At 48.0% G+C, this 69,044-nt stretch overlaps 1 protein-coding gene across 13 annotated transcripts; it reads left to right on the top strand.

Annotated features, from left to right (window-relative positions):
• The first annotated feature begins 20,597 nt into the window (after positions 1-20,597).
• On the top strand, positions 20,598-66,801 carry AKAP1 (A-kinase anchoring protein 1). Of its 13 annotated transcripts, none has more exons than XR_012425609.1 (12): positions 20,598-20,648; positions 40,802-42,554; positions 43,335-43,436; positions 45,394-45,527; positions 47,165-47,291; positions 48,172-48,299; positions 50,427-50,604; positions 52,075-52,225; positions 52,823-52,890; positions 54,352-54,425; positions 54,948-55,010; positions 56,217-57,334. XR_012425609.1 is itself a non-coding variant. In XM_045375071.3 (12 exons), the coding sequence occupies exons 2-11, from the start codon at positions 40,826-40,828 to the stop codon at positions 57,564-57,566; spliced, it is 2,694 nt and encodes an 897-aa protein (XP_045231006.2). In that variant the 5' UTR covers positions 20,767-20,888; positions 40,802-40,825; the 3' UTR covers positions 57,567-57,605; positions 66,426-66,801. The 13 variants fall into 13 exon arrangements, 11 of the variants coding, with proteins under 11 accessions (XP_015293819.3, XP_045231006.2, XP_045231002.2 ...); XR_012425608.1 differs by lacking the exon at positions 20,598-20,648 and adding an exon at positions 20,767-20,888; XM_045375071.3 differs by lacking the exons at positions 20,598-20,648; positions 43,335-43,436; positions 56,217-57,334 and adding exons at positions 20,767-20,888; positions 57,525-57,605; positions 66,426-66,801.
• The last annotated feature ends 2,243 nt before the right edge of the window (positions 66,802-69,044 follow it).

The raw sequence follows: 69,044 nt of genomic DNA, 5'->3' as shown, positions 1-69,044 counted from the left end.
ACTCCTTGTATCTAACGTGTTAACTAAGTCCTTAAAATCTTGTTTCGTTTTGTTTTGTTTGAGATGGAGTCTTGCTCTGTCACCCAGGCTGGAGTGTAGTGGTGTGATCCTGGCTCCCTGCAACCTCTGCCTTCCCGGTTCAAGTGATTCTCCTGCTTCAACCTCTTGAGTAGCTGGGATTACAGGCACCCGCCACCACTCTCAGCTAATTTTTGTATTTTAGTAGAAATGGGGTTTCAGCACGTTGCCCAGGCTGGTCTCAAACTCCTGACTTCAAACGATCCACCTGCTTCGGCCTCCCGAAGTGTTGGGATTACAGACATGAGCCACCACGCCAGGCCTGGTGTGTATTTTATACTTATAGCACATTTCAATTCTTATTAACCCCATTTCAACCACTCAATAGCCACATGTGGCAAGCAGCTACCATACTGGGCAGCACGGCTCTGCCTCTACCTCTGTCTTCCCATCAGCGCTAGCTGGGACGCTGTAATAGTTCCCTATTGCTGCTGGAATGAATCACCCTGAACTTAGTGCCATAAAATGGCACACATTTATTCTCTTACAGCTTTGGAGATAGAAATCGAAAATGTGTCTCACAGGGCTAAAATCAAGATGGTGGTCAGGCTATCTTTCTCCTGGAGACTCTGTTCCTTGCCTTTTTCAGCTTTCAGAGGCTGCCCATATTCCTTGGCTCATGGCTCTGCACTGCTTGGACTTCTGCTTCCATATTCACATCTCCTCCTCTGACTCTGACCCTCCTATAAGGACCTTTGTGTTTACAGTGGGCCCACACAGATAATCCAGGATAATCGCCCCACATCTCAAGATCCTTACCTCAATGACATCTTTATGGTGTAAGGCAGCATATTCACCGGTTCTGAGGATTAAGATATTTGGGGAGCCATGATTTGGCCTACGATAGATGCGTAATAGGAGGGGCTATGGTTACAGAGGAAGAGTGCTCAGGTCTGTAGCCAAAATAGGGCTAGGGACAAAGGAATGATGCCATTTTGTCCAGAGTGAGTAAAGAATGAGCTGAAATTCCATAGGAGGAAAACCAGGGGAACCTGAAGGCGTTGAGTCTCAGGGGCACCTATGGTTTGAATATTTGTCTCCTCCAAAACTCATGTTGAAATCTAGTTCCTAATGTGGCAGTGTTGAGAGGGGGCAATTTAAGAGGTGATTGGGTAATGAGGGCAGAACTTTCATGAATGGATTAGCCCATTCGTGGATTAAAGGGTTAATGGGTTCATGGATGAATGAGCTATCATGGGAGTTAGACTGATTTATAAGAAGGGAAAGAGACTTGCTAGCACACTCAGCCCCTTGCCCTGTGATGCCCTGAGTTGCCTCCAGAGAGACCCCACCAGCAAGAAGACCCTCAGCAGATGCAAACCCTCGACCTGGGATTTCTCAGCTTCTAAAATTATAAGAAATACATTTCTTCTTCTTCTTCTTCGTTTTTTTTTTTTTTGCAACGGAGTCTTGCTCTGTCGCCTGGGCTGGAGTGCAATGGTGCGGTCTGGGCTCACTGCAACCTCCACCTCCTGGGTTCAAGTGATTCTCCTGCCTCAGCCTCCTGAGTAGCTGGGACTACAGGCACCCACCACCACGTCCAGCTAATTTTCGTATTTTTAGTAGAGACGGGGTTTCACCATGTTGGCCAGGCTGGTCTCGAACTGCTGACCTCGTGATCTGCCCACCTTGGCCTCCCGAAGTGCTAGGATTACAGGCATGAGCCACTGTGTCCGGCACGTTTCTTTTATTTATAAATTACCCAGTTTCAGGTGTTCTGTTATAAAGAACCAAAAATGAATTAAGAAGAGAGAAAACCTGGCCAAGGCCCATCCCAACCAACCAGCAGTCTCCCTATTCTACTCCCTGTTCTATTTATTTATTTATTTATTGCCATTTAGTAAACTTGTCACAGTTACAAGTCCTAGAATAGAACTTTTCCTCCAAAGATTTTATACGCACAGACACACACACACACACACACACACACACACACATATATATTTTGAGACGGAGTCTAGCTCTTTCACCCAGGCTGGAGTGCAATGGTGTGATCTTGGCTCACTGCAACCTCCACCTCCCAGGTTCAAGCTATTCTCCTGTCTCAGCCTCTCGAGTGGCTGGGATTACAGGTTTGCGCCACCACACCCAGCTAACTTTTGTATTTTTAGTAGAGATAGAGTTTCACCATGCTGGCCAGGCTGGTCTCAAATTCCTGGTCTCAAGTGATCCGCCGGCTTTGGCCTCCCAAAGTGCTGCGATTACAGGTGTGAAGCACTGTGCCCGGCTCAAAGATCATATTTATTTCACGAAGTTTCAGGCCCAAGCCCTCACCACTACTCTGTGCCCCACATGCCCATAACCTCAGTGCCAAGTCAGAGGCTGAACTCTCTATGATGTGCTTAGTGTAGAGTGGATCATTTAAACATTAAAATATTCATGGAATGAAAAAAATAGGTACCATAGGAAAACTAGTAAAATGGGACCATGTACTCCTGACCAAGGACTCAGAACTAAGTCAAAAATACATCCTAAAAGATGATAAAATCTGTAATCACCTAAAACAATAAATGTGTGCCACTCCAACTTCTATAAAATGGGCTTTGAGGTACTCTATACAGTGATTACACAGGGAGTCCAATGAACTGTAGAGCACATAAAAGTACCATTGGATCATACACTTGAACTCAAGCCTAATTTGATGGCTATCATGTGGTCAATTATAATCTTGCTGGACTTGTTAGACCTTAGCATGGCTCATATGAGATGACTTAATGATCCAAATATATCTCAAAGATGCCTTTATTTTGTCTTGATCTGTTTCCCTGGAGAGCAAGCAGAGGTATTTAAAACAATTTCCACGAGTCAGTACCTTCAGTGCTTAATGTGCTATTGGCAATGACAACCCTTCTAGCCAACTGGGTCCAGAGTATTGGGGAAACAAGATGCACTGGGAGGGGTGGATGCCTGGCACGTGACACACCCACTGGGGTGGGGCATGCCCTGGGAGGGAAGCCCATGAGTGCAGGTGCCAGGAGGCCATCCAGTATGGCAGGCAGAACTCGGAACTTGGGGTGCAAGGAAGCTGATAATAAAGTTTTTTTTTGTTTTTTGTTTTTTGAGATGGAGTCTGGCTCGGTCACCCAGGCTGGAGTGCAGTGGCCAGATCTCAGCTCACTGCAAGCTCCGCCTCTCGGGTTTACGCCATTCTCCTGCCTTAGCCTCCCGAGTAGCTGGGACTACAGGCGCCCGCCACCTCGCCCGGCTAGTTTTTTGTATTTTTTAGTAGAGATGGGGTTTCACCGTGTTAGCCAGGATGGTCTTGATCTCCTGACCTAGTGATCCGCCTGTCTCGGCCTCCCAAAGTGCTGAGATTACAGGCGTGAGAGATAATAAAGTTTTATAGTAAAATTGGAGGCCTCAGAGTCATCTGGTATAACAAGAGGTGGACAGAGGGTAGCAACAGATCAGGTATTTAATTAACACCCTTGGCATTCTTGGATACCACAGTCACCATTCAAAATACTTTGGGGTGATCCCAGAGATCCATGAGATGTAGTCATTTGCCATTTTGCCAGGACAAGGATCTTAAACCCCTGAGAACCTAAGAATGACTTGAGTGAATGTCTGGCATTCCATCTCGATATAACTTTGTGGTTCTCTGATCATGGTTGGGTATGCAGACATTTTCTTTTGGTAATTAAAAAGATAAAAATGACCACAATGGTTTTTTCTTCGGAAAAAAGTCAGCTGCTTCTTACTGGTATTAAACTGACAAGAAATTCAGCCAGAAAATGAAATATAACTGAATGTGAAACTCAGCTGTGCTGGGCTAGAAGGGGTTGACCAGGTCCACTTGTCTCTCCCTCTCCCTCTCAGTCTCTGGAATGCAATGATGTGATCACTACAGCCTCTAACTCCTGCCTCCCAAAGTGCTGGATTACTTGAGTGAGCCACTGCCCCGGCCCCCACTTATACTCTATACAAAAAAAAGACATTGAGGAAGCTGTTTGAATATGACCCCAAAAAGGGTCATCAAAGGAGACTTAAACTTTAGTGAAGTTGAGAAGGAGGTTAACATGCGATGTGAGGGTATCTACAAGAAGCAGCGAGCCTCTGATTCTGGAGAACAAGGGGCATCTGCATAAACAACAGAGATTCAAAAAGGCTTGGAAAAGTGTTGCTCAAGCATGTTATGGGTTGGCTGTAATCAGAAATCAAGCTTGTGGGAGCTGTTGTTGGGAAAGCATGTCAGCAGGTAAGCAGCAACATTGCCCCTGGCTGGATGGGTGGAGCACGGCAAGGGACTTAGTCCGGGAAGGCCTGGAGGGCCTTCTCTGCCTTCTTGCTGTCTTCTGCTCCCAATCTACCTCTTTTTACCAACTGCTGATGCTATGGAACAACGGTGGCTTTTTTTTTGAGACAGAGTCTGGCTCTGTCCCCAAGACTGGAGTGCAATGGTGTGACCTTGGCTCACTGAAACCTCCGCCTCCCAGGTTCAAGCAATTATTGTGCCTCAGCCTCCCGAGTAGCTGGGACTACAGGCACGTGCCACCACTCCCAGCTAATTTTTGGATTTTTAGTGGAGACTTGATTTCATCATGTTGACCAGGCTGCTCTCAAACTCCTGGCCTCAAGTGATCCAACTGCCTTGGCCTCCCAAAGTGCTGGGATTACAGGTGTGAGCCATTGCGCCCAGCCCAATGGTGACTCTTGACTCACCACCAGATACTTGACAGTGATGCACAAAGGCAGTAGCTATGCAGAGGGACGGCTTCCCACTAACCTCCCATGAGCTTGTTTTGCCATCCTATTTTGGGGCTAGATATGCTTAGCTTCTCAGATTGACCAAATAGTAATCTCTTCTGTGATCCCCAACTTTTCTCCTTGATCTTCACTTTCTTGGCTCCCCTTACAAATGTGTAAGATCTCATCCTAGAATACATTTCCTATCCCATAAGTAGTAGTTCTGCTTCCCTGGATAACCTCTGACTATATACTACGTAGACTGAAAAATCCAGGCGGGTGCTTACTTACTCTGAGGATTATTTGGTTCCAAGAAACAGAAAGCCACGCTGAACTAATTTAAGCAAAAAAGGGGGCCTTTATTGGCTGATGTTCTCAAACCACGAAAGTGCTGGAGTGACTAGAGCCAGGAATTTAAAAACTGTCAGTCTCTTATCTCTGCCGCTCTTTTCCTGTTAGCTTTATTCTTCCCTCCATGGGGAAAGGCTGATCAGCCCAGCTTGGGTCATGCGTCCACCACGTGGACTAATCACAGGCTAGAGGAATGAGGCATTATCATTGATCCACCTGGGTCACTTGCCCACCTCCATGATTTGGAATTGAGCCTATCATTAGAAAAAAGTGTAGCATGAATGTGGCTGCTGGGAGAATTGTAAGCCAGGAAACTACCTCCAGTTACATCTACTACACTACATTTAGTAAAATTAAACTGGGCAATTTTGAGCATAACAAAAGCCCTTTCTAGCTAACACATCTAAAGACATATCTAGTAGTTGGAGGACACAAATAAGTTACATAGGCCCTTCATAGAAACTGATATTACAGGCCGGGCATGGTGGCTCACACCTGCAATCCCAGCACTTTGGGAGGCCGAGGTGGGTGGATCATCTGAGGTCAGGAGTTTGAGACCAGCCTGGCCAACATGGTGAAGCCCTGTCTCTACTAATAATACAAAAATTAGCCAGGTGTGGTGGCGCATGCCTGCATTTGCAGCTACTCGGGAGGCTGAGGCAGGAGAATCACTTGAACCCGGGAGGCGGAGGTTGCAGTGATCTGAGATTGCTGCACTCATCTGGGCAACAAGGGCAAAACTCTGTCTCAAAAAAAAATAAAAAAAGAATCTGATATTACACTAAAATGCATTGAGTTTTTTGTTTTTTTTTTTGTTTGTTTGTTTGTTTGTTTTGAGACGGAGTCTCGCTCTGTAGCCCAGGCTGGAGTGCAGTGGCCGGATCTCAGCTCACTGCAAGCTCCGCCTCCCGGGTTCACGCCATTCTCCGGCCTCAGCCTCCCGAGTAGCTGGGACTACAGGCGCCCGCCACCTCGCCCGGCTAGTTTTTTTTTTTTTTTTTTTTTTTGTATTTCTTAGTAGAGACGGGGTTTCACCGTGTTATCCAGGATGGTCTCGATCTCCTGACCTCGTGATCCACCCGTCTCGGCCTCCCAAAGTGCTGGGATTACAGGCTTGAGCCACCGCGCCCGGCCTTGTTTTTTTTTTTTTTGCTTTTTTTTTGAGATGGAGTCATGCTCTGTCCCCCAGGCTGGAGTGCAGTGGTACAATCTCGGCTCACTACAAGCTCCACCTCCTGGGTTCACGCCATTCTCCTGCCTCAGCCTCTCGAGTAGCTGGGACTACAGGCACCCGCCACCAAGCCCGGCTAATTTTTTGCATTTTTAGTAGAAACGGGTTTTCACCATGTTAGCCAGGATGGTCTAGATCTCCTGACCTTGTGATCCACCCGCCTTGGACTCCCAAAGTGCTGGTATTACAGGCGTGAGCCACCGCACCCGGCTTGAGAGCTTTTTGTACTTCACTAGAAACCTTACGAACATCAGGTTACTATTGAGGATCTTTAGATGGAGCTCCAAAATGTGTCTCACTAGAGGCTTGCTAAGATGGGCAGGAGACATTCTGACAGTGAAAGAAGGGTAAGAAGAGAAATATGTCTTTTTTTTTTTTTTTTTTAGATGGAGTCTTGCTCTGTTGCCCGGGCTGGAATGCAGAGGCACAATCTTGGTTCACAGCAACCTCTGCTGCCCAGGTTCAAGTGATTCTCCTGCCTCAGCCTCCCAAGTAGCTGGGATTACAGGCACACACCACCACATCCAGCTATTATTATTATTTTTTTTAGTAGAGATAAGGTTTCACCTTATTGGCCAGGCTGGTCTCGAACTCCTGGCCTCATGCGATCTGTCAGCCTTGGCCTCCCAAAGAGCTGGGGTTACAGGTGTGAGCCACTGTGCCCAGCCAAAAGCAATGTAAGTCTTAATTAGGAAGCAAAGGAAGTGAAAGATGGAGAAGATTACATCTTTACTACATTGAGTCTCTCCATCCATAAACATATTTAATAATGTCTCCATTTGTTTAAGAATTATTTTATGTCTTTAAATAAAGGCTATAAGTTTTCTCCATGAATGTTTTGGCCATATTTTATTAAACTTATTCCTAGATACTTTATAGATTTTGGTACTATTATAAATGGTATTTAAAATATTATTCTAATTGCTTGCTATTAATAAATAAGAAAGTATTTCCCCCTCCAGCATCCCAGGCATCTTATATCCAGAAACTTTAGAGAACTTTGTCATTAGTTCTAAGAATTTATCTGGAGAGGCTCTTGAATTTTCTCTATATTGTCTCCTAATTTTTCACATTAAAGTTAATTTTTCTTAGGTGAAAAATCCAAATTAAGTAATGCAAGCCTAGGACTGTAATATCCTATATTAATGTTTTATGCCTTAACAACTGACAAAATTTATTTAGCTCTTACTGGAAATCATATTGGTCTATAGAAGTGCTTTGCAATGTGTGTTCCATCAGCCAGGAGAAAGTTTTCATCTTTCATACTACATTCTTTTCTTGGAGATTCACAAAGGCCCTGAGAAGTCCTGCAAAGAAACTTCTCAAAATTGGGTAAACCCTGCATTCCAAACTGACTTCACCATGGAACCCCCTTCCAAACAATACTTTCCAGCCTTCTGAAGAACTGCTTTTTTATAAAGAACACAGTTTGGGAAATGATGGTCTAACGAAACGAGTCATGAAAACTGGGTAACTCCAGGATTTTCTCAAGAATCTACTCTCTCATTCACAATGTTCTATGGAAGCTAAGCTGGGTGGAATAAGGCTCTATCTGGCTTTTTCTTTTTCTGTTCTTCAGTCTGTAACAATAACTCCCTGTGGGTTAATGCCAGCATGTGAAAGAAAGAAAAACATGCACATTACATCTCATGAGGCTACCCAGTATGTCTGTTCCTCAGCAAAGCGTCACAGCTGGTCTCAGTGGGAGGTTATCCTTGGAATTCCCATCAGTATCTCTTAACCGATGTTGAGATCACATTTTCTGTTTCTGTTTCCCTTCCTGCTCAACCCTAGGCCACCAGCTCTCACGCTGTGTGTTTTTCCTTACATTATACAGAACCACAAGTGTTTTATCAAAAGCTGTTCTTTCTGTGTTCTGCATTATGTACAAAGGCTAAAAATTTGACAGAGTACAACTAAATAAATGGAAATATAAAAGCTCCACAAGTAGGAACATATTTTATTGGGGAAAAAAAAGCTGTGATGATGTAAGTTTTCCTTGAATTGCTATTTCTGATCAGGGTGCTTATTACATTATCTGAAAGGATAATAATGAGTGTCTACCTTAGTGGGTCTCACATCAAACTTACTTGAGGAGCTCTGAAAAAATACAGGTTTTTCCCCAACTGGGACCCTCTGAATTATAATCTCCACTGAGAAGCCTAAGCACTTGTATTTTTAAATTCTCTGGACTTCATTCTCTGGCGTTTATTATGTGGCCTTTCCTTTTAAATAAATCATCTTTCAAAGTGGTCTTGCCTATATTTTTTTCCTGACTTCGATTTAAAATAACAATAAAGAATATTTTTAAAGAAAAAAATCAGTTCCGGCCAGAAGTGACAGCTCATGCCTGTAATCCCAGTGCTTTGGGCGGCCAAGGCAAGAGGATAGCTTGCGCCTAGGAGTTCAAGACTTGCCCGGGCAACATAGGGAGACTTTGTCTTGACCAAAAAAAAAATAGCCCGGTGTGATACCTCATGCCTGTAGTCCCAGCTCCTCAGGAGGCTGAGGTGGGAGAATCACTTGAACCCAGGAGGTTGAGGCTGCAGTGAGCCATGAATGCACCACTGCACTTCAGCCTGGGTGACAGAGTCAGACCCTGTCTCAAAACAAAACAAAACAAAACAAAACAGAACAGAACAACCTTCCAAACACAAACAAATGATGTTTTTTCCATGTCTGGCTCTGATCGTCGTTCATATAGAGAAATTTTGGAATTCTGAATTTGTCACTTAACATTTTATTTTTTTAAATTTCCCTGCTACCATGCAGTAATAATTGTCATTTTTAGCAATTGCATGATATTCCAACATGTATTTATTTGTATCATAACTTAGCTAACCATTCCTTTACTATCAGACATTTAAGCTGCTTCTCTATTTTTAGTTGCCCTAAGGAGCTTGATATGTACGGACTTTGCTTTTGTTTTGAACCAATTCCCTTGGGATAATTTTCTGGCAGTCTGGTTGTTGGGTCACAGGATATGAACTTTTTTTTTTTGAAACGGAGTCTCGCTCTGTCGCCCAGGCTGGAGGGCAGTGTGCGGATCTCAGCTCACTGCAAGCTCCGCCTCCTGGGTTCAGGCCATTCTCCTGCCTCAGCCTCCCGAGCAGCTGGGACCACAGGTGCCCACCACCTCACCCGGCTAGTTTTTTGTATTTTTTAGTAGAGACGGGGTTTCACCGTGTTAGCCAGGATCGTCTCCATCTCTTGACCTCGTGATCCGCCCGTCTCGGCCTCCCAAAGTGCTGGGATTACAGGCTTGAGCCACCGCGCCCGGCCGAGATGAACGTTTTTTATGTCTCTTGTTAATGATTACTAAATTGCTTCCCAAAAGGTCGAACAAATTCATAAAGCCATGCCCCAACTCCATGACATAACTGCTGAGGTTTTCAGGGAGGGGCAGACAATACTAGAAGTCTGTTGGGTTTTCCCATGACAAATCAATAAATGACTCCAAATAGATGTCATATTACCTTACCTAAGAAGAAAGGCAAGAAGCCTATTAATAAGAATAGTACTATGGCACTGCTTGACCATCTCATCCTCTATGGGTCAGCACTTTCCTTGCATTTTTTCTATTATATAATTCTATAATTCTAATATATATTCAATAATTCTCAAATAACCTTAGGAAGTTAGATCTTGCTGCTCCTCAGTTCACAGATGAGACGAGGGTGGGAAGAGAGGTTTAATGCCTTGCCCAAGGGTTATACAGTGAGTTAGTATTGTAATGTGGATTTGAACCCTGTATTGTTGGGCTTTAAAATTTTATTATTTCATCTTTTTTAAAAACTTAAAAAAATTTTTTTTTGTTTTCTTTTTTCTTTCTTTGCTGCTTGAATCAGAATGAACCCTGTGTTTTACAACTGCTGCTATGCTACCAGGTTGGTGCAAAAGTGATTGTGAGTTTTGCCATTACACTTTACTTTTTTTTTTTTTTGAGACAAAGTCTTGCTCTGTCACCCAGGCTGGAGTGCAGTGGCACGACCTTAGCTCACTGCAACCTCTGCCTCCCAGGCTCAAGCGATTCTCCTGTCCCAGCCTCCCTGGTAGCTGGGATTACAGGTGTGTGCCACCATGTCCAGCTAATTTTTATATTTTTAGTAGAGACGGGGTTTCACCATGTTGCCAGGCTGGTCTCGAACTCCTGACCTCAAGTGATCCACCCACCTTGGCATTCCAAAGTGCTGGGATTACAGGCGTGAGCCACCATGCCCGGCCTTATAGTTTACTTTCAATGGCAAAACCCGCAATTACTTCTGCACCAACCTAATAAATTTCACACCATTGATTCCTAAAGCAGTCCCAAAATCTCACCAGCTAGGTGCCTCCTAATTCATAAATTGGCTGTAAAATGGAATATGACACAATAGATGCAATAGGTTACAGATGTCCACAATGTCCTGCTGCTTCTCCCATCAAGAGGTGGTCTATTGACCCTCCTCTTAAGTCTGGGCTGGCCTGTGACTATTTTTGACCAATAGAATGCAGCATCACTACATCACACCCAGACTTAGGTCTGACAGTTTCAGGGTTCACCTTTTTGGAGCCCCAAGCCACTAGGTAAAGAGGACCAGTCTTTCTAGAGAGACCACAGAAAAAAGAAATGTGTGGCCAGCCCAGCTTTTTCAGCCATCACTGCTGAGGCTCTAGACATGATTGTCACCATCTTGGATCCTCTATCCTCAGTTAAGTCACCCAGTTGGCAACATTGGAACTCAAACAAACCATCCCTGATGAGCTAAGAATCAGCTGTTGTTTTAAATGCTGTTAAATATTGAGGTACTCTGTTATGCAACAAAAATAACTGAAGCAATAGGGTTTATTTTGGTGAAAACCAGATGCAGAAAGAGTATCAGCAATATGTCCAGTCCTCCCTAACCCTAACACAAGCAGAATAAAACTCACAGGCATTTACCACCTCTCATGCCACCTAGCACTTAACCTCTATCATGACACTGATTCTGCTGCACTCAGCCTTAACTTATGTACATGTCTCCCTTCCCTACCAGATTAGGTGTAAATTACCTTGGTAACCACAGCCTTCTACACAAGGCCTGGCACAGAAGAGTTGCTTAATACATATTTGTTGAATGAGCTTTGACTTGCTCTTGATTGATTGATGAAAGCACTTGAAATGGAATAATAGCTCTTATTTTTTGTGCTCAGCATTGTGCAAAGTATTTTACATAGATTATTTCATTTAATCTTCACAATGATCCCAAGAAATAGGTCCTTTGATTATCTTCATTTCACAGATGAGGAAACTAAAAGGCTAGGTAGCTTGCTTGAGGTCACACTGCTAGCGGCCAGCACAGATTCAAACCCCATGTTGCAAAGAGAAAGTATTTTCTTATAAAACATTTCAATCACACAAATAACTATAGAGATGAATACAACACACACCAATGTAATTCTGCTTCCGCAAAGCCTTAACCTTTTATATTTGCTTCAAGTCTTTACAGTGCTTTTAAATAAATAAAATATTACAGATTCAGGTTAAGTTCCTTGTGTACTTGCCATTGGGAGGGTACACAGTGAACTTCAACTGATCTATATCCTTCTCTTCTTCCTTTATCCTTGATCCCAAGATAACTCTCAACCTGAATCTGGTGACACTCATGACAGGCAACTCAGGCCTGTTTTTGTTTTTTCAACATATGCATGCATTCACAGGCAATGTTTTGTGGGTTTTAAAAAACTACATAGAAGGAATCATATTGTTTACACCCTTCCGTGCCCGAAATGACTTTTTCTCCGTCAATAAATACATTTTTGAGATTCATCCATGTTAATATATGTAGCTTTTTGATGCTATGTAATATTTCACTGTAGGACTACACCATAATTTATTTAGTCATTCACCTGTTGATGGACAATGTTTCCAGAAAGAAATTTTTTTTTGTTGCTATTACAATGTCTCAATGGACATTTGTATACATGTCTCCCTAAGCAGGTCAGTAACAGTTGTAGGAGTCCAGTTGCTGGATTGCAGTTTACATACATTTTTAAGTCTACTAGAGTTTTCCCATATTGTTGTGCAAAGTGGTTGTACTGATTAATATTCCCAGAGCCCAGTGTCTTAAACACTATGCAATGGTCTTTTTTTTTTTTTTTTTTTTTTAGACAGGGTCTCACTCTGTTGCCCTGGCTGGAATGCAGTTGTGCGATCATAGCTCACTGCAGCTTTGATCTCCCAACCTCAAGTGATTCTCCCGCTTCTGCCTCCCAAGTAGCTGACATCCCTTACAGGTGCATGTCATCATGCCCAAGTAATTTGTTTTATTTTTATTTTTAGTAGAGACAAGGTTTCGCTATGTTGCCCACACTGGTCTTGAACTCCTGAATTCAAGCAATCCTCCCACTTCAGCCTCCCAAAGCACTGGGATTATAGGCATGAGATACCACACCCAACCGTAAGCAAAAATCTTGATATCAGTTCTAGGGTTGTCACCAAACAAGTGTTTTTAAAGTATCTGTGCTGGGCAAGGCAATACTTTAGGCTTCTGCAGCAATTAAATGAATGAAGCCATTGCAGTGTGTGCACAAAACCCTAAGAGGTCTGGTTGGTTGTGTCATGGTAGATAGCCGTAGCTCTGTTAGGACTCATCCCCAACTACAAAAGTGTCTCAGAGGGTCATGCAGGTCAAGCCCTCCACATGGGCATCCAACCCAAGGGCAAGTAGGGGCTGAAATCCAGGCTGGGCTTCTGCACTCCACTCATTATGAAGCTTCGCACAGGACTGTGCCTGTCTAGGGAGTGGAACACCTGTTGCCTAATTTGCATAATGCCACTGAATAGGCTCATGGCAGTCCCGGGTAGAATGCATTCATCTGTGGGAAACTGGTGTGCCTGATCAAATGGGAGACAGAGATTACGAAGAAATTTGCTAGGTTTTAGAATAGGTAAAGCCAGAAAATGGTTCCAGAGGAATAGCAGGGGGTGTGTGGAGGTTGGCGGCAATGGAAAATTTGGGTGCAGTGTCCAAGGTCTCATATTGCTATGTACTCTGACCCATCACTCCTGGCATTAGGTCACCCTGGCCAAATGTCTCATCCCCACGGGAGCTCCTATCTCCCTGCAGTTCTGTGAGACTTCTGGGTCTTGCTGCTTCAGACCATCTCAGCTGCACCTGTGTGCCTAAGGGTATGAAAACTAACAAAACAAATACTGTACATGAGATTACAAACCTCACCCAGAAAGGGTTCACTGCAGTTTCCCTACAGATTCAAGCAATTCAAATGCCCATACACAGGCATCCAGCATGGTTGGGTGGCCTCCAGGAGGATCTCAATAGTTGGACCAGAAGATATCTCCCATGGACTCAAATGAGGTAAGTAACACTGTTTGATGATTTAATTGCTTCTCTATATGCATGAACCTTGCTGTAGTTAAAGGACCTAAATTGGCTGTGGACAGAACTTCACCCTACCTGAAAGAGTCTGCAGAGTTTCTTAGGCTCCATTTCTAAACTAAATTGCAATTGGAAGAAGCTGGGAAGAATGGAGAGGGCTCTGGGAAGCTGGGAAATATGGCCAACCATATTCCTGACAGCCACCCATTAAACAGAACCAGAATCAGGATCTTAAATAGCTAGCTAAAAAATTCCCAAGTAGTATGTGGTGGTAATGATGCCTGGCCCCTTCATCACAGCCCCTTGGATGGGGCTCCTGCCCCGGGAAGCCAGGGCACCTGAGGTTCAGAGGGGAGGCAGGGGACAGCCCTCTTTTATCACATTCTGAATGACATCACATTCCCTTTTACCAACTGCTGTCCATGGTTCAAGAAAGAAGGGCACTGTGTTAATTTCCTAGGGCCTCTGTAACAAAATACTGCAAACTGAGTGGCTTAAGACAGCAGAAATTTATTGTATCACAGTTCTAGTGGGAAGAAGTCCAAATCAAGGTGTCAGCAGGGCCATGCTCCCTCTCTGAAACCTGTAAGGGAATCCTTCCTTGCCTCTTCCTTACTTCTGGTGGTTTGCTGGCAATCTGGCATTCTTTGGCTTATAGATACATTAATTCAATTCTCTGTCTTCACATGGTGCCATCTCTGTGTCTCCCTGCCTTCACATGGTTGTCTTCTGTTTTTTTGAGACGGAGTCTCGCTCTGTCACCCAGGCTGGAGTGCAGTGGCACAATCTTGGCTCACTGCAAGCTCTGCCTCCCGGGTTCACGTCATTCTCCTGCCACAGCCTCCCAAGTAGCTGGAACTACAGGTGCCCGCCACCACGCCCAGCTAATTTTTTTGTATTTTTAGTAGAGACGGGGTTTCACCATGTTAGCCGGGATGGTCTTGATCTCCTGACCTCGTGATCCGCCCGCCTCAGCCTCCCAGAGTGCTGGGATTACAGGCTTGAGCCACCATGCCAGACCAAAACATCATTCGCCCAGGCTGGAGTGTGATGGCACCATCACAGCTCACTGCAGCCTCAACCTTTCAGGCTCAAGTGATCCTCCCACCTCAGCCTCCCAAGTAGTTAGGATCACAGGCACCTGCCACCATGCTGTGCTAATTTTTTGTATTTTTAGTAGAGACAGAGTTTCACCGTGTTAGCCAGGATGGTCTCGATCTCCCGACCCTGTGATCCACCCGCCTTGGCCTACCAAAGTGCTGGGATTACAGGCGTGAGCCACTGCGCCCGGCCTGGTTGTCTTCTTATAAAGATGCCAGTCACATTGGAGTAGGGGTCTAACCTATCCCAGATGACTTCAGCTTAACTAACGACATTTGCAATAGCCCTGTTCCCACATAAGGTCACATTCGGAGGTACTGAGGGTTAGGGTTTCAACATTCTTTTTGAAGGGACATAATTCCACCCATAACAGACCTGTTTCTGTATAAACTGCTCCCTTGGTCTCTGGATTTGCCTCCAGTGGCAGTATAGTGAGTTGGTTAATCCATGGGTTCCAAGTCAGATTGCTTGGGTGAAAATCTTGCCATTGCTGTTGTGTGACTAAGGTCTGTGAAACAGAAATACAGTGATACAGATTGCTGTGATACAGAAATAAATACAGATAACAAGAGTATCTAGTATTGAGGTTGATGGAGTATTAGGATAAAGGACTCTGCATGGTGCTGGGCATTAAGTGCTCATTAAACCTTAGTTACTTAAGTGCCATTAGTATTGTTATTCCCCAGCTCTTTCCATTGACTTTTCTAGGAGTGGGTTATTTATTCTTCCCTGCAGACACACATGGTCCTGGGGCATAACCAAATGCGTCTCCATTTTAAGAGAACTGGGAGTGGGGTGGAGTGTGGGAGGGCTCCTTCAGTGTATACATATAAAGGAGGCAGTTCATCTTTATTAGCACTAAAAAAGTTCTTTATGTAGATGCTTCCAATAGAAAAGTAGGGCATTTCTCAAACATGTGCCCCTGAAATTGGAGGGACTGCCAAGAGAAGAAAACCAACGGACTAATTTTTTTTTTTTTTTGAGACAGAGTCTTGATATGCCCAGGCTGGAGTGCAGTGGTATGATCGTAGCTCACTGCAACCTTGAACTCTTAGGCTCAAGCCATCCCTCCCCCTCAGTCTCTGGAGTAGTTAGGACTACAGGAATGCACCACCACATCCAGCTTTTTTTTTTTTTTTTTTGAGACAGGGTCTCACTGGGTTGCCCAGGCTGCTATGCAGTGGCACAATCACTGTTCACTGCAGCCTCAACCTCCTGGAGTCAAGCAGATCCTTCCACCTCACCCTCCTGAGTAGCTGGGGCTACAGGCGAGTGTCACCATGCCCAGTTAAGGTTTTTTTATTTTTTGTAGAGACAGGGTCTTATTATGTTGCCTAAGCTGGTATTGAACTCCTAGGCTCAAGCACTCCTCCTGCCTCAGCCTCCCAAAGTGTTGGGATTATAGGTGTGAACCACTGCACCTGGCCATATATTGAGCTAATTTCTAAAATTTTCTGTAGAGATACGGTCTTGCTACATTGCCCATGCTGCTCTTGAACTCCTAGCCTCAAGGGATCTTCCTGCCTTGCCTCTCAAAGCTCTGGGATTATAGGTATGAGCCACTGCGCCCAGCTCAAAACTAGCTAGCTGTTTTTTGTTTTTGTTTTTTCTTTTTTTGAGACAGTCTCACTTTGTTGCCTGGGCTACAGTGCAGTGGTGTGATGATAGCTTATTACAGCCTCAACCTCCTGGACTCAAGCAATCCTCCCGCCTCAGCTCTGCAAGTAGCGAGGACTAAAGGCAATTACCAGCCTGTTTAGCTAAATTTTAAAATTTTTGTAGAGATGGGGTTTTGCCATTTTGTCCAGGCTGGTCTTGAACTCCTGGGCTCAAGTGATCCTTCTGCCGTGGCCTCTCAAAGTGCTGGGATTAGATGCATGAGAATTAGCTACCTTTTTAAAAGAGACTCACAACATGACATTTACCTTGATGGATTTTCCCATGGTCCTGTGTCAAGCCCTCACTAAGCTTTAAAACAGGTTCAGAAACTTCACCATGTTCAAGTCCCAGAACTGAAAGCTGACTCATACTAAAAATATTCACATGATGTACAAGATACAAAAAATGAGAGAGGGTAGGTTATGTAATTTATAATGATAAAAATGTATTGGTGGACCAGTGCCTTTCATCGGTCCGATCACGGCTTCTCTCCTTAGTGAGAATGATCAGAAGGCTGCTGGGTGGGTACAGAGTCACAGTGAGAGGATTGGGTCATATAATTTAAATGAATAATAGCACTGGTTTCAGATCTGACCAGTTTGACTTCTCAGAGAGCCCAGCTTCTTGATTAAATGAGACTGGATACCTTCTTCCTTTCACAGACACTTACTACTTCTTCTATTTTTATTTTTTGGTCTCCTTTGAATCCTTCTATTTTTTACCTTCTTATTCTGGCTGACATGTTCCTTTTTGGATGAAATGTTTTGCTCTATTCACCAGATTCTAATTTTTTGTTGTTGTTGCTAAGGTCAGGATTAGAGTCTGATAGAAATGATCCATAACTAATCTGAACAGAAAAATGCCATATTTATACGACCATGCAAATGATTTCAGGGTGTTGTGGACATCCTTGATGTCCCAGGTTAAATTCCCATGCATCCTAGGTTAAAATTCCTGCCTTAAGCAGACCTTGCCCATTTTTGAGCTGACAAAGCTGAAGCCTAACAATGTTATCTTATTTTCCTCATGGCCAAGTTCCTAGGATCACCTTCCATCCTCACCTCTCTTCTCATTCCTCTAGCTACAGATCTTCTATTAGGCCCACCTCAGTGACCTTGGAACTGCTCAGACCTTGTGGATACTTCCTCAACCACATGTACTGGGTTGAGGTCTAATGGTGATTATAGTCAATCCTATTTTCTCACCTGTCCCCCTTTGACTTGTATCTTGCACTTTCTCTAGTATTCCAGTTAACATGCTCATTCCTTTCTTCCCTCATTCCTTTTTTCTGGCAGGCTGTGCCCATGTCCCCTTGCATTGGGTATGACTGACATATTTCTCTCATTCACCCCGGTCTTTGTCTTTCCTTCTCATAACCATATTCATAGCCCCATCTCCCTCTTTTACTCCTTCCATCTCCCTGTTTTTCTTTCCTACCAATGCTTCCAGGGACATAATTTTCTCAGTTTCTTTCTATTCCTACCTGCACTACTGCTAAGCATTTTCTTTTCTTTTCTTCCCCAGAGATGGAATCTTGCTCTGTCGCCCAGGCTGGAGTGCAGTGGTGCGATCTCAGCTCACTGCAACCTCTGATCCCGGGGGTTCAAATGATTCTCCTGCCTCAGCCACCCGAGTAGCTTGGATTACAGGTGTGCACCACGCCCGGCTAATTTTTGTATTTTTAGTAGAGACTGGGTTTCACCATGTTGCCCAAGCTAGTCTTGAACTCCTGACCTCGTGATCCATCGGCTTCAGCCTCCCAAAGTGCTGGGATTACAGGGGTGAGCCACCGTGCCCAGCCTAACATTGTCTTTGTTTAAAATATCTTTTTAAACGTGATTTTCAAACCATATTTGTATTTCCCATTCAGACCACTCCTCTGAGCTCCAGACTTGCATATCCAACCTAATTACCACTTGCACTTCGATGTCACAAAAACAATGGGTCAAAAATGACACCAACAATTCTCTGCCCCACGTTTTCTCCTTCTCAGGAAGTTGCACCCCAGTTCACATTGTAACTCAAGCCAGAAAAATCATCATTTGTTGTTCCTTTTTCTTTACCACCACTAACATGAGTACGTCTGCTGCTCTTTCAAAATATATCTTAAGTCCAAAGCAGTGTCTTCATCCCCAGAGCATAATCCTTAGCTGAAACTAGCATCATTTCTTACCCGAATCACGTCCAGCATCCTCTTTAACTACTCTCCCTGATTCGACACTGGTCTCCCTCTAATCTGTTCTTCCCACAGCAGCTACAGCTTGCTTTTAAAAACAGAAATTATATTATGTCACTCTCTACTTAACAGCTTCCTATTCATTCAGGAAACACATTTTTACTGAACACCTTCTATTTACCAGGCCCTCAAAAATCTCTGCCCTCATGAAATAATGAAGTCTAGACAGGGGTAAGGGTTATGAAGGAAAGAAGGGGTGAGGGATGGGAAATTTATGTGTGTTTGCGTGTGTGTGTGTGGTTACAATTTAAAATAGAGAGTCCAGGCCGGGCGCGGTGGCTCACGTCTGTAATCCCAGCACTTTGGGAGGCCAAGGCGGACAGATCACCTAAGTCCGCTGGTATGAGACCAGCCTGACCAGCACGGTGAAACTCCATCTCTACTAAAAATACAAAAAAATTTAGCTGAGCATGGTGGCACGTGCCTGTAGTGGGACTATTCTGGCGGCTGAAGGAGGAGAATCGCTTGAACCCGGGAGGTGGAGGTTGCAGTAAGCTGAGATGGTGCCACTGCACTACAGCCTGGGTGACAGAGACTCCTCAAAAAATAAAAAATAAAATAAAATAAAACAGAGAGTCCAGGGGAGACTTCACTGAGTCTGAGTAGCTGACCTTTGAGCAAAGGACTTGAAAGAGGTGAGAGAGTGAGCTTTGCAGAATATTCCATGTGGAGGGAGGCCCTGAGGTAGAGTCATGACTGGCTTTGGGACTAAGAGTAGAATAAAATCCAAGCTTCACTATTTACTGTGGCAAATACTAAGTATTTACTAAGGCAGCCCAGGCCCCTATTCCCCCAAAAAACAAAGACAAGAAACGATCCTCTTTATCTCCTTTCCTGACACTGCCTCCGTCAATACATACCATCCACACTGGTCTTCCAGTTTAACAGAAGTTGCTTCCTACTTTTCCTGTGTTATGCATCTGCTAGGAATACTCCTCCAACCCTTATGCCCATATACAATTTGCAAGGCTGGTTCCTTCTCATCCAATAGGTCTCAGTTTAAATTTCACTTTAGGCCTTTTCTGACCACAGGACCTAAAACAGGGCTCTTTTTCTTTCTTTCCTATGTCAGTTTCCTATTTGTTTCTTTCCTGACATCTACCACACCATGCAATTGGGATTCATATATAAATGAATTTGACTTAAATCTCATTATAGTAAATGGCATCTGTCATTTAAATTTGCATTTGATCACTAGTGAAGATTAAGCATATTCCCAAGTAATTGTTAGTTCTTAGCATTATCTATTTTCTATATTTTGGCCAAATAAATGCTCATTTAAAGTCACTTTGTTTTAAGGATGAGAGCAGGGCTGACCAGTCAAAACCCTACCGTCTCCATTTATTTTGGGGGAATTTATTTTCCCAAGTTCCTGGCAGAGATAGTGACTCACCGTGACTATCTCTGCAAGAATCATTCCACAACCCAAACCAATTCAGAGAAGTGTTTCATTTCGATGACATCAAGTTGTAAAAACGGGCAAGAAAGTTGCATTTGAGGGGTACCAGGTTTCACCATTACGCAGCTAACTGAGCAATTGTTAATGGCCAACTCAATTATACGTTACAAGGAAATGACGGTCACAGGGAAGCTCAAAGCCCTGAAGCGAGTGAAGCCCTGCTCCTCACCGGCCCCTCTGCCTTTTCCAGGGCGCTCTCCGTCCCGAGGCAGGAGATGGCCTGGCTGACCCTTCGAGCTAAGGCGGCAGAACCGGTGCTGGGCTGGCGGGGCAGGGCATCAATGGTCCTCCGAGTTCTGTACCGTCCCGCCCGGCCCCTCCGCCGGGCACCGACGAGATGACGGCTCCTCTCGCGAGAGCTCGAGCAAGACCCGGCTCGGGGCGGCGGCTGGATGTTAGCCCAGCGCTTTAGACCGCGCCCCCTCTGGCGCAGCTGGCAGAGGCGCGGCGGAGGCACTGCCGCGAGCTGCCGGCGGCGCGCACGCGCAGGTGAGCGGGGCGGGCTCGGGAGCGCGGGGGCACGAGGGCGAGGGGCGGGACCTGCGTCGCGCTGCGGGCACGTCGCCGCGAGTCTCCAGTATTTAATGTCTCTGTGTTCCACCGGCCTGGGCGAGCACGTGGGGGAGCTGCGGAAGAGTGGCGTTGCGGGCCGGGCCACGGGGCACAGCCGGGGGCCGGCGGCGGCGTGCGGACTCCGCACCCCGCACCCCGACGGTCGCCGAGGAGCTGGTAGGTCGGGGGCGGCTGCGCCGGGGACCCCCTGCCGGAGCCCCGAAGGCGTCGGGGTCAGGGCGATGGGGAGCCTGAGGTGCAGGTGCAGGATGCGACGCGCGCTCCAGGTACCCCGGGGGTGGGACGCTCCGGACGCAGAGGTGTCCTGGGGGCTCTTGGCCGCCGCGCGCTGTCAGGCCCATCTTTCCCTCCCTCGCCTGCGCTCCCTCTCCTCCTCCCCCGCCGGTTGTCTGCCGGCGGGCTCCTGACAGATCGCGTGTGCGCGGTTCTGGGCGGCGCTCTGCGGCCGCGCCGTCCTCCCCACGCGCGTCACTGTCCTCGGGGGCGGGGGGCGAGGGCGCGGCGCCCGGGTCGCCTCTCTGCGCCTCAACTTTACCGGAGCGCGCACACCCGCCTGCCAGGCTGACCCGAGCGCGTCCCACCCAAGGTCGCCCAGCCCCGCGGGCGTTTACTTTTCAAAGGTCGTGTGTACACAGTCTGAGCCGGAGCTACCCCTTCACTTATGGAGCCTCACCCAACTTCTCACCCTCGGCTCGCCCCTGGGAGTTCCGTGCGGCGAGCCAGGGGAACCGGGAATATGGGCCGGGACATCCGCCGGTTGTGATCCAACCGTGTTTCGGGCTGAGGGACCGTTCGAATCGAGTTGGGGTCTGGAGGTTGGAGGCTCAGGGGCGTCTCGGGGGGATTTGCATTCGTAGCCCCCGCAGGCGTGTCCGGAGGGACAGAGGCCGTCCAACCTGGGGTGTCTGCCGACCTCAGGCCCGGGGACGCCGAGGGTCACGTGTCCGGAGCCGCCTGCGGCCCAGCGCCCCGGGTCCGCGATCTGGAGGGACCGTGCGGGTTTCGGGGTTACGATGTGCTAGGAGAGACAGTGGCTGGACGCCTCGAACGCGGGCTTTCTGGCGTTCAACTCTTTTGTGCCCTAGCTGAAGGTCTTCTTGTTTCCCTTCCAGGGAGGGATAGGAGAAGAAAGGTGCTGATCGTGGTGGGCCCTGCTGTGGCGACTCGGAACGGCATGGGAGCCCTGGGCGTTTCGGGATCTTCCTCTCCCGGGGGATGTCCTGGGTGACGGCACCTTCCTGCCGCGGTTAACACAAACCCGGTGGACTTCGCTCCAGGTGCTTGTCGAGGCCTCTCAAGCTGGCTAGGGTGTATGCGCAGGGCAATTAGTGAGGTTAACCTGGGTATCTTTCTCGTACTGTAGTGCGCGTTACTTAGTGTTTAAATTTGTCTCCAGTGAAATCTAGGCTGCTGGACCTGGTGCAACAGTATCTGTTAGTTACTGATCAAGGAACACCGTTCACAAAAAGCTATTAATTCTGGCAACTAGTAACCTTACATGCTCATGTAACTGCTAAGTCCTTCCCAAATTAGTACCCTTTTTTTAAAAAAAAAACTCTTTATTTAGAAAGCAAAGCTTGGACTCTTAGCACCACCCATCCACTTTGCTCTTAAAGGTACAGAACATCTTTGAAATGAAGAGGGCTGCCTGACTTGATCATTTATATGATTCCTCTGTTCTTGGCATTCAAGTGGTTCACCTGCTGATTATTTAAGACCCTGAGCACTGGAAGCAAGTGAAGTTTTGTTTTGGGAGCCTTTTGACTTGTGTTGAACCTTTCTTCTTTAACCTCTAACTAGTTTTGTAGGTTCTGCATAATCATTCCTGGGTGTATTCTCTTTGAAATATGGCCCTAGGTTAGAGGAGGTCCCCTGCATCCTACAGGTATGCAAATCACTAAAGCTCGAGTCTGTTACTGAATTAAATAGGCTCTGTCTTCATGCATGTTGTTAGATGGTGCCTCAGAACTTGCAGGTCATAGCCAGTGAGTGAGATAGGTCTAATGGATTTGCGTCTAGGTGGGGTTCCTTGTAGGAATATCTCCCATCTCTCAGCTGTTTCTAGGAAATGCATTCTCACTTGGCCACTGCAGGGTGACAGTGGAGGTGTCTGTTGTAAGTGGCCTGCTGAGGTGCTGAAGTCGGTATGTCTCCACTGTAAGGTTGCTGAACATCAATATTTAAAAGCAATTTATCTTGCTACCTGGTAACCCAAATTATTCTTGAGCTTTGGACATAGGCTGGGTTGCAGCCATATTTTAGGGGAAGGCTGGTGTTAGCCTCTACAGTATTCCCTTTTCCTGTCCTAAAGACAAATGGAGATCATATTTGTGATACTGGGGACTGTGATAGGTGCTTAAGCATTGCTCTTCCCCTCTCCTCCCTAAACAAGCCCTGAGACTGACTTTGTTTCTCTTGAATTACTTGAGTGACTTGAATTCTATTAAAAGCACCCCTCTCCTTAGCCTCTGACCCAGAAGCTTGTTTGGGAGGAAAAACAAATTGGTTTCCCTAAGCTTTGCTGGCTAGCCTCCTGGTCCCAGCCTGCAACATGACTTGATTGTGTGTGCGTTTCAGGGCTTTGAAGATCAGGCAGCTTGTAGCCAATGTACCCAGAGAGCTGACCATAGAGTTCCCCTAGGTCCCTCTTTCCTAAATCTTACCTGTGAGTCTAGAATGACTGGGCCTCTCTGTAGCTTGGTCTGTTTTCCTATTGTGGGGAAATCAGTTGTTTCAGGTATGAGTTAATACATTCAGCTTGTCATTCTCAGGCATTTTCTTCCACTATGGGGAGGTAGTGGATCCTGTGGGCATCTTGTCCATTGAGATCATCTCATACTATTTGAGAGTTGCTCATCTTTATGGTGGGGGGTGTATTTTAGTCCTAAGTTTTGCTTCTTAGGGCAAGTTCTGTTTCTTCCATGTTCATTCCTGGTGTAATACCTCAGGCAGTTTTCACTTTTATCATCATTTAACATTAAGTTTCCATCATATGTGGCATCCCACTGAAGGAACCTGCTGACCTTGGTACCTAATTTTAAGCTTGGGCTGTGGAAATCCTCATCAGTGAGCGTGTTTGAAGTAGGACAGAGTCTGGCTGGAGAAACAGGTAGTGGGGGACCTGGGAACTAAATTTGAGAGGATGCGTCTTTCTTGATAGTTACTGTGCTAGGTGAGTTACGAGCAAATGGCTCCCTAATCCTTTAATCCTCACACCTGATACAGTGAGGGTGAAACTGGAGGTCATTCTGGATTGTTTCAGTGGCTGTCACACAAATTCAAATTGAGGGGTAGAGGAACTAGGAAGTAGGGGTGTGGACTTAAAACTAGGTCCTCTGGATGGCTTTTGTGAGAAGAACCAAGGAATATTCTTAAATCCCTGGGCTTTTCTCCTAGTCTTTCTGCTGCTTTCTAAGTAGATTGTTGACATTGTGTGTGTTATCATTCAGCATTCTGAGAACTAGCTTTCCAGCAATAAATAGATTTCAAGGTGTCCTTTGCCTTAACGTTTTCATTTTACTAAATGGTGCAGCCTTGTCCACATTCTGTCCGGGTCTTCTCCATCTGGTTGTTTTTTTTTCCGGCTTGATTTGATAGTTTGCAGCAGTCAGTGGTAAACATTGTGTTCCCTATTCTGTAATGGTGGCTGGCTGCATTCACTGAGCCATGTGTCACTAAGGCCCAGTTGCACTTGGGAGCAAAGAAGGGCCCTGAGCTGAGTCCTGGAAGTAAAAGTATGTATAACTGAGGGCTGATGAGGCTTGTTCCACTGCTGGGCTTAGCTGACAAGAGCCTGGGACTTGGTACAGCTCTCAGAGCTGAAACCTGGCTGTGATTCTAGGCAGGCTGGTTGGCCTTCCAGGTCTTGGTTTATTCAGTGGCTAAAAGAGGGTTGGTCAGAATTATCAGTATTCGGATTATGGTCCTGGGAGCCTTGGAGTTAGACCAAACATGCCCAGGGGCGACTGGAGAGATGCGTTTGGGCTGGGAAGCACAGCTCAATGGGTAGTACATGTCAAAGACTTAAGGGGGAAAAAAAAACACAACTTACTGTTCATCTCAAGTTCTTAGCTCTAAGGTGTGCTACTGTTCTAAATATTTTTATTTTTAAAGATAGCTCTATTTGCCTACATTTGTCCTGGCGGGGGGGAGCTTAGAGCCGCCTTGTCTATAGGGTAGCTACTAGCTGTGTGACTAATTAGATTTTCAAAGTATTAAAAAAAAAAGTTTCTCAGTGACATTAGCCACATTTCAGATTCTCAGTGGCCTCATGTAGCTAGTGGCTGCCGTCCTGGTCAGTACAGGTCAAGAACATTTTCCATAATTTGAAGAAAGTTTTGTTGGACAGTACTGGCCAAGAAAGTTTTTTTCCTCCAACTCTAAAAGCTTAATTGTCTCAACTTGTAAATCTCTAAAGCATAACATGTTTGAGCTTAGTCTTCCAGAGTCCATAAACCCAACAGCTTTGGTGACAAATTATCTACTGGTTGTCTTCATGGCATACTATAGGTGAGTTCTAGTCCGCCAGTTGGGAGTGGACAATCAGTTATGAAACAGGTGGAGTGAGGACCTTCAGAAAGGACCTGGGGATAGGAGCATGAAGCAAAGGGCCAGACGCTAAGCCCTTAGAAAGCCCTTTTGGTTTGAGAGCCGGTTTATTATCATAAAGATCCTTGCTGGTTTGTCCTTGGTCTCCAAATGTCAGATGTCAACATATTGTTACTTGGTCCTTCAGCCACCTGATGACTTCCTACAGATCTCAGTGTGGCCCTTAAACCAGGTTGTGTTTTCATTCTGCTCTTTCCAGTCCACCTAAATGTTAGGGGCCATTCTTCACAGAAGGCATTGAGGGAGAGTGGGGCCACAGTGCGGATCTTAACGTGTTCTGTTGTGGTAGGGGTGGGGGGTTCTTTGTTTCCAGATGCCCCCTCTTCTAGTCCTGGGTGTGCTTTGTTTGAACCCTGCTAGATTGACCTTCGGTATATATAATGTGAGATCTCTTTTCTTGGAGCCAGGCAGCATAAAAGACAAGTATTAACAAGCGCCTACTGGCATATTAGTGGCTTTTTTTTTTTTCTAACTATGTCATTTATATTCTCTCCCAGCCCTCTGAGGTTAGTACAGTGATCTAGCTTGTGGGTGAAGAAACAGGATCCAGTAGGGTAAGCTGGTCCCAGGACACAGCGACGGCTGGACTGGCCTTGGGCCTGGGTTGGGATGTGCTCCCCACCTCCTCCTCTGCCCCCTGTCCCCCATGCTCATAGGCTGTTGCTTATTTACTGCCCCTTTATCACCACATCCTCATTCAGGAAACTAAACTGGGTTTTAAAAAGATTAAAATCATTTATCCCACATATGGAGTCTGACTATTAAGTGTTTTCAGCCTCGTTACAACTCTGTGAGGGAGATATTCTTACTCCATATTACAGGACATCTTCATTTTATGGGAAACTGAAGTACAGGATCCTGCTCTTAACGCTCCTGTCTTTCCAAAGCCATATTTTATCATCAGAATTATGCAACCATCAGGTGCTTTTGAAATGCACAAGTAATGACTATGAATAAAAAAAGCTGTGCCTGAGGGCTCAGGGAAACTGCTCTGAAGACTGAGCTGGTTGTAAAAGACAATCCTGAAGTCACTAATTTCCCGGACACCTGTCAGACCTCACTTGGAGGTCACGAGACCATCCCCTGGCCCTCCAAAAAGCTGTCACCTGGCAGTAGCTGGCCTCCTGATTAGAGGAGACAGTAAGATCTGTTTAAGCACAGCCCCAGCCCCCAGCTCTTCTCTGGCCTGGGCCTGGGTGTGTCTTTGTGAGGCTGGGTCGACAACAGATCTGAAGGACAGTTCAGTCTTCTGTATACTCCTTCTTGCCCCTCCTTTCTGACCCTCCCAAGAAAAAGGAGCAGGAGTGAGTCTCACTTGCCTGAACTGTCTTGGAGGGAGACCCATACTCGGCTTTGCCTTTAGCTGTCTCTGGGAGAAAAGGCCGTGCTGCAAATAACCTCCCTGCTTTGTCCTTTGGCTTTGGTGTGGCTCACCTGGCCAAGCATGTGCTGGTGCTATTTTTAGCAGGTGGCATCTTTTAGGAGGGCCAAGTGCATGTGGCTGCAGTGTATGGGACAGATCCTGGTGCCAAAGCTGCTGCTGTCTCTGCCGCCACCGCCTCGTCAGGAGAGAGAGGAGAATAAAGCCACCCTAGAAGCTGCCAAGGGGTGTGTGGAGGGGGTGGCTGCTTAAGAGGTCTCCAGGGCTGCCTTTTCTATTCTGGATCTGTGGCAGGGACCCAGCCTGCCTCCTGGTGCAGGCAGGCATGTGACTGAGGCAGCCCGGGGAGCTGGGGAGCTAGGTGTCAGGACTGCTGCCTGGGGAGTGAGGACCCCTTGTTGCCCCAGCAGCGAATTTCTCAGGAAACCACATAACCCCATTACAAACTTTTATTTATTCATTTATTCATTTATTTAGAGACGAGGTCTTGCTTTGTCACCCAGGCTAGAGTACAGTGGCATGATCATAGCTCACTGCTGCCTTGAATTCCTGGGTTCAAGGGATCTTCCTGCCTCAGCCTCCCAAGTAGCTGGGACTATAGGTGCATGTCATGATGCCTGGCTGATTAAAATTTTTTTTTTTTTTTTTTTTTTTTGTAGCGATGGGGTCTCACCACCTTGCCCAGACCGATCTCAAGACTCCTGGGCTCAAGTGATCATTCCATGTTGGTCTCCCAAAGTGCTGAGATTACAGGTGTGAGCCACTGTGCCTGGCCCCATAACTTCACTTTTGTGTGAAGTTGCCCAACCTAAGGGCCGGCCACTAAATGGACACTAAAAAGTCTCTAATAGTTTGGATTGGTGGACAGTCTGGTTCCTTGTGTCCTCTGGCTTAAACCAAAATGCAAACATGAAAGGAGGCACAGCCATAGACCCCCAGTGAGAATTCTTTACTGGGATGCCACAGAAGCTGAAGAGGGGTGAACAAGCAGTTTGACCAGCAAGCTTACTGGTTCCCCAGGCCACCCTGTCTTCTCTCCTTTTGTGTTCCTCCTTCCCTCTAACTTGGAGCTGCTCACTCCAGCCCATCTATCTGTTTCTGATTAAGAAAGCTTCAAGCCATATAAGGCCCTCTGTTGCCTATGGTTTATGTTGGCTGGAGAGCAAGGTTGTTTTTTGCAAAGTCCGATTCAAAGAAGTGGCAAGGGCTTACGTAGGCTGTGTGTGTCTGCCTACTGGGGCTGGACTGCCTTATTGGAACAGGTTCCTTTGAGGGAGCCTGAGAGTAAGGGGGGCTTACTACCCCTTACCCTTAGTGGTGGCTCTCTAAGGCTAATGTATGGTATGGCCGCAGGGCTTCCTGGCAAGTGTATTCGCTGACAACATGAAGGTAAAAGCAAGCCCTTGTTTACTTACACAGTGTACCTGTCATGCTACCAGCCACAGAGGCATCCTGTTTCAGAAAACAAGTCTGGAAGCAGCTTCTGCTTATTAATTAAGAACTAAAGCCGCTTGGCTCTTCAGGCACATCATTTTCCCCCCTGGAGAAAGTTTGGTGGACCATATCCCTTGGGGTTCTTGCGAGTCCGACTGGCCTTCCGCTCAGTGATGTTGGAGAGCCCTTTCTCTGAGAGCCATGCTCTGACCTCATCTTCACCTCCCCTCTTGCTGCCTCTTGAGTCAGCCAAGCCTGTTCCTGCCTTAGGACTTGGGCACATGTTCTTCCTGCCTGGAACTTTCTCCCCCCACTCCTCCTGCCTCCCCGCAGATCTTGGCACAGCTCTCAAGTGTTCCAGTTCTGATGCCACCTCTTCCAAGAGGCATTCCCGCCCCATTCTGTCTGCAGCTTCCCCTTCCAAACGCTCCATCCAGCCTTTCTCGTTTCAACCACAGCACACAGAAAAGGACTGGGTGACCCGTTCCTCAACTCTCCCAGCTGGTGCCCTGCTACACGCACAGGGATATAGGTAATTCATCACATGCAAGGGCAGCCTTAGGGCTCAGTTCTCTCAATCTGTGGAGAGAGGCTGCAGGTCTTTATATTTAAGTCGCTGAACCTTTGCAGTATCTTACCTATAATTTGACTCTCTACCCTTCCTTCCGCCTTTGCTTCCTGAAGGCTCTCTTTCCCTTGTGTGCCCAGTGAACTTGGCTCACAGTACGTGTTAAACTCTTTGTTAAATGACTAGCCCTGAGAGGTCCAGCCATCTGATGCTGGCTAGCCTTCAGTGCCTTGCTTCCAGAAGGGTCTTACTATCAATAAGCATACTCTCTTTTTGATATTATGTCAGCTGGGCAGTTGGGGGTCTCTGAAGCACACAATTGGCATCAATTATTATAATAGGAAAGTAAGGCGTTACAAGTTTGTGCATAGATGAGTTGACATTAATGCAAATTTAGGATGGTTAATAAGAAACATAAAGCTGCGTGGTAATAGAGCATGCGTTGCTACTTGTATGTAGCTCAATAATGTATTTTCTATCAAAACATTACTTGTAGAAAGATTTGGCTTTTTTTTTTTTTTTTTTTTTTTTTTTTTTTTTTTTGAGACGGAGTCTCGCTGTGTCTCCCAGGCTGGAGTGCAGTGGCGTGATCTCAGCTCACTGCAAGCTCCGCCTCCCGGGTTCACGCCATTCTCCGGCCTCAGCCTCCCAAGTAGCTGAGACTACAGGCGCCCGCCACCACGCCCGGCTAGTTTTTTGTATTTTTAGTAGAGACGGGGTTTCACCATGTTAGCCAGGATAGAAAGATTTGGCTTTTGACTGTGTACAAGGCTTGAAAGGACAGTCCTTTGCCCACCGCTCCCAACCCCCATTGCTTTCAATTCTTCCAGCTGTCCCCACCTTTGTCAGTAGTATTCTTTTCTTTCTTTTTAAGGATTATTATCTGATTTGTTTTTCTGCTGTGGGAGCTAGGACTTAGCTTGTTCCTATGCTTTTTTCTTCCCTCATCATCCCAGTGTAGAGATAGCCCAAGTTTTGGTCAAGTTGCTATTCAGAATATACATTATTATAATATGAACCTTGTTTATGGCTGCAAGGTTTTTAGTTTCCCATATTTCTTCTTTTCCCCCACTTCTCCTCTCCTAGTTAATTTCCTTAGTTTCTTTTGCTTAATTTCTGTCTCTCACCAGTTCCCTAACCCCCCAATGCCCCGCCCCACCAGCCTCCACCGTTGCTGTGGAACTCCTGTCATTGGCGGAAAGTGGCAGAGCCACCGTGGCTCCACACACCAGGTGCTCGCAACAGTTCCACATTGCTCCTGGGCGCATCCCTCTTCCCTGGCTCTGCTTCCCCTTCACCCTTGGAATTCCCTTTCCCCTTCTCTTGTCTCATTTGTGGATCCAGTGCCCCTCCTTTCTTGGTTGATTTCCTTGTCTTGGGGGAGCCCATCGTTCAGTAGCTTGCTGAGAAGGTGTGCATGGTTTGTGGCCCACAAGAAGCCAGCTGATCCATGCAGGGACAGGCATGTTTGAAGGCATGGATTGGGCCTTCAGTTGTGTGGCCGAAATCAGCAGACAGCTAGGCCCGTGGAGCCCTTCCGCCAGGCCAGGCCAGCAGAAGGTCTGGCTTTACTTTTTAGAGAAGTTGTAAATGTGGGGATCTGGATTTGGGTACCAGGTGAAAATGGGTCCCCCCCTTTTTTTTTTTTTGACAGGTCTCATTCTGTCCCCCAGGCTGGTGTGCAGTGATGCCAAAGTGTTGGGGATTACAGGCATGAGCTACCATGGTGGCCTGTTTGGGCTTTTTTTTTTTCCTTCTGTCCTCGTCTCCACTACTCCCTGCCCAGACTGAAAGTGCCTTGAGGGCAGTGCCTTGCCTAATTAGTTTGTGTCCCACCATGCTTTTCCCTGTGAGTGCCAGTAATTATTTGTTGAATAGAAATTACCTTCTATGCTTTTATGTGATTTCTGGGGCGGTCGTAGTTCACAGTCTGCCATTAGGAAGATCAGGGTCTTACCTCTTTGGTTTTGCCCATGTGAGGCGCTGTGAAGGGTTTTTTGCTGCACACCAACATCTTTTCTGATGTCTTTACTGGCTTTTAAGTAAGGTTGTTGTCAGGTTGCCATTTCATACCTTTTGGGCAGTCCTCTGTAATGTCTTCTGTGGTTGTGGGCGGGAACTCCATGTACCCAGGAAGGCATTCCTGGCACCTGCATTGTGACCATCTTTAGAATCCTGTCGGAATTCACTTGTAAAGCAAGATGGTTGTCAAGGCCAGAGGTGAGGGGCCAGGTGAGTGTGACGTAGTCTTCAAAGTTTTAAAATCCACACCCCTACCCCCCAAATGAAGTGATTGGGAAGACCTTTGTAGGAGGTGCTGATGATTTTTCCTTCACGAAAAGAGGCATGTGACTTGGACCTGCCATGGATTTGGCCAGCAGAGCAGGAAGGAGGCTGGGCAGTTCACCCTTGTGTACTGTTTTCCAGAGCAGGAGTTACTTTAACTTTTAGTTGGACTGGAGGAGCTCTTAATTTGAGGCCATGTCCAGAGATGGTCTTTCTGACTTTTGGCTTGTCTTACCTAGAACTCCTGGTAGTAGATTCAGGGTTTCCATTTTGGCCGTAGAAGGCTTTGCCAAGCAGGTACTCAGACACTACTGGGTTAAGCCTCTGGCCTTCTGGACTTCCTTCTGTGAACTGGACTGGGAAAGTGTCCCGAGTTCCTGACAGCTGCTCTACATGGAAGGGCAAAAGCACCCCCAGAGCGTGCTGGTCTGGCTGTACTGGCTCCCCTGGCTGCTCTGTGGGCCGTCACAATGGAGGGTGGGGGACAGTCCTGGACAGGACCTCACAGCCCCACTGTGAGCTCCTTTGGGATCTCTAGGGTACCCAGATGAAGTCATAGCTTACTGTGACTTACACAGGCCCCTGAGGATGAAGGTAACAGTCCTGTGGGCACTGAGGCTGGGCTGGGACCAACACCTGAGCCATGGCTCCAGCACTCTGATTCCTGGCCCAGCCATGCTGCTGAGGGTGCACAGCCCAGGCCTACCATCGCCCCCACCCTTGGTGGCAGAACCGAGCACTACCCAGCAAGGTAGGTGTTGGCCGCTGCAGCATTTATGCAGCCCTCCTGTTCATTGGGGTCTTCCGGGAACATGCTCTAGAGCTGCATTGTCCAGTAGGTAGGGTCAGCTGCAGGTGGAGAGTTCAAGTTAAATTAACCTGAAGTAGAATTCAGTGCCCTAGTCACACTGGTCACATTTCAAGTGCTCAGTAACCTCCCATGACTAAGTGACTGCCAGTATTGGATAGCAGTCACTCTTGAGGGTCACCCAGACCTTTACCTCTTGTGACCTACTCTACTTTACCACATTGCAACTGCCGCAACTATGGCTCCTGTGGCAAACGTCAAACTCTTTTTGTCTCGTCCGACCAGCACTTCAGCTCCTAGGATTTGTTCCTGTTTTACTCTGGGACTCGCTGTTCCCTCCCATGCCCAAAGATACTAGAACCTCAATTTGTGTCCTGTCCCCCTCCCCACCCACCCATTGCAGGCTAAGGAAATCCTGGCCGTCTTGGAGAAAGCCTTCCTGGGCTCCCTTTGCCCACTTCTCAGCACGGCTGCTTATGGCACAGGGGTGTGTGCGTGTGTGAGTGAGTGAGTGAGATTGATTCTTCCTTCAGAATCGTGCGCTTCTGGTGATCGGAATCTGCTGCTTGTAGCAACTTAAACATGTTTGAATGTATGAGCAAGGTGAATGACTGTGACCTGACGAGGAAATAGGTAAATGCATCTGATACAAGCCAAGAGGCCCTCTTGGAATCTTACAGAGAACTCCGAGTTTGTGATTTTCCTCCACCAAACTCCCATGGAAGGGAGTATGCCTCTGCCTGGCCACAGCCTGCTGTCATTCTCTGAATGCAGTGGCTGAAGTGCTGGGCTTTAGGTTCTGATTCTCTGCCCTTGGAAGACACCCTTCAAGGGGAAGAGTCCCTCAGCAGGAACTTAATGAGCTGGGCACTTGGGAGGTGGAGTGTCTTGGGCAGGCTCCTTCCTATTGGTAGAACACGTGGGGACAGCCTTTGTCAGTGTGAACACTGGAATAACGGAAGAAATGTTCAAATTCCAGTGTAAATGCTCATTCAGAACGCAAAGTGGATGTGGCTTCACTGACCAGGCCCAAGCCCAAATTGGGCTTGTTGGGCCCTTGGCTCCTAAGCTGTTGTTTTTATGGTGGACTTTCCCATCAGTTACATGTGGCTCTTTTTGCAGTAACTGCAGCCAAATTGGCTTAGTCACTGGGACCAACACTCTATGTACCATTGCCAGGGATTTGTTTTCTTGTTTAGCAGAAGGCTCTAGTCTGCAGTTACCAGGTTTGTCAGCTGAGTTGAGAGTGGGGCCATTACTTTTCTGAGGGCTGTTCTGAGAAGCTGCAGGTACCTCCCTGGAGAAAGAAGAGATCCTTTGGAACCTGGAGTGAGCAGATGAATGCTGAGGCCTCTGGCTGTAGCACGTGCCTGACTTCAGCTCTGTGTGACCACTTGGCAACTAGCCAGCGTGCGTCTATTCCCAGGCAAATGGACCTGCTAAAAATAAGCAGGCAGCTATTTAATTCCAACAGATTCAAAATGACAGAGTGTCCTCCCCACCAACCCTAGGGCAGGGCTCTGCAGCATCCTTCTGGGAGGCTTTTCTCTGACTGCAGACAGGTCTGCCCTTAGTCCTGGGCCTTGGGGAGGAGCCAGCCTTTGATTAGCTTGTGAGTATGAAGGCTTTGGGGACTACTGTGAAACCGCTTAAACGTTGAGAAGTTCAGGTTTACAAAAACAAACACCTCAGGGCAAAGAGAGCAACTCCGAAGAGTCTGGCCCAGTGCAGGAAGGAAGATGTCAGAAGAGCCTTGTAAGGCTGAAGGGGTATGTGTATGTATGAGAAGGTGGCACTACCTGGGCATTCAGGAAAGGCTGATGCATTTTATACCACCTCTTGTAGGCCTGTCTGACCAGGTAAATGGCAAAAATTCCGAAGAAGTCTGTTTGACTGTGGTGATAATTGCCTCAGGGGTGAGGGAGTGAGGGGCTAGCTGATACATATATATGTATGTATTTTTTTTTTTTTTTTGAGACGGAGTCTCGCTCTGTCACCCAGGCTGGAGTGCAGTGGCGCAATCTTGGCTCACTGCAAGCTCCGTCTCCCGGGTTCACACCATTCTCCTGCCTCAGCTTTCCAAGTAGCTGGGACTACAGGTGCCCACCACCACGCCCGGCTAATTTTTTTTGTATTTTTAGTAAAGACGGGGTTTCACCGTATTAGCCAGGATGGTCTCGATCTCCTGATCTCATGATCTGCCCGCCTCAGCATCCCAAAGTGCCGGAATTACAGGTGTGAGCCACTGTGCCTGGCCTAGCTGATTTCTTGACTAGTGGGAAGTGGGGGCTGGTGGAGGGGCATCTGTGAGGTGTCTCCTGGCAATGGGTGCCCTTAGTGAGACCCTGCCAAGGCCTGCTGATCCCAGGGGCTCTTGGCTCTGTTCTTGTTGGAGGATGGTTCATATCTCTAAGCACAATTCCCTGGTAGCAAGGAAAAAAACACATCTTCCACTCTGCTCTTTGGGGATCTTGTAATCTCTGTTCTCAAGTGCTGGTGGAACGCTTCAAGCCAGGCAGTTCCTGTTCCTGGAAGCAATGGTGTAGATAAGGGCTTTATCTTGAGCCACTCGCTGCATAGAAGCAGTGACACCTGGTTCCTGATTGCTCAGCCTTGGGTCTCTGGCTTTAGTCCAGAGTGTGGGGTGAAGGCTGAGGAGTAATGGGCACTGGGAATTTAGGTGGGACATGCTGGATTCTGTGGGTTGGGTGACATGGCTTCAGGGTAGCAGTATTCAGTGCCTTCTAGGAGGCCTTCCCTGGCTTGGAAATGTAGAAACCATGTTTCCTGGGCAGTAATTCTTCAGCAGCTCCAGTGACTGTAGGGGTGACTCTAGAGGTGGTGGTCTGAGGGTTTAGAGCCTTAGTCTCTGGGGAACAAGCTGGGCTGGGAGGGCTGGTGGTGGTGTCCTGGGAAGCTACAGAGCAGCAGGCAGGGGTGGGCGTTGTGGCCCACAGTGGTGATTCTGTGCATTCTGTCTGAGGACCGAGAACAGGGCAGGTGAAGTGCAGGGAGCCTAGTGACAGAAAGCGCTGGGGACTGGGTATGGGTGGCCTAGGGTACAGGACCAAAGCCAGGGCGGGGGTGCGTGCTTTGAGTCTTGGGTCTCTACCTCACTGTAGTATAGTCCCCTTGTGGGATCTTGGGAGGCTGGGTGTGGTGGTATGGTGTGGGAGCAGCAACTAACTGCTGGAGACGGCAGGACCCCTTGGGATCAACTTTTAGTTCTAAAGGGGTGGGGCTTCTCCCAGCCATCTTGAGAGGTGGCTAGTGTTTTGAGCAGACAGCCAATTAGAGTCTGTGGCCTTGAGCCCTTGTTATGTAAAATAAGGAAAACTGTCCCCCGGTGGGGTAGTTGTTAGGATTGTTTTTCTTCCTCTCTACCCCATCCCATTTAATCTTCTTCGTAAGATCAGATAATTGCTATGGGAGTCACAGCTATAAATCTGGGTGAAATGGGATTGCCTAGTTAGTAAGGAATCACAATCTAAATTTACTGACCTGGCCAGGCGCAGTGGCTCACGCCTATAATCCCAACAGTTTTTGAGGCTGAGGTGGGTAGATCGCTTGACGTCAGGAGTTGGAGACCAGCCTGGCCGACATGGTGTGAAACTCCATCTCTGCTAAAACAAACAAACAAACAAACAAACAAAAAACAAACATTAGCCAGGCATGGTGGCATGTGCCTGTAATCCCAGCTACTTGGGAGGCTGAGGTAGGAGAATCGCTTGAACCCAGAAGGCAGAGGTTGCTGTAAACCAAGATCGTGCCCACTGCACTCCAGCTTGGGCGACAGAGCGAGACTCTGTCTTAAATAAATAAGTAAGTAAACAAACAAACTGACCAGTTGAAAACCTGGGTTTAGACTCAGCTCCTCTTCCTCCTGGCGTGTGCGCTGTGGGGTAGTATTTGATCTCCTGACAGCAGGCCATGGGCACACTCCCCTATAGACACTTTCCCCATAGCCACTTTCCTGTCTCAAACTGTCCTTACTCTTTTTTTTAAATTATTTTTTCCAGCCAGGCCAACATGGAGAAACCCTGTCTCTACTAAAAATACAAAATTAGCTGGGCGTGGTGGCGCATGCCTGTAATCTCAGCTACTCAGGAGGCTGAGGCAGGAGTATCGCTTGAACCCGGGAGGTGGAGGTTGCGGTGAGCCGAGATCACACCATTGCACTCCAGCCTGGGCAACGAGGGCAGAACTCTGTCTCAAAAAATAAAATAAAATAAAATTATTGGGCAGCCCCCAAACCAGAATAGGTTTAGGGGGACTTCCCTGTCTTTACTCCTTTATTTGAAAGACAGTTGAACACAAAGCAAATACAAGGCAAATCTCCCATCATTACCACCTTTTTGGGTGTGTGCAGGTTGTTAGAGAATAGTGATTCTTTTTTTTTCCCCCAGGATGGGGTCTCACTCTGTTGCAAGTGCAGTGGCGCGATCTCAGCTCACTGCAAACTCCGCCTCCTGGGCTCAAGTAATCCTCCTGCCTCAGCCTCTGGAGCAGCTGGAACTATACCACCTGGCTAATTTTTTTTTTTTTTTTTTTTTTTTTTTTAGAGACAGGGTTTCACATGTTGTCCAGGCTGGTCTCAAACTCCTGGCCTCAAGCAGTTTGCCGCCCCCTCCATCACCCCCAACCCCAGCCTCCCAAAGTGCTGGGATTATGGGTGTGAGCCACCACACCTGGCCTCAGAACAGTGATTCTCAAACTTGACTGCACATTGTAATCACCTTGGTTTAAAAAAAAAAAAAAAAAAAAAAACCCTGCTGCTGGGATCTCACTCTAAGATTCTGATTTAATAGGGCTGGTGCTGCCTTGGCCTTGGGCTTTTAAAAGCTTGCCAGGTGATGCTAATGTGAAGCCAAGTTGGAGAACCATCATGAAAGAAATTAAAAATCTCTCCTCCCAAAAGGAGGAAGTAAGACTGTCTTTATCTGTGTGTAAGAAATCCCAAGGCCGGGCGCGGTGGCTCAAGCCTGTAATCCCAGCACTTTGGGAGGCCGAGACGGGTGGATCACAAGGTCAGGAGATCGAGACCATCCTGGCTAACCCGGTGAAACCCCGTCTCTACTAAAAAATACAAAAAAAAAACTAGCCGGGCGAGGTGGCGGGCGCCTGTAGTCCCAGCTACTCGGGAGGCTGAGGCAGGAGAATGGCGTGAACCCGGGAGGCGGAGCTTGCAGTGAGCTGAGATCCGGCCACTGCACTCCAGCCTGGGTGACAGAGCGAGACCCCGTCTCAAAAAAAAAAAAAAAAAAAGAAATCCCAAGGAAATCTACTAAATGGTTAGAATTAGTGAGTTCAGCAAGTTTCAGGATACGAGATCAGTGTACAGAAACTTCCCCCTCCTACAACTGAATGACTTGTTGTGTGTCCTTCCCAGTTTTTCCATGGGATTATGTGAACATAGACATTCCATACACATGGTGGTCTGTACGTTTTTGTTTTATGTATCCAGGTGATTTTTTCCATGTTGGCACATGAGATCAGCTTCTTTCTGTAACATTGGTATGTCCATGGATTCCATAATCTACCTAGCAGTGATTTCCCTGAAATGTTAATCCCAATTTTGTTTCAAATGATGCCTCAGCAGGCATTCTTGTATAGACCTCTGCCTATGCAGAGGTATGTGGGTTAAAAACATTTTGAAAAAAAAAAATTTTTAAGAGACTAGTCTTACTATGTTGTCCAGGCTGGTCTCGAACTCTTGGACTTCGGCGATCCTCCTCCTGTCTCTGCCTCTCAAGTAGCTGGGATCACAGGCTTGGCTTTGTGGATTTTTCTTTGTTGTGGTTTTGTTTTGTTTTTTTAAATTTAAAGATGCCAAGTGTGGGATTTCTGAGTTGTAGGATGTGGTTATGAGCTTTTAAGAGCTATTATAAGGCTCTCCAGAAAGGTAGTACAGACCTCCCCTTTTCTTGGCTCATATAACACCTCTTCCCCCCAGTTCTAGAATAATGGGTTCCAGATTTAATGTGGAAGAGAATTTAGGTACCCATTCCTTGGCTGTATGCCTTGAGCTATTTTTTTTTTTTTTTTTTTGAGACGGAGTCTCGCTCTGTCACCCAGACTGGAGTGCAGTGGCACGATCTCAGCTTACTGCAACCTCCGCCTCCCGGGTTCAAGCAATTCTCCTGCCTCAGCCTCCTGAGTAGCTGGGACTACAGGCACCCACCACAATGCCTGGCTCATTTTAAAATTTATTTTATTTTTATTTTTAGTGAAACACGGTTACAACATGTGAGCCAGGATGGTCTCGATCTCCTGACCTTGTGATCCACCTGCCTCAGCTTCCAAAAATGCTAGAATTATAGGCGTGAGCCACTGCACCCAGCCTCCTTGAGCTATTTTAACCTTTAAGATAGTAATACATTTGGCTGGGTGCCGTGGCCTGTCATCCCAGCACTTTTTGGGAGGCCGGCTGGCGGATCACCTGAGGTCTGGAGTTCCAGCCTAGCCAACATGGCGAAACCCCGTCTCTACCAAAAATACAAAAATTAGCCAGGCGTGATGGTGGGCGCCTGTAGACCCAGCTACTCTGGAGGCTGAGGCAGGAGAATTGCTTGAACCCAGAGGCTGAGGTTGGAATGAGCCGAGATCACACCACTGCACTCCAGCCTGGACGACAGTGAGATAAAAGGAAAACAATCTAGCAAGGTTGTGTGTTTGAATGTGAAGTAAAATGGTAGCACTAAGTTTTCTCTCTGAGGAATTGATGTAAAGTCTTAGTCCTGGCCACTGCCTAACCCTGCATTTTGCTTCAAATGCTATCATTGCTGCTGCTTCAAGTATCAGCAAGAAAGTTTACCTTTAAAGATATGGGGACTTTCAAATGGAGGTGACCTTCTCACTACCACTGCTACTTCATCACTGTAGGGGCAGAACACACCTCTTAGCATTCCTTCACAAACTGTAAGGTCCTTCGGAATCCCCTAGGGGTCTTGTTAACAAGCAGGTCTGAGGTGAGACTGAGGTACTGCATTTCTAGCAAGGCCCCAGGCGATATTCAGGACTCCACTTTCAGAGGCGGAGTCCTAGAGTAGCGGTTCCCAGCCTTGGCTGGAAATTAGAACCTCTCAGGGAACTTTTAAAAGTACTGATGTTCTGGTTCTGCCAGAAAACATTAATATAAGTCAATTAAACCAGTATGAGTTGTTAAAACATATATATTTGTTATCTCTAAAAACAAACCCAAATAAGGTGTAATTCAGCTTGTCAGTTCAAGGATTTTTGGTTTTAAAAAGACATTACTTTGGCAGAGAGATTTAAAGTTTGCTGGCACAGGAAGCATTGAATATAAGTGTTCTAGAATAAGCCCGTCATATACCTTTAATGAGTGTTAACCCTGCTTTGCAAAGAACTTTCTATATCTCAGCTAATCCTTATACCAACCATCCATTAAGAGATGTGTCCCCAATTTACAGATGAGGAAAAATTGAGTTTTCTATCCCCTTTCCATGTCTGCTGTTGCCTTCTAGGCCCTTACCGTTTCTCCTTGCTTAGACCTAACTGACTTAGGTTTCTAGGTTCCTTCTGCTCCATCTCTTCACTTTTCTTTTTTGAGATGGAGTCTTGATCTTGGCTCACTGCAACCTCTGCCTCCGGGTTCAAGTGATTCTTCTGCCTCAGCCTCCTGAGTAGCTGGGATTACAGGTGCTCGCCACCACGCCCAGCTAATTTTTGTATTTTTAGTAGAGACAGGGTTTCACCGTGTTGCCCAGGCTAGTCTCGGACTCCTGACCTCAGATGATCTGCCCAGCTCTGCCTCCCAAAGTGCTGGGATTACAGGCGTGAGCCACCACGCCCAGCCTCGATGCACTTTTCATCCTGTTCCCAGAATTGCCTTCTAGAAACAATTTGGTGTGTGTGCCTTGCAGACCTATGCTGGTTCTCTGTTGTCTACAGGATAAAGTCCAGACTATGCAGTGGGGCGCTGGGACACCCTCACTGACCCCACGAGGGTACAGATGCTCCTCAGCTTACAATGGAGTTACATCCTGGTAGACCCATTATAAGCTGAAAATAGCATAAATCAAAAATAAACACATCTAATGCACCTAACCTACTGAACACCATAGTTTAGCCTAGCCTACTTTACACGAGCTGAGAACACTCACAGTAGTCTACAGTTGGGCAAAATCACCTAGCAGCACGATCCACTCTGGATGCCCGATGTTCACCCTTGTGATAGAGTGGATGACTGGGAGCTAGCATCGTGAGAGAGTAGCGCATCACATATCGCTAGTCCAGGAAAAGATCAGAATCCAAAATTGGAAGTATAGTTTCCATTGAATGGGTATTGCTTTCACACCATTGTAAAGTTGAAAAATTCTAAGTTGAGCCTTGGAAGATCAGGGACCGCCTGTACTTGAGTCCTCCAAGTCTGACCTGGCCCTTCATGCTGCAGTTTGCTGTGTTGGTCCCTCACCCTGGAGCATCTCCTTAGCCATTTGAAATTTTATTCCTCCTTCATTCTCAGCATCTCTAATTGCTGAGTAATGAAGTGCCATTTCATGGACTCATTTTGTGGGGAGATGTGAGGAACCCATGTACATGTGGATTCCATGGGGGTTTGAAATGCTCCGATGCCACTTGATAGATAAAAATGTTCTGTGAGTTTAGAGAGCTGAGCCACACTGAGCAGAGCCAGCCCCTTTGGGGAACATAGGGAGACTTTGGCATCATGAAGTGATGGAGGGAGGAATTTGGGTTAAAGAACAGAATGCTTGGTTTGTTTCAAGAGGGTGTGTGAGTTGGGGAGCATGGAGGGGAAGATGCCTCTTCCTGGCCTCCGACCCCCAGTGGATCACACAGAGGGTGGACTGGTACAAGCTGAGAGTGTGCTCCTCTTGGAGGGCAGGGAAGGTGGGGGAGATGGCTTCGGCCCTACCCTGTTGACTGTCTTGCATGTGCAGTTGCCAGTATCTTCCTACCTGGCTCTGTGACATTCTTCCTCCCCACTCTCCTGCTCTCCCCAGGTGTAATTACTTCAAGCCTGCAGGATGGCAATCCAGTTCCGTTCGCTCTTCCCCTTGGCATTGCCTGGGATGCTGGCACTTCTCGGCTGGTGGTGGTTTTTCTCTCGTAAAAAAGGCCACGTCAGCAGCCATGATGAGCAGGTGGAGGCTGGTGCTGTGCAGCTGAGGGCTGACTCTGCCATCAAAGAACCTCTTCCCATGGAAGACGTCTGTCCCGAAGTGGTGTCCATGCCCCCCAGCGTCACAGAGCCGCCAGAAAAGGAACTGTCCACCATGAGCAAGCTGCCTGCAGAGCCACCAGCATTGCTCCGGGCACACCCACCTCGCCGAAGATCAGAGTCCTCGGGCAGTCTTCCTAATACCATAGACATGAGATTGCGACCAGGAACATGCAGAGACAACAGTGCAAAGCTGGAGCTAGCCCTGACAGGTGGTGAAACCAAATTGATTCCTCTAGAGTGCCCCCTTTCATCTCCAAAGGGTGTACTATTCCCCCACAAATCAGCTGAGGTGTGTAAGCAAGAGTCCCCGTTCAGTAGGGTGCCAGGAAGGGGCCAGCCAGGCTACCCTGCAGCGCCCCCAGAGAAGCATGGCTCTGGGGAGAGGGCAAGAGAGACAGGTGGGGCCGAAGGGACCGGTGATGCTGTGTTGGGGGAAAAGGTGCTTGAAGAAGATCTATTGTCTCAGGAGCATGTCTTGGAATTGGAGAACAGCAAGGCCCCCAACCTAGCCTCTTTAGAAGGGGAAGAAGAGAAGGGGAAGAGCAGCTCATCCCAGGTGGGGCCGGTGCAGGAGGAAGAGTATGTAGCAGAGAAGTTGCCAAGTAGGTTCATCAAGTCGGCTCACACAGAGCTGCCAAAGGACGATGCGGCACCAGCACCCCCAATCACAGATGCCAAAGCCCAGGACAGAGATGTCGAGGGAGAACTGGGCAATGAGGAGAGCTTGGATAGAAATGAGGAGAACTTGGATAGAAATGAGGAGAGCTTGGATAGAAATGAGGAGGGTCTGGATAGAAATGAGGAGGGCTTGGATAGAAATGGGGAGGGCTTGGATAGAAATGAGGAGATTGAGCAGGCTGCCTTCCAGATAATCTCCCAAGTGATCTCGGAAGCAACCGAACAGGTGCTGGCCACCGCGGTGGGCAAGGTTACAGGTTGTGTGTATCAGGCCAGTCAGCTCCAAGGGCAGGAGGAAGAGAGCTGTGTCCCAGTTCACCAGCAAACTGTCTTGGGCTCCGACACTGGGGAACCTGCCACAGCAGAGGCAGCTGCTGCCCTGTCGGATGCTGCCCTCCCCTCGCCAGGCCTACCAGCAGAGGGCTCAGCACCACCAAAGACCTACGTGAGCTGCCTGAACAGCCCTCTGTCCAGCCCCATCAAGGACAGTAAACCAAAGATCTCTGCACACCACATCTCCTTGACCCCCTGCCTGCCACCGACCACTCCTGGTGAAGAGTCGCCGGACCGGGCGGGCATCCTGGTGGAAGATGCCACATGTGTCACTTGCATGTCAGACAGCAGCCAAAGTGTCCCTTTGGTGGCTTCCCCAGGACACTGCTCGGATTCTCTCAGCACTTCAGGGCTTGAAGACTCTTGCACAGAGACCAGCTCAAGCCCTAGAGACAAGGCCATCACGCCGCCACTGCCAGAAAGTACTGTGCCCTTCAGCAATGGGGTACTGAAGGGGGAGTTGTCAGACTTGGGGGCTGAGGATGGATGGACCATGGATGTGGAAGCAGATCATTCAGGAGGTAGGAGGGTCTCGGGTTCATTTAGAGGATGGGGCGCTCCCAGTATTTCTTGGAGAAAGGCCGCCAGTCTGCCTCTCCCTTCTGCTACTTGTGCAGCAAAGTCATGGTGCCCTTCAGCTCTTTGTCCCAACCTGCAGAGAGCTGGACACGGCATAAAGCTGGTGGGTAACTGAGCAGTTAGATTGCCCTGAAACCCCAAGCCTTGGGAGCTGTCACTTGGTTCCTCAGCCGGTGACCTTCCCCAGTGAGCCCTTCCCAAGGAACCAGCTCCAAGTTGGGCTCACTGATTAACATTAGTGTGCCTTTTTTTCTTTTTTTAAAAAAATTATTATTTGGGTGCAGATGGAGTCTTCCTGTGTTGCCCAGGCTGGTCTCGCACTCCTGGGCTCAAGTGATCCTTCCGCCCTCGGCCTCCCAGAGGGCTAGGATTATAGGTGTGAGCCACCATGCCCAGCCCATTTTTTTCTTTTTTAAACACTAACCTCTGTGTGTGTGTGTGTGTGTGTGTGTGTGTGTGTGTGTGTGTGTGTTTTAATGGAGAGGTCTCCTTAGCTTTCCCTCCCTTGAGTGCCAAGTATGGGTGTGAGTGTTTTGAATGGTTTATTTCCTTTTAATCATGTGCTTGTTCCCATGTCTTCACCTGCTTTCCTTCTCCAGAAGCTCTTACAGGGTAAGTGCCCAAAGAATGGCCACAGCTTTAAATACTTGTGGGAGGCTCGAGCTTCCTGAGTTGTCGCTGTCACCTTTGCAGAGAGCCTCAGCCATTTTCTTTCTGTGCAGTTGCAGCTCCACCCCGGGAAAGCGGGGCACTTTGATAACGAGGTGTCCTGGGTTTTTCGAGTGCTGACCCCAGCGTAGACAGTTCAGACCGCTAACTTACAGGTCAGCAGCTCCTGACCCTGCTTCTGCAGCCGCCCCGGGGTGTTTTCATTTATCTCATGGAGAGAGGCCACGAGTATCCCAGTGCCTCTCTGACGTTTGTCCTGGAGCCATTCCCTCCCATTTCAGCTCCAGGAAGGTTGGGAATCTTGATCGGGAATTTTACTACTTTCGGCAGCATCTCGTTTGTACCACACACTACGTTTTGTCACCTCCAAGATGCTGTTGCGACACTACTGTTTTTATGTACCTTGGAAGGACAAAAGTGCTGCCAGTCATGATTATAGAAGGCCAGATACTATATGATGCATCCTAATCTCTGGATGTTTAAATGTTTCTTAAAATATTGCATCTTAAAATGGGTGTTTTTTGTTTTATTTATTTTTTAAGAATAAAGGAGTTTCCCTTTGCTTACTGCCCCTCGGCTGAATTAACAAGCCCCACAGCCTTGTCTGCCTACTCTAGATGGATAGTAGTAGCTACTCAGACCTGTTGAGTTTAGGCTTGAACCTAAGCCATGGTGATGGGCAGGGAGGTTTAGAGATGGCGGGTGGAAATGAGGTAATACTGTCCACGAGCATGCAGTGGGTGCCAAGCACCAGGGTAGTGCCTCGCATGCACCCTCATGTCAGCTCTGCTTTGTGTGTGAGAAAGTTGAAGCTGAGAGGGGTCCAGGGACCACCCTACTGAGGGAGCTGGCAGCTGGCCTTGGAGTGCAGCCTGCTAGAGTCCTGGTGTGGTTCTGAGCCACTGCTGGGCGCCATCGAGATGGCAGGTGTTAGCCAGTCCCATTCTGTGGGACAGAGGCTGGGGGCTGTGAGTGAGCAGAGCTCCCCGCCCCCTTCCCCAACCCCTGTCAGCCTGTTATGCTTCCCTAGCCAAGCAGTCTTCCCCTAGAAGGGGTACTTTTCCCTGCATGAATCCTGTTCCAAGCGCCTAGGTTAAGGGGGGATGTCACTTTGAAGGTGATTCTTCCTTAGCTGGGAGCAGGATCTCTTGGGCCTTAGTTCTCTGCATCCAGTGTATGGGTTACTTGGCAAAGGATTATGCCCAGGGTTTGGAGAAACCATGTGGAAGGTAACCTAGTTGGTAGACTCTCAGGAGTGATCTCTTTCTGGTGATTGAGTCATCCATATTTAAGCCAGGGCCACTTCTCTTGAGCTGATCTGGACCCTCTTTTTTGTGACAGTCCCTTTGGCACACTCTTGAGCGAGAGTGAAACAGCCCAGGTCGGGAGCAGAGTCCTTTTCCCATTGGGTTTTCTTGGCCATGAGCTTTGGCTCCGTCTTTTGACCAAGGGAGTATTTGAGCCAGAAGAGTGTTCAGAGTTGCACGAATCAGGCCTAAGCAAAGGGAAAGGAGACTCTCCTTTTTTTGTCCACATATGGCAGAGGAACGAGCAGGTCCCCGCTGGGTATAAGAATGGGGCCCTCAGGCAGGCCAATGAGGACTTTGTCTAGCTCTGCTTGGCTGAAGGCCTGTACCTGTGACCCTGGAACTGGGCCCTGGGGACAGGAGACCGACCCTTGGACTGAGAGGGTAGGATAGTTGGAAGGGTGTCAAGGTGTTTGCAGTCCATCGGTCTGGCTCTCAGGACCATGTGGACCTCAATCATGTCTCCTCCTCTGCCCTGTGGGCTCCCCTTCCCTGGGCGCAGTCTGTCCCTTCCCAGTTCACCACTTGTGTGTCTGCTCCAGCAGCTGTGGCTGGGTGCGGCTCCCAATTAAGCAAGTGGGACTGTAAGTGGCAGGCTAAAATTAGGTGTATCGACACCCCCAGTCCTCCTTTCATTGGGGTTGTTCTGAGCCTTCTAGACTGTAAGTTGACAGTCACCTGCCAAGCTTGAGGAGCGGGTGTGGGGCAGGGCCTCCCGGGAATGTGAGTTTGGGAAGTTCTGGGTTACTGGCTGCTCTGAGCTGGGGTCTGTGTGTGCGCGCGCCTGCTGCTTCCTCCCCTGCAGGTTCTGACAGGAACAGCATGGATTCCGTGGATAGCTGTTGCAGTCTCAAGAAGACTGAGAGCTTCCAAAATGCCCAGGCAGGCTCCAACCCTAAGAAGGTCGACCTCATCATCTGGGAGATCGAGGTGCCAAAGGTAGGGGTGGAGTCCCCCAGGCTGGTTCCATGGTAACCCGCAAAGCTCCCTGGGGCCAGGGCCGTTAGACCTGGGGGAGGGAGCTGGGAGAGGGACAGTAAACCAGAAGGAGCCCTGGGTCAGCCAAAGGCTGCGGGGAGAGGACACACTACACTTTGCCAAGGCTCAGAGAGCTTCCTGCAACATGGAATTCCTCTGGCTGCTTCCAGGAGCATCTTATTCTTGTACTTCTCAAACTTGCAGGCCTGTGTGTCTCTCCCTTGGGGGTGGTTCTTGCATATTCTGGGGCTGAGATCTATTTGGAAAAAAAACACTGAGGCCGTGGAGGCCAGCCAGAATCCCTTCACTGAGCTCTGCTCAAGTGCTCCAACGTAAAGTGTATTTTATAATTGAGCAAAGCATAAATCCATATTTTAGAGAACTTGAAAAGTATAGAAATATATGCAGAAAATAAAAATCAGCTCTAATCCTACCCTTGAGAGTGACTGTGAAAGACTTTTATTTCCTTCTCATCTGGCACCCTATGGTTTTTAAACAAAACTGAGATTATGTCACTTTAATTAATACTTTAAATATTTAACAATTTAATTTTTGTGTGTTATTCTTTGAAAATGTGATTGTAACTGCATTATTCATTGTGTGAATGTCAGTTTACTTCATCAGTCCCCCATTCCTGAGTGCTTAAGTGCTTTCGAGCTTCTTGCTGTTAGAACTTACAACATATTAGCTTGATCTTGATGTTTGTCTCGGGGGCTCGGAAATAATTTGTCAGACCGCATTCTCCCAGAGCCCTGGGCTCTGTGCTCGGGTGGAGATTTGACTTGGTCTGAACTCTGGGTCAGAGTGGCTGTTTTGACCCTGGGTTGCCAGCTCTCTTGGTGGTTTCCTCCCTGGAGGGTCCTTACCCATCCTGCCTGCTTTTCCTTCAGTGGTTACAAAGGGCTTGACGAGAAAGGCTGTGCCTGAGGAGGGACCGTGTCCCCAGTAGCTCCTCTGGGAGGGGGTCGTTGGGGGTTGTGTGGGAGCCCGTCTTACGTAAGGGTTAAGTTTGGCTCCTTCTGTCCGCCTTGAACTCTGGCACACTGGGGATTTCTGCGTGTCTTCTGCTCTGCAGGCTCCAACCTGCTGTCACTTGGCAGTGGGAGCCCAGGGTTCTTAGACCTTCATTTTCAAATCGAGCCCCTTTATCTTTGGATCTGAGTAGACCAGAGGGAGAGGGGCATGAGAAATTGTGTGCTGGCAAAACTTCTTAGCATGGGTTTTAGAGAAGATGCTGCTCCCTTTGCAGCTTTCTGGGTCTGGGCCACATTTTTGGGATGAAATGGGAACTGCTTGGTCCTGGAGCCAGACTGCCTGGTTCAACTTCCTGGTTAGCAGCTGTGTGACCTTAAGGTAGTTCCTTAAGGAACAAGCCTCTCTGGGCTTGTTTCCCCGTCTACAGAATGGTGATAAAGTTATGTGTTTCATAGGTACTATGAGTAAATGTAAGTGCTTAGAATAGTCCTGGAAAATAAATGCTGACATGGTAACAGCTAATATGTTTGAGCGTGATCTTGTGTAAAACAGAAGTAGGTCTTTGGGTGTCCAGGGAATTGGTTTCCCGTTAATCCTCTCAACTCTTTTTCTCTTTCTGGAAGCACTTAGTCGGTCGGCTAATTGGCAAGCAGGGGCGGTATGTGAGTTTTCTGAAACAAACATCTGGTGCCAAGATCTACATTTCAACCCTGCCTTACACCCAGAGCGTCCAGATCTGCCACATAGAAGGTCAGTAGCATCTGCTGCTTGTATTGCCTCTTACCTGAAATATTAAATAGAAGTGACTAGCATCTGAGTTTCAATTGCTATCTTTTTGGAATAGGAAACCCTACTTCTCATCCCAGGGAAGGGAGCCTTGGGTGTCTTCCCTGCAGCCTTTCCCCCATTTCAGGTGCCTGCGGGAAACTTAGGTCCCTCCCTACTCTGATCTTTGGCCAGGAGAAGGGTGGGTGCTTGGTTGGGCGGGGCCTGGGTCCTGGGTTCACAGTGCCCACCACCCCATAAAGCCTCCTCTCGGCCGGGCGCGGTGGTTCAAGCCTGTAATCCCAGCACTTTGGGAGGCCGAGACGGGCGGATCACGAGGTCAGGAGATCGAGACCATCCTGGCTGACACAGTGAAACCCCGTCTCTACTAAAAAATACAAAAAAACTAGCCGGGCGAGGTGGCGGGCGCCTGTAGTCCCAGCTACTCGGGAGGCTGAGGCAGGAGAATGGCGTGAACCCGGGAGGCGGAGCTTGCAGTGAGCCAAGATCACGCCACTGCACTCCAGCCTGGGCGGCAGAGCGAGACTCTGTCTCAAAAAAAAAAAAAAAAAAAAGCCTCCTCTCAAAGCAGAAGTGCCCTGTGTACAATTCCCCTTTGGTGTTTTCCCAGCTGCCTACCTCTTCCTGTTGCATTGAAAGCGTGGATCGTAATGGCAGAGGTATCATTTGAAAGGCTTCGATGCCTTTCTTCCTAAAGCAGAGCTTAAGTGTTTTGGTACTTCAGAGATGCACTTGAACTCTATGCAAAGTCCAGTGGAGTAGGGTATGTGGCTGTGTTTTTGTGAGTGTGTGTGTGACTTTCCTCTTACAGTGATTGTGTGTCCTGCACCCATCCTCTATTTAGGCTCTCAGCATCATGTAGACAAAGCGCTGAACTTGATTGGGAAGAAGTTCAAGGAGCTGAACCTCACCAATATCTACGCTCCCCCATTGCCTTCACTGGCGCTGCCTTCTCTGCCAATGACATCCTGGGTGAGCGTGCTACTGGGTGATCCGGACTTCTTGCCTCGTTCCCCGAAACCTACCCCAAACAAGAAACTCCCCAGACCTCAGGCTAAGAAGGCCAAGTGCACATGAGTGCCTGTGCCCTCTCCCCTCTGGCCTCCACTGGTCGGTTCTGCTATGGGATTGTGTTCTGGGGACAGGGGTTAGGTGGTGATAGTCCTGGCAGGAAACCAGAGGCCTCTTGGTCTCCACGTGGGAGGACCACTTTCCTTGGCTCTGCTGCCTGGGCACCTTTTAAGTTTTCTAGGCATTTGCTTAGAAAGGATGGAGTTCAGCCAGGAGACTGGGTGTGTCCAGGGTCGCCATTCAACACCTGAGACCTGAGTGGGACTAGTATCATGGGTTTGGATGGCGCTTGTTCTTTCTTCTGGTTGAGTCAGGCCTTAGCAGTGGCCCTAGTGAAGGATCTCCTTCCCCTTCCCCCTCCCCAGGAGGTGCCTAAATTACAAAGAAGAGTGAATACTTCCCACCAGGCCTGGAAGCCCAGTGACTCTTTGGAGGTTGCTTTTGGCAGAGGGAAGAGGGCTCCGGGGCTCCTGTGTGCGGCTGACTGCAGGGTGTCTCAGGGCCGTCGCCATGTCCTGCAGTATGGCTCTGACCCTAGTAGGGCCTCATCTCACTGGGAGTAGAATTGCAGAGTTCTGTGGACCAAAGACTACATTTTACACAGATGGGCTTGACTGTGCTGCTCCAAGGAAATTGCCCTCCTGGGTGGTTTTTTGTTTTTTTTTTTTTTTTTCCTGTTTGTGTGTTTTTTTAAAGGATGATAGGCAGCCGGGCGCGGTGGCTCAAGCCTGTAATCCCGGCACTTTGGGAGGCCGAGACGGGCGGATCACGAGGTCAGGAGATCGAGACCATCCTGGTTAACACGGTGAAACCCCGTCTCTACTAAAAAATACAAAAAACTAGCCGGCCGAGGTGGCGGACGCCTGTAGTCCCAGCTACTCGGGAGGCGGAGGCAGGAGAATGGCGTGAACCCGGGAGGCGGAGCTTGCAGTGAGCTGAGATCCGGCCACTGCACGAGACTCCGTCTCAAAAAAAAAAAAAAAAAAAAAGGAGGATAGGCATTTCAATTTTGTGTCTTCCCCTTTGCAAAGGCCCTTGGACTGGAGGGAAAGGATCGGGATGTCTTTTTTCCTGTGGATATTTGAGAGTGGGCTGAATACCACTTTATGCTTTATTCCTGAATCAAGAGTTTTTTCCCAGGAGGCTCGGTCCTAGACTCACTCTCTTTTTTTCTTTTCTTTTTTTTGAGACAGAGTCTTACTCTGTTGCCCAGTCTGGAGTACAGTGGCATGATATTGACTCACTGCAACCTCTGCCCACCAGGTTCAACCGATTCTCCTGCCCCAGCCTCCTGAGTAGCTGGGATTATAGGTGTGCTCCACCATGCCCGGCTAATTTTTGTATTTTTAGTAGAGATGGGATTTCACCACATTTGCCAGGCTTGTCTTGAACTCCTGACCTCAGGAGGGTAAGCAGCAGGAGGGAGAGCAAATAGGAAGCAGACTCTGCTAGACCTTGACCACGGACCTGACCTGAGGCCACTGCTTGCTCTTGGGAAGGCAGCGTAGATGCTGTCAGATCATAGGCTCCTGGGGTCAGCTGCCAGTCCACAGGAGTTGGCTAAAGGGCCTGAAGGCCTGCCTACTGCTTATTTTCAGGAGTCCTGTTCTCAGTGGCCACCTCATTCCTGTGTTTGCCCTCCCTGGGTCTTACAGATTCATCAATGGAAGTGGGAGGGAGGGCACCGCTGGTAGGTGGACCCTGCCCAGGCCTGTGCAAGGCCCAGCACTACCTCTGCAGTTGCTTCTTGGTTGCCCCGTATCTGTGGGACCCTCCCTGCCTGGCCCTGAGGTGAGACTGTCCCTAATGGCTGCTCGTGGTATTGCAGGACAACAGCCACAGGGGTGTTGCACATTTTCTATTGTTAAGGTAGTCCTTCAGCCTCTGCCTTCTGGGTGCCATGTTGTCTTGAGTTGCCCTTTTCAAAGGTGTGCCAGCCCAGAGACTTGCCCTTGGGCCTCGGGACTTATTCAAAGATGAGATGAGAGGGATTGTTTCAGTGACTGCTGCCCCTTCCCCTCTATACAGCTCATGCTGCCTGATGGCATCACCGTGGAGGTCATTGTGGTCAACCAGGTCAACGCCGGGCACCTGTTCGTGCAGCAGCACACACACCCTACCTTCCACGCGCTGCGCAGCCTCGACCAGCAGATGTACCTCTGCTACTCTCAGCCTGGAATCCCCACCTTGCCCACCCCGGTGGAAAGTAAGCAGCGCCCTGAGGGTTCGGGAAGGGGGACCCCTGGGGTGGCCTGTTCTGCCCTGAATCCTGATCAGGAGGAGGCTGTTCTGGGATCCTTCATGGAAGCAGCATTCTTCAATTCTTGCCATTGTTATGGAGCTGGGGTGGGTTTCCTGGCAAGGCAGAGCTGGGGTTTCCACTGGCTGGCAGAGTGATGGGTGTTGGAGTAGAGTTTTGACACAGGGATTCAGATCCCAGCTCTGCCACTAATTTTTTTTTAATTTTTTCTTTTTTTTCCCTCAAAGCCAGTGTCACAGTATCTGCCACCTATTTATTATCTGTTAAAGGGGGTGATACCTACTTGTTCCAGAAATTAGTGTTGGATACTGTATGTGTTACATATAAAGCACTTGATGCATATACTGGTTACCATGAAAAAATCCCTAAGTCCAACAAGCCTGTGCAGTGTGTTGGGTCATCTGTGTTTAACAGATGAGAAAACTGAGCCTCAAGTGACTTGCCCAAGTGAGCAGGATCTGGGGTCTGAGCCCAGCCTTTGTCATTATTATCTTTGTTGTCCTTATCAGAGAGGATCAAATGTCAGAACATCACCCATTCCTCACCAGGGGCTGGCGGGGTCCCTCAGTGCAGTAGAAAACTTTTGAAGTGATCGGTAGCTTTTTGTGTGTTATTTTTTTCCTTTTGGAAGGATAAGGATTTAGTTTTCATCAGCTTCTCTAAAGTTGCCTTAACCCAGCAGTAAAGACTGAACTGGAGTCCGAGGGGTAACTGCCAGGGGTTCTCTCTAAGGGTCAGGACCCAGCACAGTCAGCCTCATGTCACACGTCCTCATCCTGGCCAGCCTGGGGCAGCTGTTGGGGTACTGCTGGGAACCTTTACCTCGTGGTCTCATCTGCTTCTGACCCACAGTGGGTTAGTGACCCCTTGATCCTGGGCGACTGCCCAGGTGCTCTCAGCACCTTCCAGAGGCAAAGGTTAGAAGAAGGGGGTTTAGGCCCAGGAGGCCCCTTCTGGTCAAGCTCTCCATCTGAGTTGTGGGCTGGAGCACACCCTAGGTACAAGGATGCCGAGATCTGCTGCACTTGATTTCTTCAGGGGCTTCCTCTTAAATGTAAGGCTGGCCCTGGCCACCATTCCTGAGTGCTATGTTTACTTGGTTTATTCCTATTCATTTGTGTCCCTCTTGGGTCCCAGTAAGTTTTGGAGTAATGGATCTAGACTGAATGCTTTTCAGTCTAGATGGCCTTGGAGGCGGCACACTTGCTAGGCTGAACTTCTCACACCCAGGTTCTTCCCTCAGCTGGTCTTGGGCTTGGGGGAGGCTTTGCTTGGGTCCGGTTGCTGTTCCCGTCCCCTGCGCTGCGGAAGTGCAGGTCTCTGAGAAATAACGCAGGGAGGTGGGTAGTGGCCAGGTGGCCCTTGGTTCCCTGCCCTGGGCCAGGCGTTCCACACACTCCGCTCCCTGCCCTGCAGTAACGGTCATCTGTGCCGCCCCTGGTGCGGACGGGGCGTGGTGGCGAGCCCAAGTGGTTGCCTCCTACGAGGAGACCAACGAAGTGGAGATTCGATACGTGGACTACGGCGGATATAAGAGGGTGAAAGTAGACGTGCTTCGGCAAATCAGGTGAGCGGAGATGCCTCAGACAGGCCTACGCCCTGCTTGTCTGGGATGTGTGATCTCTGCATGGCTGGCTCAGTTGTGCCAGGGCTTGGGTGAGGGTTAATTCTTCTCTCCTGCTGCTTACTGTGTTTTAGCAGAGTCTGATAGAAACAAACTCCATTACTCGCTCAGCTAAACTGAGCTAGAAGGCCTGTCTTGTGGAAGAATCCTCAGCATCATCCTTCAAAAGGGAAGCTGGGCCAGGCGTGGTGGCCTGCTGCAAATCCCAGCGCTTTGAGAGGGTCACTTGAGCGCAGGAGTTCAGGCCCAGCCTGGGCAGTATAGCAAGACCTCATCTCTACAACAACAACAAAAAAGGAAAAAAGTGAAGCGGGCTCCTTTTTAGGAATTTGCTGTAGGAAGTCCCTCTGAGGTCAGGCTTGCAGCAGGGCCGGCTCTCTGTGTTTGGGTGTGCCGTGAGCCGTGGCCTGCTGCAAAGTACGAACCCTCTGCTTCGCTGCATCCCAGGTTGTGGGCGTCACTGTACAAAGATGAATACTGGCTTGGAGTGGAGTCAGCCTTCATGTCCATGTTAAACTTGTTCCTTTCTTGCCTTCCCAGGTCTGACTTTGTCACCCTGCCATTTCAGGGAGCAGAAGTCCTTCTGGACAGCGTGATGCCCCTGTCAGGTAACAGCTAGGGCCTCTGGCTTGGGGGATTGTTGGGGACAGTTGTTGAGAGTAGGTCTTTCTCTCTCAGAGCCTCCGTTCTCACCGGGAGGACTTATGCTAACGTAGGTTGCTGCCGCTCAAGAGCTTCTGATTGAATAGGTCTGGGCTTAGGCCCAGGAGCTTACATTGCTATCAAGTTCCCAGGTGAGACCAGTGCTGCTGATCCTTTGAGATCCACTGCTCTAGACTATACTCAGACCTCAGGCACTGAAGGGCTTCCAACAAAGGCACTTTCCAGATTATAGTCCAGACCCAAAGTCTTAGCCCCGGTGGTAGAGGGTGTGCTGTACTGCTCAGCCAGGCCATAGCTCCACAGGACACAGTGGGGACACCCTATCTGGTGTCTTAGACTGTGAAAGCATTGTCAGAGGGAAGAGGACTGGCAAAATCTTGGGCAAATTACTTAGCCTCAACTTTCACCCCAGAACATGGGAATGGTACCTGTCTTTGATGCTGGCTGTGAGAATTACATAAACCTAAGGTCTGGTGTTAGAGGGTGATGAAATGGCAGCTGTTTATGGCTAGGAATTTTATATTTGTAGGTGATAGTTCATCCCATCCCATTCCCTCCCCAGGTTTGCCCCTTCTGATCTTCTTCTTGCTTGTCTTAAGCAATTAAATGCGTTAGAAATACTACAGTCTAGCTGGAGTCGGCTCAGAGGGAGCACTAGGGCAAGATCTTTGTTTTGCTTCTTTTATTGCTGCTGCCCCTCCTTCCTCTCTGCTTCTGTCCTTCTAAGCGATCTGTCCAGACCCAGCTGAAACTCTTTCTCCTTTGTAAGATTTTCCTAGATCTTCCTTGGTAAACCCCTGTCTCTCCCATCCTTACCACTGCTTGCCTTGGGTATATTGTTCTGTGTTGACTTTTGTAATCCAGCAAAGCTGAATGCTGCTGCAGCGCCTTGCCCCCTCTGAGTGGCTGCCCTTGTTGGGCTGTGTGGCCAACTGCCTGGGTTTGATTCCCACCTTCTCCACTTGGGAACTGGTTGACCTTCGGGAATCCATCTTTGCCTCAGTGTTCTCTCCTGTGAAGTGGGGATAGCACTGTGTGTTACTAATTTGGTGGAAGAACACATACTATATGCTCTGCATTGCCAGCACCTGAGTTGGTGGTGGTGGTGGTGGTGGTGCTGCTGCTGCTGCTCCTGGTATTGGTGGTGATGTTGGTGGTGAAGGCAAGAGTTTCTGTCCGTCTGTTGTCTGTGCTCCAGTGGGCAACATGCCGCAGCGGCCCTGAGTTTATCCACTGGGAGTTGTATGGAGGCCTAGGCTCTGTCCCTGACCCGGGTGGATCTCGCCACTGCAGTCCCACAGCATCTGAAGCATTCTACTTGGAATGCACCTGAAACTTATGTATATGACAAGGGTGCCTTGCCTCAGTGACAGCCTTAAATGCTGCTTGTCCTTTTCCTCCTGAAGACGATGACCAGTTTTCACCTGAAGCAGATGCCGCCATGAGCGAGATGACAGGGAATACAGCACTGCTTGCTCAGGTGTGTGGTTGGTGGGGGTAGGGGAGGCAGGCTGGCTGGGGGAACTGACCTTTCAATGCCTTCTTTCCCGTAGCTTGGCCCTGGATTGACCAGTAGTATTTAAGGAAAGGTGCATGAAGTAGCTAATACTTGATGTTAGTCTGTTCTCACATTGCATAAAGAAATACCCGGGGCTGAATAATCTATAAAGGAAAGAGGTTTAATTGACTCACAGTTCTGCGGGCTTGGGGAGACCTCAGGAAACTTACAATCATGGCAGAAAGGGAAGAGGCACGTCTTACATGATGGGCAGGCAAGAGACAATATGTGAAGGAGGAACTGTCAGATACTTATAAAACCATCTGATCTCGTGAGAACTCACTATCACGAGAACAGCATGGGCACACCGCCTCATAATCCAATCACCTCCCACCAGGTCTTTCCCTTGAAACATGGGGATTATGGAGATTACAATTCAAGATGATATTTGAGTGGGGACACAAAACCTAACCATATCATACTCCCCCCTCCCCACTTCTTCAGGTGACAAGTTACAGTCCAACTGGTCTTCCTCTGATTCAGCTGTGGAGTGTGGTTGGAGATGAAGTAAGTTCTGCCCTTTTCCTTCTGTGTTGCTGACCCAAAGTAATGGATTGATTAAGAGCTGGTCCTGGGATTTGTTTCCTCTTGAGTTAATCAGAGGATATAACTGTAGACAAGCACCTCCCAGGGGACACTTTGGATATCCTGATTGGGGGTGGTGGTGCCAGTGTCCTCTAGTGAGTAGAGGCCAGGGATGCCACTAAACATCCCATAGTATTCAGGACAGCGCCCCACAGCAAAGAATTATCCAACCCCAAATGTCAGTAGTGCCAAGGTGGAGAAACCCTGTGTGAGACCTTCTGGGACCTTGCGTAGGTTGGGTTTTTCTGTCTTCTATCTTATGGTATGAAAGCTTAGATTTCTTCAGCATATTAAAAAGCCTATCCTGGCCAGGTCCAGTGGCTCACCCCTGTAGTCCCAGCACTTTGGGAGGCCGAGACGGGCAGATCACTTGAGGTCAGGAGTTTGAGACCAGCCTGGCCAACATGGCAAGACCCCCATCTCTACTAAAAATACAAAAATCTGCTGGGTGTGGTGATGCACACCTGTGATCCCAGCTGCTTGGGAGGCTGAGGCAGGAGAATCATTTGAACCTGGGAGACAGAGGTTGCAATGAACCAAGATTGTGCCACTGCATTCCAGCCTGGGTGACAGAGCAAGACTCTGTCTCAAAAAAACAAAAACAACAACAACAAAAAACACCTATCCTCATGCCACAGCAGCCAACAGAACACTTAAATAAATGTTCCTGTTGGCTAGAGCACAAGCCATGTCCCCCACCCTGTTACTCGTTTTATTTTCTTTTTGGAGACAGAGTCTCGCTCTTGTTGTCCAGGCTGGAATGCAGTGGCATGATCTCAGCTCATTGTAACCTCCGCCTCCGGGGTTCAAGCGATTCTGCCTCAGCCTCAATAACTGGGATTACAGGCATGTGCCACCACGCCTGGCTAATTTTTATATCTTTAGTAGAGACGGGGTTTCACCATGTTGGCCAGGCTGGTCTTGGACTCCTGACCTCAGGTGATCCACCTGCCTCAGCCTCCCAAAATGCTGGGATTACAGGCACGAGCCACCAAGACTCCAGGCTACACTGTTAGTCTTGTACATCTCTTGCCTGCAGTGGCAACTGGGGAGGGGAGAGCTCATGTTGGCTTGGGAGATGGCCCCAAGGTGCCATGGACAAAGCTTTAAGGGAACTTTCTTTTCTAGGTGGTGTTGATAAACCGGTCCCTGGTGGAGCGAGGCCTTGCCCAGTGGGTAGACAGCTACTATGCAAGCCTTTGACCCCCGGTTCCCCATGCTGCTTCCTGAGAGTCTTTTTTTGCACTGTTGAAACCGGGCTTGGCACTCAAGTCAAAGATTAACATCAGAATAACAAACATTGCCCTCTCCAGAAAGTCCTTTCTTCCTCCATACTGTAGTCCTATTGAGAAGACGTTTCGTCTCTGAGAAAAAAGGATGAAACCGTGGGTTCTCTTCTCAAAGCTAAAGGATAGTGTTTAACAAGCCAGCTGGCTTATCCTGGTTCTCAGCTGTTCAAAAAAAAAAAAAAAGAAAAGAATAGAAACAGTCTCAACCAGATTGTCCTCTTCCCCTGTTCCATTCCCTTCTTCCTTCTATCTCCTTCCCCGGCAATATCCAAACAAACTGGCAGACAGGCCAGGGATGTGTGTTGCTTGCTTGAGAGGGTTTCTTTTACTTCAAATCTTTCTTCAGGGAGCAAGACATGAACTGACTAATTGGTATCCACTACTTGTACAGCTTACATAAATGAATTGATGATATTTAACCAGTTTTTATAAACTTCATCTAGGTCTCTAAATACAGACTTTTTAAATTGCAGCTGTAAATATGAAGTGGTCATCACTCCTGACCTTGGTCAGTGGGGAGGGGAACTGGTATCCTTCGAAGCCTGGTTGTAATTTGTACCCATTTTCTATTTGTGCAAACTCTGTAAATATGTGTTTAAACAAATGTAATATTTTGTACAAGATACACTGGAGAACAAAGGGAACTCAAGATTTTTCCAGCCACATATCACCTGTAAGTAGAAGTCAACTCTGCAGTGCAGCTGCCACCCTCGGCCCCTCTGGCCAGGGCCCCTGTGGCTTCCTGCACACTGGACGGTTGACTGTATGGTAGAGACTGTGATCTGGGAACTTTTTGCTGTACAAATCTGTTAAAAAAAAAAAAAAAAAAAAAATTAACTCATTGAATTAACTTGCAGTGGTGTGTTTGATTCTTTTTTAGACTGGCTTCAGCATTGTGCAGTTTAAAAATAAGTAACTTCAGTCACTTAAACTTACATAAATCTTCAATTGTATGAACTATAGCTTTGAGTCCATTTTTTTCCAGTGGTGAAGAATTGGGGGGGGGGGTGGAGAGTGAAGAGGGGGGCGGTGAGTGTGGCGAGCTGGATCACAGGCCCCACACAACCACCTCTACAGGAGACCCGTGGTTTTTTGAAGAGTTTGGCCAGAAATTTCTATCGCCTTTTCCTCTCTCTTGTTCCACCAGGTGGCAGCCAAGTGTCCTCTGACTTCCTTCACTGCATATTAACTAGCCAGACTCAGTTTAAATCACCGGCTTCTAAAACAGGTTGTGCCTTCTTTGTTTGTCATTCTTAATAGATTCATGAAGTTATTTAATCTACTATCGTGATGAGAATGATGTAAGAAATACATCATTATGTATGGGAAGAGATACTGCCTCAATATAATAGCCCCTGCTCTTAAAGAAGGCTCTGGCCACTGCTGCCCAGGCCTACCCCAGTGCCCCGCCCCGCCCCCTACATTTGAGGCCTCTGGCTGCAGGGCTGTTGAGCTTGAGCTCTAGTCTTTAGAGCGCTAATGTAGCCTGAGGGCCATTCAGATTGGAGGTATTCTCCCCACCGCACAACCACTCCTGGGAGTTCCTCCCAGTTCCAACCCAGCTGGCTTGTTCTCCTTCCTGTCTCCTGGCGGAAGACTGCAGCCCCATGAGCCTGAGCTGTGGCCATTGTCAGGTGCCTATCTTCCCCTCCATCCAGGTTCTCACCTGTGTGGTTAACAGCCTTGGTTTCCCTCATCTGTAAGATGAGATAACCTCATACGGCAATTTAATCATGGAAATGCCCTCTGCTTCTACAGGGCTTGGTCTCAGGGAGCTCCCCTGCAGTTCTTAGCCACTGTTGGCTTTAAGTCCTGGCAGGAATTGGGTGTGACTTTGGCCAAGTCACCATACACCTAGGTCTAAGCTTTTCCTCTATAATCCAGCATTGCTGGAGCATGAAAAGGTCTATGGAAGCCTTCCGACTAACTTAGGGAATGCGCACAGAGCCTGGTGTGCAGATTGAGCTTTTATCTCCAGGGAACCATTGAGGGGTTTCAAACATTAAACCGTGATTCTGGTGCAGGGAAAAGGATGGGTGAGGTGGAAGTGTAGACACGAGAAAAGGATTCCTCTGGGATGGAGCCTGGGGCAGACAAGATGTGATGAAGTCAGGATCCTCCGATAAAGCCCCCTGCGCTTTCATGAGCGGGATGGGCTGCTACTCGGGACTCCCAGGCCTTAGAGGTGCAAGGGTGCCTCCATTAAACTCAGTTTGGAATGCCTGAGGAAGAGCAGGTTGGAGGCTGGGGAAGGACTTGTACTCCTCGAATAAATGCTTCTCAGATTGTTACGGGCCTTTGATTAATTTCCAGAGTTCTGAAAACCTTAACTTTTAACCATTTTGCCAGAAATCTCATTGTTCTCAAGGAGGAGCAGATTTATGGAGGTCCTCACTCCATCCCTCCGCAAGTCGGCTGCCTGGGCAAGTGCATTTGAGACGCCCTCTTTGAATTACCTGTGGGGCATCCTGTGTTGGTGTGAATTGGAAACTCACGGGAGAAGCCAGTGCTGGCGAGAGATCGGGTAATCTGGTAATCTGCCCAGGCTGTAGGGGAGAGAGGTGGCATGCTGGACGCAGGAGGCTGGAGCTTCCACCCTGTTCTCACTGCAGGTGTTGGTGTCAGTACCGCCCCTCTGGTCTCTGGGGCATCACCGTGGAGGATGGGTTCTAGGGTTACTGCTATACCTTGTATAACTTCAGGTAGGCCACCTGTAGACATCAACATCTGTCAGATGATAACTAATGTCAGTTCTAAGATAAAATGAGAGTTGTAGCTAGAGTTAGGGAGTGCTTACCGTATATCAGGTGCTGTCTCTTTTACAGGTAACACTTGAGTCCTTGACACAACCCAGGGAGGCAGGGACTCCGTAGATGAGCAGACCCAAGCGATAGAATATGGTGACTTTGGAAAGTAGTTTGTGGTTAGAGCAGAGCTGAAACTAAACACCAGGCTGCTACCCCAGGCCAGGTGCTCTTCACCACCACCCCTAAAGCAGCATGGATTCATCTTGCCCCAGTCCACATCCTCAAATAAATGCCACAGTGATTAAATGATCAGTCCATGGGAAAGCTTTGGAACTTAGAGTGGGAAAGATACCATGACAGGAGACATCAATGATTTTGCTTTTATGGAATATTTAAATCTAAGTAACACAAGCTGAGAGACACTCACAGCAGCTAGGGCCGAAGAGTGGACATTTTGAAACTGTGGTAATGTAAAGCAAGGAAAACTGGCCAGGCGCGGTGGATCGCGCCTGTAATCCCAGCATTTTGGGAGGCTGAGGCGGGTGGATCACTTGAGGCCAGGAGTTCGAAACCAGCCAGGCCAACGTAGCGAAAACCCCATCTCTATTAAAAATACGAGAAAAATTAGGCATGGTGGCACACACCTGTCATCCCAGCTACTTGGGAAGCTGAGACAGGAGAATCGCTTGAACCTAGAAGGCGGAGGTTGCAGTGAGCTGAGATCATACCACTGGACTCTAGCCTGGGTGACAGAGCCAGACTGTCTCCAAAAAAAAAACAAAAAACAAAAACAAACCTCTAAGTTTCCATTGGGAAATATCATAAAGGATATGGATGGAAAATCTGGGTCTGTTCCTAGACCAGCAATGTCCAATAGAAATATATGAGCCACATCTGTAATTTAAAACTTTCTAGGAGCCACAGTTAAAAAGTGCAAAGAAACAGATGAAATTAATTTTCATAATATTTTAAGTCATATCATTTCAGCATGTAATGGATATGAAACGTATTAATGAGTTTTACGGTGTTTTTCCCACTCAGTCCAGTGTGCATTTTATACTTCAGCATACCTCTGTTCAGGCTGGCCACATTTCAAGGGCTTGATAGCCACATGTGGCTTGTGGCTACCACGTTGGGACAGTGTAGGCCTAGACTATTGCATTGGTCAGCATCACACTGATTCTGACAGCCTTATTTATGTTCTTCCTTATTCAAAAAGTTGTATGTTCTTTTGCACATTTAGTTTTCCAGATGAACTTTAGAATCATTTTGCAGGGAAGGGGACCATACTAAATATTCTATTGGTATTTGAAAATAATGCACACTATTGAGTTGGTATAAAGTTTTAATAATCTAGGAAGTTGGGTATGTAAAATATTTGAATTTATTGTTTTCCTTTCTTGCCCTCTCCTTCCCTGTGGCTTTTTTTTTTTTTAATTTAAATACAGGGTCTCAACCTGCTGTCCAAACTGGAGTGCAATGGTGCAGTCAGCTTATTGCAGCCTCGCACTCCCTGGCTCAAGCAATCCTCCCTCCTCAGCCTCCTGAGTAGCTGGGAGCACAGGCGCATGCCACCACACCCAACTCATTTGTTGTTTCATTTTTTTTGTAGAGATGGGGTCTGCCATGTTGCCCAGGCTGGTCTCGATCTCCTGGCCCCAAGCGATCTCCACCGCCTCAGCCCCGCAAAGTGCTGGTATTACAGACACAAGCCACTGCACCCAGTCCTGAAATTTTTGTTGTTATCAGAGCATATATGAGATCTTGTACATCAACACATTTATCTTTTTGTAGTTTAGCTGGGCATCTCTGGTAGACTGGATGTCTCCTTGCCAAAAATTCTGTCTTCCTCACAGTAGGAGGGTACATCCTAGTTTTGTTGGACTCAGGCCTGGACTCATCCTGGTCAGTGGAAGAGGGGTAAAGGTGGCACGAGTCACCTAGGCAGATGCCTTGAGCCAGAATGTGGTTCACTTTTCTTCTCCCTCTGCACCAGCATTGGCCACATGCCAGGTGGACACCCATCCACCCGCCTGGGTCCCGGTGTGAAGATGACATGGAACAAGGCTGCAGCCGGCCCTCATGGGTGTGTGGTTTGTGAAACATCTCACATGAGCCTCTGAGGTTTGGGGCTTGTGTGTTCCCCATGGCCTGCCATTCTAAGGGCCCACACCTTTCCTCCAAGGGCTCAGTACTCTGGCCGTAGAAGCTGCCAGGGTACCATGTTCTTATGCCTGACTGGGGACAAGCTCACAAGCTCCTCGCCCTGTCTTCTCATCACCCCATCTGTAAACAGTGGGGGTGAATTAGGTGAGTGCTGACATGCTTGCCAGGTTTGACTTTTGACTGATCTGTGAATAAGAGCCTTCCTGAAGATTCCTCTTAATGAGGCTGACTTGTATTTTTACAAAGCAAATCATCTAAGAGAGATCTTGGCTGTTTCTTGCTAGAAACAGGCCCAACTGACATCTGGTGGGGACAGACGGTATTTGAGAAGCCCTGATGCTCTGGGCAAGGAAGGCGGATACCTCCTACCTGGAGCTGGGATGGATTTCTTGTCTTTCCCCGGCCTCCCTGGCTTGGTGACAGGCAGGAGCCCCGACTGCTCCCACTGATTTCTTTCTCTCCATTGAGCGCCTGCATCCTGCTGGGTGCTTCAAAGATGAAACTTGCATTGAGCCTTTAGGGAGCTTCTCTGTTTTGGGAGGGGAGTTTGATGATCTCGATGCAGATGGTGCTTTCCTGAGTGGGTGCCTTCTCCCACTTTCTAATGGGATCCTGGCAATTGCTGATGAGGTAGGAAGGAAACTGAGGCTTCAAATCAGCAGAGCCAGACTTGAACCCGGGCCTTCTGCATTCCAGACTCTGTCTTTGCTTGCATGTGATGCCTCTGCTTCTCTTTATGATGGTCCAAGCACCAAATGGATGTGTTGACAAGAAGGATGAATGAGGTGACAGGTGGGAGGGCTCCTCTCCAGAGCTGGCCTCCTCCAGGCTTTGAAGGAAGAGGAGGCTGAACAGAGTGGCGTGGTAGGTGAGGGAGAAGCTGAACGGCCAGGGTCATTGCCATGATGGGAGGTACTTCCTGCTGAGATTGGGGCTGGTCCTGTAGGTCTGGCTCATGGACACTTGGAAAAGGAGATGGTAAAAGAGCAGGGGCTGGTCTGCTGCAGGGCTGGTCTGATTACAGGGCTCACACCTATAATCCCAGCACTTTGGGAGGCCGGGGTGGAAGGATCACTTGAGCCCAGGAGAGCCTGGGCAACATAGTGAAACCCCATCTCTACTAAAAATACAAAAATTAGCCAGGTTTGGTGGTGCATGCCTGTAGTCCCAGCTACTCGGGAGGCTGAGGCAAGAGGTGGAGGCTATAGTTGAGCCATGATCATACCACCACACTCCAGCCTGGACAATCAAGTGAGACCTTGTCTCTAAAAAATAAAAATAAAGTGAGAGCATGACATCATAGGAAGCTGTCTGCGAAAACATCACTTATAGAAGTCCTGTCCTTTTCATCTTTTAATAGGTAATAAACACGTAATACATGATTCCAAAGATACTTAAGGATAACCAGAAAAAAGGAAATCTTCCTGTTTCCCCCAGACACCCGCATTTTCTCTCTGGAGGACACTATATCTAGTGTCTTGTGTTTCCTACCAGAGGTTTAATCCCGACACACCGAGCACACACAGATGACAGCATAACATAAACAGAGTCACACACTAGGCCTGGGTTTGTCAATAAAGTTTTATTGGAACAGGCATGACCATTTGTTTACATATTGCCTGTGGCTGTGTTTGTGCTACAACCACAGAGGTGAGTAACCACAGAGGTGAGTACCTACAATAGACTGGATGCCCTGCAAAGCCAAAAATATCTAGTCTTTCACAGAAAGTTTGCTGGCCCCTGCTGGAAACACTCATGTGCAATTCCTACCCCCACCCTCCATTTAATCAAACTTAAATGCAGCTTTGATATTTATTTGCCTCTTTTCCAACCATGAGTTTTTTTGCTCTGTTTTTCTGTGAGACAGAGCCTCGCTCTGTCGCCCAGGCTGGAGTGCAGTGGCACCATCCCGGCTCACTGCAATCTCCACCTCCCGGGTTCAAGCGATTCTCCTGCCTCAGCCTTGTGAGTAGCTGGGATTACAAGCATGCACCACCACACCCAGCTAATTCTTATATTTTTAGTAGAGACAGGGGGTCTCACTATGTTACCCAGGCTGGTCTCAAACTCCTGAGCTAAAGCAATCCACCACCTCTGCCTCCCAAAGTGCCGGGATTATAGGCGTGAGCCACAGCGCCAGGCCAACCGTGAGTTCTTTAGATTTTGAAAATTGTAGAATCTCAGGTTCCTTATGATGATAGTGGGCAGCTCTGTGCCTTGTAGACTTCCTTCATGGTACCTGCCTTGTTCCTGGTAGAGTGATCAGGCACAGGACCCTCCACACCCAGAGGGTGGGCAGTCTTCCCAGGGTAGACTGGGAAGACCCTCTTTAGACAGCAAAGTATGGGTCACGAACCTGCAGCGCCGGCAGCTCCTGGGAGCAGAATCTCAGGCTCCACCCTCCTGAATCCTCCTCATTTTTGTGACTCCCAGGCTATTCATACATTCATCAAAGTTTGAACACTTCATGAGCCCAGGGCATGGATGTTCAACCCTGGCTGCATTTTGGAATCATTTTGAAAACTACTGATGCCTTTGCAGGACATTCTTAAGTTATGGCTAAAAAGACAAACAAACAAACAAACAAACAAAAAACCTTTAAGTGACTTGATGTCAGAGACCCGTTTTCAGAGACACGGATTTAATTGGTGGGCACTGAGAGAGATTTAGAAAAATTATTACCTTTGGAGTGTAACTTGTACACCAAAGCACACCAACTGCACACATCTTGAATGTAGAACATGATGCATTTTCACATACGTGTGCCTCTGGGTAACCATCACCAGAGGTTAAAGGAACATTTCTAGGATCGCAGGAGTTGACCTCATGCCCTCGTTTAATCAATACCTTGTCCCTTAGGGAACTGTAATTTTATCGCCGTAAGATTAATTTTCCTACTCTGGAATTTTGTGTTAATGGGATGGTGCAGTCTGCACTCTTGCATCTTAGTGTTTGCACTCACCGTTTTGCCTGAGATGGCACGTGCCTCAGCTCTCTTGTGCGCGCCACTGTATGAATATAGTACAATTTATTTACCCATTCTTTGATGTTCATTGAGGTTTCTGGTTTTAGGCTGTAATGCTTAAAGCTCCTATCCTTCATTCTTGTATTTTTAGTGGATGCATACATTCATTTCTCTCGGGCACACACCTGTAAGGGGTACACACCACAGAGCAGGAACATGTTTAGCTCCAGTAATTATTTGTGTTTGGGAATTTTTTGGTTTTTTTTGAGAGAGGGTTTCTCTCTGTTGCCCAGGCTGGAGTGCAGTAGCTGTGTTATAAACATAAAATATACACTTTATAAGAAAAGGAATAATTACACATTGAAATATTATTTTGGACATAGTGGGTTAAATAAAACATAGTTACACTTGTTTTTTTGTTTTTCTGAGACAGAGTCTCGCTCTGTCGCCCCAGGCTGGAGTGCAGTGGCGCGATCTCGGCTCACTGCAAACTCTGCCTCCCGGGTTCACGCCATGCTCCTGCCTCAGCCTCCCGAGTAGCTGGGACTACAAGCACCTGCCACCACACCCGGCTAATTTTTTTTTTTTTTTTTTTGTATTTTTAGTAGAGATGGGGTTTCACCGGTTACACTTGCTTTTTTAAAGGGTGGCTAGTGGACATGCTAAGATCACATGTGTGCCTCTTAGTTCCTATTGGACATCACAGGGTGGAGGAACATCCTGATAGGAGGCCACACCATTTCAGACAGTGTTTCTCAAATGAGGGCGCTCAGGCCATTAGCCTCAGTTTACCTGGAGTGCTTGTTTAAAAATGCAAAGTGCTGGGACCTGGAATCTGCATTTTCAGTAAGCCTCCTAGGCTAAACTCATGCCCGCTGCTCCTATAACTTGGGACCATTTGATTTTACTCATAAACAGGCATGCTCCCTTGCTTTAGGTTGTGAGTAGATGGAATCCTTGTTTCCTGCGTTGACTTGGCTGCTAGGAAGTGTTCCGGACTAAGTTTTTAGTTAAGTTAGGGTTTAATTACTGTGTAATCTGGGTGGCTGTGTTGCTGTCTTCCAATATCTTGCCTTAGGCTGGAAATATCCTGAGGACAAATACCAAAGTCTATTTGCACAGTTTAAAATTTCTAGCCTTAAAATAGCCGTCTTCCAGTCTCAGTTCTGCCGCTGTGGGGCTTCGGGTAGGACACAGTCTGTAAAGATCCCATTCTCCAGTGGTTGTTCAGAGTATGAAAAGTGATCATTTAACTTCAGTAAAACTCTTAAAAAAGTAGAGATGATAAAGGTGAAGGCGCGTGGAAAGGGCTAGTTTTCAAGGTTACTCAATGCACACAACACAGATTGCTGCCACTATATCATGGACCACTAGATGGCGCCACAGCACAAGTTACTGGAAGTGTCCTCCCCGCCTTCCGCACACCGCCCCCTACCCCAATAGTGAGAACAGCCGTTCTCACTACGCGATCTTATTATTAGAACTTAATAGAAATGCACATTCTCGGGCCCTCCCCCAGACCTCCTGAATCCAAAACTCTGTTTTAACACACTGTCCTGATGCACACTTAAGTTTGAAAATCACGTTCCTAGAATCAACCTCTGGGTAACTTGGGAAGAAGTGAGCAGGAATCGGTGAAATAGAGGGTGGGCTGTCTGGGGTGAGGGTGGGCGTGCTGGACGGTGTGAGGGTGGGCGTGCTGGACGGCGTGAGGGTGGGCGGGTTGGAGGGGGTGAGGGTGGGCGTGCTGAACGGGGTGAGGGTGGGCGGGCTGGAGGGGGTGAGGGTGGGCGTGCTGGAGGGGGTGAGGGTGGGCGGGCTGGGGAAGGGCTACTGAGTGAAGGTCACAGTGAAGGAACAATTCCACAGCGCTTGTCCCAATCAGGGAACCTTTAAAGAGCAAGATATCACATGGCAATTTTGTATTTTCCTTTTTAGGTAAGACATATACAATGCTGTCAGCTGGATAGAGGGAAAAGGGGGGGCTACTAGGGGACCCGCAATTTAGGGGCAAGGTCTTGGACCAGAAGCAGAAACACAGGGGCTGGCTGAGTGCTGCAGGGAGCCCTCAGCCAACCTGTGTCCCCACTCTGGCTGCTTGTCTCTGCCTGTTGAGATTTCACCAAACTACCACTGTGTTAATGGACTAAAATCTTGCAACCCTCTCTAGATGACCCAGGAAAATGGATGCTCAGAAATCAAAAAGAAGCTTGAGACTGCGTGGAAAAATCACTAGTGAATTAAAACCTTATTTCTGCTTTTTTCAATCCTGCCTGTATCCTAAGAAAATGCTGGTGCCGGAATGAATGCGTATCGTTTTGTTGTTGTTGTTTTGATACAAACATTTATTTTGCAGATGGCTACTGAGGCTTCAAAGGGGCAATGTATCATGCAAATAATTTTTTTCAGCTATGACGTGTACAGTTCACTTTGATTTATTTTTGATGTCAGAAACAAAATGGAAAGTTAGCGCTTTAAAAATGAGCGTGGCTGTCTGAATAAATAAATAATATGCTCTTGGCCAGAACCTGCCAGTGCCTCCTTAATTGTCCATTGATTCTTTAATTCTCTGCACTTTAACATCTACGGAAATTAAGAGGCCATAGAGCATGGAGATGTCTTTTGTTAAGCAAATTAAGGAAACTGGGTTTTAGAAGGTTTAGTTCTTCCTCCGGCTTTGACCTAGCATTTAAAGGCGGGAAGCGAAGTTGCCCGATGAAAGCCGGTTGCCCTCCGTGGTTTCTTCTGGAGACGACTGTACTCTCACCTTGTTTTTCCAGCCATGAATATTTATAGCATGTCCTCAGGCCACGAACATATAGAACATGGTATGACTCAGAGAGCAATGGAGACCCTGAGCGTCCTTCCTGTCAATTCCTGGGAGGTATGGAGGTGGCCTGGTATGGCCTCCCTCCAGAAGATGCTGGTTCCCATGTTTACATCCTGGCAGACCAGCCCCAGGATACCCAGCAAGGGTCCTGGGGAGTCTCCTCCGTTTCCTGCAGGGAGAGAAACACTCTGGAATCTTTGTTTCTTTTCTTTCTTTTTTCCTTTCCTTCCTTTCCTCCTTTCCCTTCCCCTCCCTTCCCCTCCCTTCCCCTTCCCTTCCCTTCCCTTCCCCTTCCCTTCCCCTTCCCTTCCCCTTCCCTTCCCCTTCCCTTCCCCTTCCCCTTCCCTTCCCCTTCCCTTCCCCTTCCCTTCCTCCCATTCTCCCTCCCTCCCTTTCTCTCTTTCTTCTTCTTTTTTTTTTTTTTTTTGATGGAATCTCGCTCTGTTGCCCAGGCTGGAGGGCAGTGGTGCAATCTCAGCTCACTGCAACCTCCGCCTCCCGGGTTCAAGCGATTCTCCTGCCTCAGCCTCCCGAGTAGTTTGGATTACAGGTGTGTGCCACCATGCCCAGCTAATTTTTGTATTTTTAGTAGAGATGGGGTTTCACCATGTTGGCCAGGGTGGTCTTGAACTACTAACCTCAAGTGATCCACCCACTTTGGCCTCACAAAGTGCTGGGATTACCGGTGTGAGCCACCGCGCCTGGCCTGGAATCTTTATTTTATCCCCATTCCCAGCTGGATCAGAGGCACCAGCCATTCTTAGCGCCCCCAACAGAGACTTCCAATACCATCCAGAAAGGCTCCCAGAACCCCAAGGCCATCAGAGCTTCCTGGCTCACCAACCCCCACCTCCAGTCTTCTAATCTGCAGAAAGTCTGTGTTCTCTTTCCACCTCTACCCCTTGCCTTTCCCCTAACACACTCTCTACTCTGAGGCTCCCTCCTCCAGGAAGTATTTCTGAACCCTCACCCTGGCCTCCCACCAGCTGTGGGATGGCGGCCCCTCGGTTCCCATGGCCTGCTGTGATTCAGCTGCTGGTACTGTGGGCCCCTCCAAAGCAGGGCCTAGTCTTTTATTATGTAACCCCAGCATATAAAACAGGACCCGGAACATCATCCACTCTCAAAAATATTTCGTTGAATGATCAGTTGAGTCCATTTGCCCCCAAGCAAATACTATAGATGGAGGCGCATTTAACAGAGGATGAGATGCCCAAAGGGGATTCCATGACTGCGTCCTTGTCTTGTGCGTTCCAGCATCTCAGGCCTCTTTGGAGGGGTCTTCCTTATGTTCCTTCTAAGCACCCCACTTTGGGGTCAGGTGAGACCTGATGAGGTTACATGAGAACGTGAGTGCGGAATACCCAGTGAGCAGCTCATGCCAGTGGCAGGGAGCCTCCTCTGCACCTCGTGACTGGTGGAAGGTTTTGGACAGGTGGTGCCATCTTAGCCTCTGGTGGGTGCAGACTAGGCCTGTCAGGATACTTGTGAGTGATACGAAGAAAAAGCCGGATGCTGCCAGGCTTTAGACCCTTGAACCTTAGATCTCTGACCACATCGATGTGTCACTAAGGCTGAAACCTCTCAACCTGCAAAGGCAAATGTACCTGCCTGGACAGTTCTGGGTTGGCTATGCCAGTTAAGAGCTGTGTGATCTTGGGAAAGTTACTCCACTTCTCTGGACCTCAGTTTGCTCCTCTGTAAACTAGGGTCAATAATAGTGCCGCCTCAAACGGTGATTGTAGGACTTACACATGAAGCCGCTGGCATCCAGGTTGCACTCGATCTGTATTTTCTTATTTATGTCCCTTAGCTGCGGCCTGAAGACAACAAGATCTGCTGAATGCTTCTCTGTAGAAATCTCAAGCAGGCCAGCTTTGTCTGCTTCTATGGGTTCTTCCAGAGTCGGGGCTGCCCCATCTCTCTAGGTCCATAGGGATCCATCATTTCCCCCACGCT

This window comes from Macaca fascicularis, chromosome 16, assembly GCF_037993035.2.
Source record: "Macaca fascicularis isolate 582-1 chromosome 16, T2T-MFA8v1.1".
Taxonomy (NCBI): Eukaryota; Metazoa; Chordata; class Mammalia; order Primates; family Cercopithecidae; genus Macaca; species Macaca fascicularis.
This window is presented reverse-complemented; position numbering and strand designations above follow the sequence as displayed.

Coding starts and splice junctions, on each gene's coding strand:
- AKAP1 (XM_015438333.3), top strand. CDS start 40,826: ATGGCAATCCAGTTCCGTTCGCTCTTCCCCTTGGCATTGCCTGGGATG. Junction 52,226..52,822: donor GACGTGCTTCGGCAAATCAG/GTGAGCGGAGAT, acceptor TTGCCTTCCCAG/GTCTGACTTTGTCACCCTGC. Junction 54,426..54,947: donor ATACAGCACTGCTTGCTCAG/GTGTGTGGTTGG, acceptor CCACTTCTTCAG/GTGACAAGTTACAGTCCAAC.